General features: G+C 36.9%; 1 protein-coding gene across 1 annotated transcript; it reads right to left on the bottom strand.

The window, feature by feature from the left end:
* Positions 1–42,326: 42,326 nt before the first annotated feature.
* Positions 42,327–56,327, bottom strand: Atp23 (ATP23 metallopeptidase and ATP synthase assembly factor homolog). The gene is made up of 6 exons (XM_076853063.1): positions 55,917–56,327; positions 52,953–52,998; positions 51,751–51,832; positions 47,347–47,484; positions 45,560–45,643; positions 42,327–42,778 (listed from the first exon to the last, which is right to left on the bottom strand). The coding sequence occupies exons 1-6, from the start codon at positions 56,101–56,103 to the stop codon at positions 42,575–42,577; spliced, it is 741 nt and encodes a 246-aa protein (XP_076709178.1). The 5' UTR covers positions 56,104–56,327; the 3' UTR covers positions 42,327–42,574.
* Positions 56,328–72,089: the final 15,762 nt, after the last annotated feature.

Raw genomic sequence — 72,089 nt, 5'->3', positions numbered from 1 at the left:
AAGATTACATTTCCCAGCCATCTTGCAGTTAGAAGGGGATATGTGATTGCTTCTGGCCAATAAAATATGAAAAGTGAATTGTGTCACTTGTAGACTGAACCAGGGATAAGCACCTATAAAACAGCTCTACCTCATCTCCACTTCCTCTCTTGCCTGGCTGGGGCAGACACATTCCAGATGGTTGAGCCACTATAAGCCTGGTCCCTGAGCAAGTGACTATGTGGACAGAGCTCTACCACCACTGCCCTGCCCTAATCTCTGCTTCCCACCACCTGCCTTCTCATATGGGATGTACAGCTGAAGCAAGAAAGAAAGCTTTATGGGTTAGGCCACTGAGCTTTGGAAGCTAATTGTTACTACAGAGTAACATAGCCTGTCCTGACTAACATGGTGCTGGTTACCTCAATTGAGTGATGCATATCTCAGGAATTTCTGCAACTCCTACATCAGCATGTGTATTTATTCTTTTGGGAAAAGTCACCTCCACTTATTTTTTCACATTCAAGATTTGAATTTGACTTTAAAGGAGAAATAGAATTTGGAAAGATGAAGAAAGGGTATAGAACATGTCACACCTGATAAATAAGTTGACATATGCTGATCATTGAGAATACTATAACACACACAAACACACACTCCATAAACACATTATTCTTCCACCCCCAACAATACACATAACTTAATAAACACATTACTTTGATGAAAATCAAAGATGCTTAATTTCAACTCAATCCTCCCTTCAATAGGTAGGGAAATGAATATTGTCAACCACAGGCTAAGACTACCCACAGGCTTACTAATAGGAGGTATTCCTCCATTTCCACACTTGACTACATGAAAACAGTTTATTAATATTTGTGTGAATGCATAGTCCCCCAAAATGGACAGTTTTGCAATTAATTTGAATTTTCTCTGTGCCCTCACTACAAATATTTCTGAAAGTTTTGAAAGTGGAACAGAAAAATTTCATGGCTAACAGATCTAATAGTGGTTGTTTATGTGTTTGTGTGTGTTTGTGGGGATGGACAAGTAGCGTGCTTGGGGAACGTTTTATAGTTTATGTATGTGTGATAAGTATGTATAAGATCCCTCACTGTTTATACATGTGTTACACATGCCACTATTGTGAGAAGGGCAATCATAAGAAAAAATTCTGAATTCCCTTAGAGTAAAAAACTTTTAGATATAAGATTTTATCAGAGCATTATAGTTATACATAATAGTTACATTCATTTTGATAAGATCATATATGCATGGAAATTGATTTACTCTATCTCAGCCCCCAGTTCCCCTCTTTTCCCCTCCCCCTATTCTCCTTCCTCTAATTTACTGATCTTCCTTTTGCTTATTTATTTATTTACTTATTATTGGTGCTTTCTACATTTACATAAAAGTGGAATTCCCTGTGGTATATTTATATATGTACATACCCTGATTTTATTAAATTCATTCCATATTTCCTCGATTTTCCCATCTATTATGGTTTAGACATGAAGTGTCCTCCAAAAGCTCAAGTGTAAGACAATGCAGGAAGGTTTAGAGGTGAAATGACTGGGTTATGAGAGCCTAAACCCATCAATATACTAATCCACTTGAATGAATTAACTAGGTAGTAACTGTAGGCAGGTAGGGTTTGGCTGGAGAAATAGGTTGCTGGGGGTGACTGGGGCATGTATGTTGTCCCTCATGAGCTCTATCTCTGCTTCCTGATGACTATATTCTGAGCTGCTTTCCTTCACCACTGTCTTCCTCCATAATATTTTTCTTCATCTTGGGCTCAGAGCAATGGAGCCAGCTGTCTGCCAACTGAGATCTCTGAAACCATGGGTGCCAAATAAACTTTTAACACTCCAAAATTGTTCTTGTCAGGACTTCTGGTCAAAGCAATGAAAAAGCTAATTCAAACACTGTCCCTTCCCCCTCCCTCTCAATCACCTGCTTTTCCAATTCCACTGATCTTTCCTATATGTTTATAATCCCCACACTTTTTTCCCTTATTTTCTAGCTTCCACATAGGAGAAAAAATATTCGAGCCTTGATTTTCTGAGTCTGGCTTATTTCACTTAGCATGATGTTCTCCATTTCCATTCCTTTACTGCCAAATGCCATAAATTTCATTCTTCTTTATGACAAGGTAAAATTCCATTGTGTATAGATCACATTTTCTTAATCTATTCTTCTAGTGACAGGCATCTGGGCTGATTCCACTATTTGGCTATTGTGAATTGTGCTGCTATAAATATTGATGTGATCATATCACTGTAGTATGCTGATTTGAATTATTTTGGATACATAACAAGGAGTGGGACAGCTGGGTCATATAGTTCCATTCCTAGTTTTAAGGAATCTCCATACTGCTTTCCAGAGTGGTTGTTCTAATTTGCAGTTCCACCGATAATGTATGAATGTACTTTTTCCCATATCCTCACCAGTATTTATTATTATTATTATTATTATTATTATTATTATTATTATTGATAATTGCCATTCTGACTAGAGTGAGAGGAAATTTCAATGTAGTATGATTTGCATTTCTGAGTGCTAGAGATGTTGAACATTTTTTCACATATTTGTTGACCATTTGTTTCTAATTTTAAAAAATATGTTTTTAGTTCTCTTACACATTTATTAATTGGGTTATTTGCTTTTATGGTGCTAAAATTTTTTTTATTTATTTATTAAACCCCTGTCAGATGAGTAGCTGGCAAAGATTTCCTCCTATTCTGTAGACTCTCTCTTCATGTTTTCAATTGTTTCTTTTGCTGTGCAGAAGCTTTTTAATTTGATGCCACCCCACTTACTGATTCTTGGTTTTATTTCTTGAGCATTAGGGGTCTTGTTAGGGGTCTCCCTGTCAGTGTTAGAACCTATATAATGAAGTGTAACTCTATGTTTTCTTCTTCCATTTACAAAGTGTCTGGTCTAATTCATAAGTCCTTGATTCACTTTGATTTGACCATTGTGCAGGATGATAGGAATATCTTCTACATATGGAAATCCAGTTTTCCCAGCATCATTTGTTTAAAAGGCCATATCCTCTCCAACATATATTTTTGGGAATTTTATCAAGCACCAAATGACAAAGTTATTGATTAGCTATAAATGTAGAATTATACATACAAAGAAATGCAACATTTTTGAGGAGTTAGTATGTTCCCAACACTATTTGCTATCATCTGAAAATTTGTGTCTCTTATTTTAGTTAGCTTTTTCACTACTGTGGCCAAAAGACCTGACAAGAAAAATTTTAGAGGAGGAAATGGTTTTGTTTTGTTTTGTTTTGTTGGTGCTCATGGATCTCAGTCCATAGATGACCAATTTCATTGCTTCCACATAGGAGAGGTCAAACATCATGGTGGAAGGGCATGGTGGAGGAAAGCAGCTCAGGACATGGCAATCAGGAAGCAGACATAGACCTCTGCCCACCAGAGACAAAATACATACTCCAAAATCATGCCTTAGTGACCAACATTCACCAGCCACACCCTAACTGCCTACACTTACCAATCAGTTAATCCATATCAGTGGATTAATCTATCATCTATGTTATAATTCTCATAATCTTATCACTTCACCTGTAAACATTCTTATATTGTCTCACACATGAGTTTTTGGGAGACACCACATATCCAAACTATAATATTCTCCCCCTGCTCCCCAAAGTCTCATGCCCATCTCACAATTCAAAATATACTTAATCTATTTTCTTTTTTTTGTAGAGGGTGGGTACTGGGGATTGAACTCAAGGGCATTCAACCACTAACCCACATTCCAGCCCTATTTTGTATTTTATTTAGAAACAGGGTCTCACTGAGTTGCTTAGTGCCTTGCTGTTGCTGGGGCTGGCTTTGAACTCGAGAGTCTCCTGCCTCAGCCTCCTGAGCTGCTGGGATTACAGGTATATGCCACCATGCTACTTAGTCCATTTTCAAGAGTCCCCATAATCTCAACAGTTCCAGCATTACCCAAAAGTCCAAGTCTAAAGTCTCCTCTGAGATTCAGGGAAAACTCCAAGTGTGAGCCTATGTAAAAAATCATAAGCAATTATGTAAAAATTATGTAAAAATGTGGATGTGTAACCGATGTAATTCTGCAATCTTTGTAATGTTTTGAATAACCAATTAAAAAAATCATAAGCAAGTTACATACATTTGATATATACTGACATAGAATAAGCATATTCATTCCACAGGGAGAAAAGGGGGCATAAAAAGAATGGATAAGACCAAACCAAAACCAAAAACTAGCTAAATGAATAAGTCCTGTAGCTCTATGTCCAGTATCTGTAGCACAAGGCATTATGATGTTCTCTCCAAAGGGCCTGTGTGGCTCCACTCCTATTGTTGGTTGCAGCCCACATGGCCACTCTTTTAGCTTTTTTCTGCTCAATTCCTATAATTTCTCTAGGCAGACATCCCACACTACTGGACTCTCTTAATCTTGCAGGATCTATACTGTGGCTTGTCTTCCTTCTAATTTCTTCATCCATCACCCTCTCAATGGCAGCCCACAGGGAATCCAACCCTGCTACACTTTGCCTGTATGCCCAGACCTTCCTTTGAAATATCAGTGGAAGCCTCCATGAAAGCCTAAGTAAGTCCAGCACCCAGCATTCCTGCAGAACGAGCACCTCATGGTTGACACCAAGGTCTGCCACCATCTCAAGTAGTAGCCAAACCTCTAGAGACTATGACTGCTGCAGCCTCTGAGTACCTAGCAGCTGAGTATTATGAAAAAAACTTCCTAGGTCTCCTTTTGCAAGCAGGGTGCCCCCATAGCCTCTTTCAAAGGAATTTTTACTTTTACACCCTTGTAGCTAAGATGGGTATAGCTTTGCCAATTCCTGAGATGCCCTCAAGCCATCTTTCCTATTACCTCTTGGTAAAATATTTAGCATCTCTTTAGTGGCTGTAATGTCTTTAACAACCACATCTTCCTTAGCCCTGGCTTTACTCAAAATTTTATGGGAAAATGCAAGTTTTTCAAATATTTCTACTTTGCTTTCCTGATTATCACAGTAAACTTAAACAAAGTCTTCCAGCAATAACCATGCCATCACCTAAATGCTGTGCTGCCTTAAAATTTCCTCTGCCAGAACTAACATCATCAAAATGGCGATATTACCCAAAGTTCTCTACAGGTTTAATTCGATGCCAATCAAAATCCCAACAGCATTTCTTGTAGAAATAGATAAAGCAATCATGAAATTCATATGGAATAACAAAAGACCCAGAATAGCAAAAGCAATTCTAAGCAGGAAGTGTGAATCAGGAGGTATAGCGATACCAGAGTTCAAACTGTACTACAGAGCAATAGTAACAAAAACAGTGTGGTACTGGTACCAAAACAGGCAGGTGGATCAATGGTACAGAATAGAGGACACAGAAACCAATCCACAAAATTACAACTTTCTTATATTTGATAAAGGGGCTAAAAACATGCAATGGAGGAAGGATAGCATCTTCAACAAATGGTGCTGGGAAAATTGGAAATCCATATGCAACAAAATGAAACTGAATCCCTTTCTCTCGCCATGCACAAAAGTCAACTCAAAATGGATCAAAGAGCTTGATATCAAATCAGAGACCCTGCGATGATAGAAGAAAAAGTTGGCTCTGATCTACATATTGTGGGGTCGGGCTCCAAATTCCTTAATAGGACGCCCATAGCCCAAGAGTTAATAACAAGAATAAACAAATGGGACTTACTCAAACTAAAAAGTTTTTTCTCAGCAAGAGAAACAATAAGAGAAGTAAATAGGGAGCCTACATCCTGGGAACAAATCTTTACTCCTCACACTTCAGATAGAGCCCTAATTTCCAGAATATACAAAGAACTCAAAAAATTAAACAGTAAGATAACAAGTAACCCAATCAACAAATGGGCCAAGGACCTGAACAGACACTTCTCAGAAGAGGACATACAATCAATCAATAAGTACATGAAAAAATGCTCACCATCTCTAGCAGTCAGAGAAATGCAAATCAAAACCACCCTAAGATACCATCTCACTCCAGTAAGATTGGCAGCCATTAGGAAGTCAAACAACAATAAGTGCTGGTGAGGATGTGGGGAAAAGGGTACACTTGTACATTGCTGGTGGGACTGCAAATTGGTGCAGCCAATATGGAAAGCAGTATGGAGATTCCTGGGAAAGCTGGGAATGGAACCACCATTTGACCCAGCTATCGCCCTCCTCAGACTATTCCCTGAGGACCTTAAAAGAGCATATTATAGGGATACTGCCACATCAATGATCATAGCAGCACAATTCACAATAGCTAGACTGTGGAACCAACCTAGATGCCCTTCAATAGATGAATGGATTAAAAAAATGTGGCATCTATACACAATGGAGTATTATGCAGCACTAAAAAATGACAAAATCGTTGAATTTGCAGGAAAATGGATGGCATTAGAACAGATTATGCTAAGTGAAGCTAGCCAATCCTTAAAAAACAAATGCCAAATGTCCTCTTTGATTTAAGGAGAGCAACTAAGAACTGAGCAGGGGGAAAGAGCATGAGGAAAAGATTAACATTAAACTGAGATGAGTGATGGGAGGGAAAGGGAGAGAGAAGGGAAATTGCATGGAAACGGAAGGAAACCCTCATGGTTATACGAAATCACATATATGAGGTTGTGAGGGGAAGGGGGGGAAGGGAAAGAACTGAACAACAACAGATGAGGTAGAGAGGGAAGATGGGAGGGGAGGGGAGGGGGGATAGTAGGGGATAGGAAAGGCAGCAGAATACAACAGTCACTAATATGGCATTATGTAAACATTGTGAATGTGTAACTGATGTGATTCTGCAATTTGTATTTGGGGTAAAAATGGAAGTGCATAACTCACTGGAATCAAATGTATGAAAGATGAAAAAAAGAAAAGAAAAGAAAAATTCCTCTGCTGGATTAAGTAGTCCACCATTAATAAATATAAACATTCAAGAAGCTCAATGAAGTACACATGGAATGACTTCAAGGAGCATCACTTAAGACACATTATAAGGGCTGGAAATGTAGCTCAGTTGTAGAGCACTTGCCTAGCATTTATGAAGCCTTGAGTTTGATCCCCAGCACCCCAAAAAAAAAGACGTATTATAGCAGGTGTGGTGGTACATGCTTATAAATGCTTATTTATAATCCTAGAAACTCAGGAGGCTAAAGCAGGAAAATTATAAGTTCAGGGCCAACCCTGGCAACTTAAGAGAGACCCTGTCTCAAAATAAAAAATAAAAAGGTCTGAGGATAAAGCTCAGTGGTAGAGAATCCCTGGGTTCAATCCCCAATACTAAAAAAAAACAGAACTGATGATGTGGTTCAGGGGCAGAACACTTTCAGGTTCAATTCCCAGCATATATAATCAAACTGTCTAAAAACAAACGTAAAGAGAATTTTTTTTAATTTTATAAAGAAACGATGTTTATTTAGCTCACAGCTGTAGAGACTAAAAGTACTTGATTGGGCAGACTCATGTGTTCAGTCTTTGGTGAGGGCCCAATGGCAGATGGCATTGCAATGGTGGAAGCATATCCAACACACAAAGCAAAGAAAGAATTTTTATACCAGCAAAAGACAAGTAATTTATCACATACAAAGAATCCTCAGTAAGATTATTTGCAGAATTTTTATCAGAAATGTTTGAGATCTGAAGAGAATGGGCTGATATTCCCAATACACTAAAAGAAAGGAACTGCTAGCCAAAAATCCAATATCTAACAAAACTATCCTTCAAAAGTGAGGGAGGGAAAAGGGGGGAATGGTGGAATAAAATTGAATAAATTATGTTATGTAAATATATTAATATACCACAATGAATTTCACTTTTATGTAAATCTATAAAGCACCAGTTTCTTAAAAACTCTAAATAAATGGAAGGAAGACCAGTAGAGTTGAAGAAGGAGAAGAGGGGGAGGGAAGGAGGAAGGAAGGAAAAGAGGAAGTACTGGTGACTAAAGCTGAGCAAATTATATTCCATGCATATATGATTTAAATTAAAATGAAACTTGATATTTATGTATAGCTGTAATACACTAATAAAAACCTTTTAAAAGATACATAAAAAGTGAGAAACAAGTAAAGGCATTCCCAGATAAACAAAAGGGAGTTTTTCCCACTCAATCTGCCCTGCCGAAATATGAAACCTTTACATATTTCTGATTATCACAGTTGCTGCAATCCCAGCAACTCAGGAAGCTGAAGCAGGAGGATCACAAGTTCAAAGCCAGCTTCAGCAAATTGGCACCTCCCTGGGCAACTTAATGAGACCCTGTCTCAAAATACAAAATTTAAAAATGGCTGGGCATATGGCTCCGTGGTTAAGTGCCCCTGGGTTCAATCTCCAGTACCCACCCCCCAAAAATGTAAGGGAGTCCTGACAGGTACAATAAAAGAGGAACTCCAGGCCATATGAAGAATGGAAGATTTCAGCTAAAGCAAATGCATGGGCAATCATAAAAGCTAGTATTATTGTAACTGGTTTGTAACCCCATTTTTTTTCTTTTCTGATATGAGACCAATACATTTTCATTGGTGCATATTAACTATACAGAATAGTAGGTTTCACCGTGGCACGTCCATACATGCACATGACATAATTTGATCAATTTCATTCCTTAGCACCTCTCTTGCCTTTCCCTCCAACCTCGACTCCCTTCCTTTCTTCCAATGGTCTCCCTTCTTTTCTTTTTTTTTCTCTCTAACTTCCATATATGAGACAAAGCATCCAACATTTGTCTTTCTGAGGTGAGACTAACACATTTTTTAAAACAATCATTAGGCTAATAATTATAGGATAGTATTATTGTAACTTTAGCATAACTTCACATATTATTTTCTACCTAATTTAAGAAACTAATGCATTTTAAATAATTATTGGTTTAAGTTTTAGGGCACCATGTATAAAGATGGAATATTGTGACATCAACAACTGAAAGGATCTATTAAAGGACTAGAGTCATATTGTTGAAATTAAGCTGGTATAATTTCAAATTAGATCATTATAAGTTTGGGATTTTAAAATAGTACCCATGTTAAACACAAAGAAAATGGCTACAGAATATTCACAAAAGGAAATGAGAAATGAAAACATTTTATCACAAGAAAATCAAACAAAAGAAGGATAATAGTGCAGGAAACAGGGACCAAAAAACAGGTAATTGGCACACAGGAAACAAGTAGCAAAATGACAGAAGTTCCACCTTATTAGTAATTACTACAACTACAAGTGGATTTAGCCCTCCAATCAAAAGACAGAATTGGCAAAGGAACTTTTTTTAAATGATCCAACTATATGCTATCTACAAGACACTCACTTTAGAGCCAAAGATCCAAACAAATCAAAAGTGAAAAATTGGATTTTCCATACAAATAGCAACCAAAACAGGGCAGGAGTGAATATACTAATATCAAACAAAAGAGATTTTTGAGTCAAAAAAAATATTACAAGAGATAAGAACATCATACATTAATAAAAGGTTTAAACAGCAAGAAGATATGAACATAAAAGACCATCAAAATATATAAAGCAAAAATAGAAGTGGAGGGAGAAATAGACAGTTCTCTAATATTAGCTGGTGACTTCAATACTCCTATCTGTGTGGTGGGTAGAATAGTCAGACAGAGACAAGTAAGGAAATCGAAGCGCTAAATGACACAACAAACCAACCCGATTTAACAGACATACAGAACACTCTACCCAAAAGTAAGAACAAACACATGTACATAGAAAACATGTTCCAGGATACACCACATGTTGGGCCACAAATTATGCCTCAAAAGGTTTTAAAAGATAGATATCATGAAAAATATCTTCTCTACCACTTAGGATAAAGCTGGAAATCATAACAGAAGGAAAATGTCACAGCAATGGATTTGACAGTGATTTCTTGTATATGACAGTAAAGGCACAGATAACAAAAGAAAAAATAGACAAATTGGATTCCATGGACATTTAAGAATTTTGTGCATCAAAAAGTACTATCAGCAGAATAAAAAGATAACCCAAGGAATGGGAGAAAACATTTGCAAATCATGTATTTCAGAAGAAACTCATGTCTAGAATACACAGGACTCCCCTAAAACTCAACAACAAAAAATAAATAACCTGATTCAAAAATGGGCTAAGGACTTGATCAGACATTTCTCTAAAGAAGATATAAAATTAGCTAATATGCACATAAAAAGATGCTCAACATTTATTAGGGAAATGCAAATCAAAACTGCAATGAGATAACAACTCATAACTGTTAGAATAGCTACCTTTAAAAAAAAGGAAAGGACAAATATTGGCGGGGATATGGAGAAATCAGAAACTTGTGTACTGGTGGTGGGAGTGCAAAGTGATAAAGCTATTGTAGAAAATATGGCAGTTCCTCAAAATTTTTAAAGTAGAAATCCCATATAACCCAGCAACTCCACTTCTAGGTATATATACTTTCAAAAGAATTGAAAGTAAAGTCTGAGAGAGAAAGTTGTACACCCATGTTTATAGCAGCATCATTCACAATATCTAAACTGTGGAAGCCAGCCCAAGCATCCATGACTGACAAAATGGCTAAACAAAATATGGAATATTATTCAGCCATTGGCAATGTGCTACTACATAATTGAACTTGGAGGTCATTATAGTAAGTGAAAGAAGCCAGTAACTGAAAGTCAAACTGTATGATTCTACTTATATGAGATACCTAGAATAGTCAAAATGAAAGACAGTAAAAACAGTGGTTACCATGGGTCGGAGGAGAAGGGAATAGGGAGTCATTGTTTAATGGGTATAGAGTTTCATTCTTGCAAGATGAAAGGAGTTATACAGATAACTCTTTTCATGAATATATTTAGTACCATTGAACTATACACTTAAACAGGGTTAAGATATTAAATTTGATGTGTTGGGCTTTTATCTCCTTTTAAAATAAATAAAAAAGGACACTTGAATTTTAATCAAAATCATTCTCAAAAAACAAAGCCCACAGTGACAGGATGTTCCCACAATATGGAGAAAAAACATTATCATTAAAAAATAATAATAGTCTTTTAAAAGGATAGGAGTGCTCCTAGAGTCTACTAGCTGCTAACTTCTACATAAAATCCTAGCCTCTGCAGAAAGAGAATCACAATAGCAGCATCTACCCAGATTTCAACCAGCAGTTTAATAACTCATTATGATCAACTTGATTGGGATCCCAGAATTGCCAATATTAAATTTATTGTCCTAAATGCAATTACACTATAAGCCTGTTAAGCCTTGGGATATTGGTGATTTGAACATTTAGATAAAAATATATTAAAATATTATAAAATTTTAAGATTTAGTTAAGAAATCAGCAACTTCTATGAATATACAATCTCCTTTTCCCAAAGGATGTAACTCCAGTCCCAAAATAAATCTTTAAATCTAAACAGCAATAATAACATTCCAACCAATAATTTTATATTTTCAAAATATCAAAATATATAAATTGTTTTAGGATATTAAGAAAATATTGATAATAAAGCACTATTAGGAAATTTGGAACAACATTCTGTTACCATGGGCTTTGTTTTTAAATCAATGATCTGATAAAAATCATGTGTTCCTTTCCATTTATTTTGAAACAAGATAAAAATCTACCACAGTAAAATGCCTCTGGGTCTATACATAGTGCCTTAGAAATAAAAATTTATTATCAAAGAATGGCTCTAGCCTCAGCTCATCCAAAGAGCTCCTCCTACCGTTTTTCCAAAATATTGGAGTCCAAAGAGAAGATCTTCCACTAAAACACAGAGCACAACAAAATAGAGGAGGAGGAACTAAAAGCTGAAGCCTCCAAATCAGAGCCTGGTTTCTGGTTTCTGGTTCAGGACAGACTGAAGGTCATACCGTGACCTGGGCCAACCTTCCAGGTTCATCCCTGAGGCCTTTCCTCCCTACCCAAGCTGCCCTGTCCAGGAACTGTACATACTTGCCACTTGACAGGAACTTCCTGAAATACAAGAAATTGCGCTCAAATAAGAAAACACCAAGCAAATGACAGAGTAGTGGGAGAGAGTTTTGGAAGTAGGCACCTCTTCCCATCATCCCCAACACTCCTCCATAGATAACCTCTACTCTGCACAAACATCTTGAAGAGAAACAAAAGGTAATTCAGCCATTGAACAATTATTTTTCTAAAACAAGGCATTAGTTAGAGGTTTCTAATTGATTCTAATTGCTTCATTAATCTCTGACATTTTTGGCGACTGAGTAGTAGATTTCATTTTTTTTCAGTCCATGGGCAAGAGGACATACAGAGAACCACAAAAAGTGAACGGTGACAGCCACACCAAACTTAATGCATGGCCAGGGAAGAAATGGGGATAGGACTTTTCCTTCCTACTCAATGTCAATCTGTGCTATTTGAATTTTTTATAATAATATACAACATCTCAATCTTTATTTTAAGGTATAATCTAAAATAATATTATCTGTGATATACTCACACATCCAAGCAATAATCCATGTTCATTTTTTTTAGGTGTAGTTGAACAAAATACCTTTATTTTATTTATTTATTTTTATGTGGTGCTAAGGATCAAACCCAGTGCCTCACCCGTGCTAGGCAAGTGCTCTACCATTGAGCCACAACCACAGCCCTTCACGTTCATTCTTTGTCTTCAGTCATTCCACAGAGTAGCTCTTTTCAGGCCCTAGTCCCCAGAGCAGGCACTGCAGGGAATACAAGCACAATTCTTGCGATAGCAAACATTCATGGAGTGCAGATGATGTGCCAAAAATTTTATCAGAACAATCCTATTTAACCCTCATCCAAGATGTCACACTGGGATCACAGCCATTCCTCAAATGAGGAAACAGCCCAGAGAGGTTCAGTAAGTTGCCAAGACCCATCAGCTGGCCATTTGGCTTCAGAAGCACCCTTTCTGGCTGTGCTGTTTGGCCTCCCTAGAGATGAAAACCCTTCCTACCTCTAGAGGTTTGCAATCTCATTGGGGAGAAATGCACAATCCTGCATGGCAAATGGCATAATAAAAGTATGCACAAAGAGAAAAAGAAGAAGAAAACTTGACTGAGTGTGGCAGGAGGGCTGAGTGCCACCAAAGAACAATGGAACAACAGTGGAGAGCTGGCCTTTCCACAAGAGGGAAGGCAGGGCGGATAGTAACCAGCTGGTCCACATCAGCAGGTGGCCAGCGATTTACACAGATCAACAGCCCTGGGTAGAGTAATCCCTACTAACCAGATAGTAAGAGATTGATAACCCTAAACTAAAAATAACTTGCCTAAAATGGTTTTAGGTGCCAGAGTCAAGTCCTCTAACTCAAAGTCCCTGCTCTTTCCACTGCTCACCTCCCTCTCCCTCTCTCTCTCTCTCTCTCTCTCTCTCTCTCTCTCACACACACACACACACACACACACACACACAAGAAAAGAAAAAAATAGCAAAATGATACACATTAAAAACATCAGGGCACATAAATCTCCATGCTATCAAAGCAACCTGTTAAACTACACAGGGAACCACTGGCCTGAAGCTACCAGTGTGTGATTAATCTGAAACCCAATTTAAGATTCAAACAAATTCAAGTCTAAGGCAGGCACAGTGACACATGCCTGTAATCCCAGTGGCTCAGGAGGCTGAGGCAGGAGAATCTTGAGTTCAAAACCAGTCTCAGTAATTAAATAAAATATTAAAATATTAAATAAAATATTAAAAAGGGTTGGGGGTGTGACTCAGTGGTTAAGCCCACAGGTTCAATCCCTGGTACCAAAAAAAATTTTTTTTAATTTAATTTTAGTCTAGTCTCAGCAATCATAAGTAGCTAAGCTTCAACCAATCACAGGTTGCCAGCTGATCAGACTTTAATCAAATACGGTGTTTTATTTAGCTTTTTTGCCGTGTGACTAAAGGACCCAACCAGAACAACTATAGAGGAGGAAAAGTTTATTTGAGGGCTCACAGTCTCAGAGGTGTTAGTCTGTAGACAGCCAGGTCCATTCCTCAGGGCTCAAAGTGAGACTGAACATTATGGCAAAAGAGTGTGACCAGAGAAGGGGCTCACATTGTGATCAGAAAGCAGAGAGAGACTCCACTCACCAGATACAAATGTATACCCCAAAGCCACACCCTCAATGCTCCACCTCCTCCAGCCACATCCCACCTGCCTTTAGTTACCACTCAACCCCATCAGGTGTTTAGTTCACTGATTGGGTTAAGGCTCTCCTAACCGAATCACTTCTCCTCTAAACCCTCTCACATTGTCTCACATGAGAGCTTTTGGGGGACACCTCACATCCACACCATAAGGCAAAGAGCTGTAACCAATCCAGCTAGGCTGCACAATACTCCCCTTTACTATCTATAAATACCATCGCTGTTTAGGAGCGCTCTGAACTTTTTTGATTCTATGTACCAACAGATTCGTAAGTAGTTCTTTGATCAAAAAAAAAAAAAAATCCCTGCTAAATATAAATTGTGCAAGGTTTTTCCCTTTAACTGACCAAAGTCAACCAGCTGCAGAATAGATCCCATAAGATGAACTTCCACCTCTGGAAATGTTTGTGCAAATGTTAGCACCTGTCACCCTGTCATGGAAGGCCTCTCTGACCCCTAAGGGTCCTTAAATCTAGAGATGATACCATTCCATAGAATGACTCTGGGTTTCCATGGTAACACAGCCACTCAGAAGAGGAGTCACAAGTGAGATCCTACTTAGCGCTGGTTTTCCTTTTTTTTTCCTATGACAACATTGTCGTCCTTTGAGGACAAAAATTGAGTTTGGTCCCCTTTTGTTATCAGGGTCCTCACTCTTCTCAAGGTCACACAATAACCTTTGAGAGACGAGTCTAAAGACTCTGTCTCTGTTCTCATCTTACTTCACTCTTGGCCGCGGGACCCTTCCCCCCTGAAGCACTGCTTTCTCTTGGTTTCCTCAGCTCCACTCTCCTCCTGCTTCCTCCCTGACTGCCCACTGTACTAGCTGTTCCCTCTCCATCTCCTTTGCTGACTTCTCCTCTTCTTCCAGCCTTTATATTGGTGTGACCTGGGACACGGTGCTGGACCGCCTTCTCATAGTTTGTACTCTCTCCCTAGACCTTCTTTCCATCTGGGTAGATTGTTCAGGACCAACCAAAAAAAAATCCACTTTCCCTCTATCCCCACATCTAATCCGTCGGTATAAACTATTGTTCCCCTCTCCAAAATAATCTTTTGAAATCAACCCGTTCTCTCCATCTCTACTATTTCCACTTGAGTCCAAAGCCGCTGAGCCTGGCTGACCTGAAATAGACCAGGTATTCTCCCTACTTCCATTCATGCCCTGTAGTTACTCTCCTCCTAGCAGCTAGAATGATTTTTTTAAACTCTTATAAAGCTTTTGACTACTCTTAGAATGACATCTAAACTTTTTACCAGGGCCTTACAAGATCCCACATGACCCAATCCAGGTTTCTCCTTCCCCGTCTTCCAATCTCCCTTCCTCATTATTAGGCTCCAGCTATAAGGGCTCCATCCAGTCCCTCAAACATGCCAATTTTGCACCCACCTCAGGACCTTTGCACTTGTTTTCAAGAGGATGCATTTCTCCCTCACTTTGTCATTGCTAATTCCATATCTTTAAACTAACTCTCTCAGAAAGGCCTTTTCTCACCCCATGGCCATTGTTATTACCCTGTTTTATTTTTTTTTTCATGGATTCTTTACCTTTTTTTGTTTAATCCAAATGAAAAGTAAACTCTGAGACAGCTAGGACTTCGTCTACCATGTTCACCAGTATCCCAGTGTCCTACAATGATGCCTGGCACATAATAGGTACTCAATAAATATTTGTGCAAGAAATTAATTATAAGCATTTTTTAAATGTTTTGGTCAACTGAGTCTAGTGATGATTTTATGCCACAGTTGGAATTATAGGTGTTTAAAACACTGATCTCTGTTATGAACAAGTCATTGGAGAGTCTCAAGTTTCCCAAGTTGCCCTAACGAGTTCACATTGGATCTGTGACTTGTGAGTGGTTCTGGGAAAGAGTGCAACCAATAACTCCCGAGCTCAACTCCTTTCATCCTACATTCCACATTTCTTAGTTTTGCATTTCTGATTTCTTAATGTAGGAAACAGAGCTTAGAAGTAACCTCTTTCTCTCAGGACCCCACCATGTCCTTATCTGAAATGGAAAGACACCAAGGTAGAACGGTGCTCACGGTGCCTGTTTGAACAAAGACATGAATGATCTCATTTATGTGGTCAGATATGTGTCCTATTCTCCTAGGAGACTATCCAAAAGTAATGTCATGACCCACTCACAATTTCCCATGAAGAATCCCTGTGTATACGATCTCTGCCGCCTCCAGCGAGTTTGTGGTTCCATGGCAAGCACATTTTCAGAAATGTCCATTATTTTTAGATAGTAAAACAAATCTCATAAGGAGGCTTATATGTTACCAATGTAAAGAGAAAATAATCATTCTTAATCATGACTGTATTATGTGAAAAAACTGACTTCCTTTCGTTGTATTTTGGTTTAGACCATTGTACTGAAATTGGCCTCTGAAAAGTTCTCAAGTAACTTATTCATAGTGGAAAACCACAATTTGCCACCAGTATTCTATTATTTCCATCCTGTTCAGTTATTTGTGACCTGAATAAATAAGCCCTGGTGAATTCATCGAATGAAAATCCCACTAAGATATGTAGAAGCAAAGATAAAGCCTCTCATCTCCTCTCTCCAAGAAGATGAACTTAATGAAGACAAATGTCATCATACTTTCAAAAGTAAGGCATGCCCCAAACCTCCACATTGAGAGTCCTACTTCACAGGGGATGCACAGGGTGTCACATAGGGACTGGCTTAAATAAGGTGAATCAAGAGGAAAAAAATTTTTTTACAGCAGAATAACTCAGGAAAACATATTTCAAGATGGAATTATCAGGATTATTGTTCATCATCTTCATATCTCCCTTTTCATCTCTAATCACAGCTGAATATTTCATTTCCAGCTTCTCTATTAATGGTGCAACTACAAATTAATTTCACTTTCCCAATTGGTAATATGCTACATTGCTCGATAAGGTTTTTAAAAGATTCGCAGAGAAAAGATGCCAGAATAGTGTGAAATATCATCCTATCTCTGGAGAAGAAAGGCTAGAGACCCTGCCAGTCATCAAAATTACCAGAAAACACCTGAAATTGTTTATTGTGTAAACTCCAAACCCTTTGACCCATCCCTTGACATGAACATCCACATCCTTCATCTGCTTTTATTCATCCAACAAATAGCATGGGGATGTGAAAAACTGATGGGGTGAGGTTGAGTGGGTCTGCCTGTGCATGCACGTGTGTGTGAAAAGGAAGAAACCCTTTTTCTCAGGGTGTGTCAGAGATGTCTGTCTGATTCTTAATGACTTCTATTTACTCATATTTGATGTTTACATTTCCCATCCTCCTAATGTGTGAGCCATGCTAAACTAATGGAAGACAATGGTAATTGTTAAGGAGGGGAACAAAAAAAAAATGCCACATGAAGAAATCATTGGCAACCCTGTTATCCATTATCACCGTCCTACCCTAAAAACCAGACAAATAAAATCACAGGATCTGAAGTTTTATTCCCATTCAAACCAAAGGCCTTTTTCCTTCTCTGAACTGTAAACTCCTCTCTCTAGAACAGAATCTATAGTAAAACAAATCTCATTGTCTCTGGGTCCTAACCCAATGCTCTACAAATGGAAGGTGCTGAATATAGGTTTTCTGATCATGGTAATAATGAACTCTTAATTCCAGTCAGGAAATACACTTCATATATTTACTCATTAGACCTATGTTTCTCAAAATATGTTTTACAAAAGGTACATGTCTTGGCTGGGATTGTGGCTAAGTGGTAGAGTGCTCGCCTAGCACATGTGAGGCCCTGGGTTCGATCCTCAGCACCACATAAAAATAAATAAATAAAATAAAAAGGTATGGTGTCCAACTACAATTAAAAAATAAATATTTTCTAAAAAATATTAGTCTGTTCTAAAATTAGAGCAAGTTTCAGGAAGTCTTGCCTTAAATAGTTATTTTTTTAAAAAAAAAAGGTACATGTCTTGAAATATTTATGGTTTTTCTATTAAAAATTGAGAAAGAAGTGTTCTTCAGTCAATTAAGATTGGGAAACCTAAGTTATATGAAGTTAATTAAATAAGTTTTATTTCAGCAGAATCTCTTTTCTTTTTTGGGGGGATGGGGTTACTGGAGATTGAATTCAAGAGATTAACCACTGAGCCACATCCCCCAGCCCTATTTCGTATTTTTTAGAGACAGAGTCTCACTGAGTGCTTAGCGCTTCGCTGTTGCTGAGGCTGGCTTTGAACTCATGATCATTCTGATTCAGCTTCCTAAGCCTCTGGAATCCCATATATAATCATAGGCGTGCTCCACCACACCCAGCACAGCAGCAGAATCTCTTAAGAAAACATTTTCTGTGCACTGGAAAATCATAAGAGAGAGTTGAAATTTTCAATATATACAAAAAAATTGTCACAATGTGAAAGACCAGGGTCTTTTAGAACAAGGTTTAGAAAATGCTATATTAGACAAATGTTAAGTAAATACTCACTATAAACAAAGAATAGTACCCATGGAAACTCTCTCAGCATTGGTTGTTTCATCTGTAAACAGATGATAATTACATCTACCTCACTTGGTTGTCATGAGATTAAAATTAAATTAAATATAGTTGTGCATCACCAACTATAGTCACAATCTGCATGAGGACATTTCAGTCAATGATGAACATCATATAAAAGCTGGTCCCATAAGATTTCAATGCAGCTGAAAAAAAATTCCTATCACCTAGTATTTCTCACAAATACAATGTGTTACAATTGCCCACAGTATCTAATTCTGTAACATGTTATACAAGATCAGAGCCTAGGAGCAATAGGCTACATATTAAGATATTCACACAAAGACAAAACCAACTAATAATGCATTTCTAGAATGAATCCTCATTGTTAAGCAATGCATGGCTATATATAAAATGCCAAGTTTAGCACAAAGAAAGCCAGAATGTGTCTTCTTTCTCTGTCAAAGAAGGTAGTACTAGTGGGAAAATGAAATTGTCTTTTGACTTTTTCTAGATTGATACATATAGGTGTGTGAGTTTGGGGACAGAACTGTGGCATGTGACTCCTAATGCTCTGGTTCAGGAGTCAATTCAGCCCAGCCATGGAGGTCTCCCATCCAAACTGGGATTTTCATTTCCTTAACTTGATAAAACTCCACCCATCACTGCCTTTCTTAATTAGACCTATGATTACTCACACACAGTCACAGGCACTTGCAAGAACCCAAGCATTCAAGCATAAACCGGAAGCACAGTGCTTCCAACTGCCAAAAAGGACTAAAGTATTTTCTTAGCCAAGGAGCTAAGAAATATATCATTTAGGGAAATGCAAATGCTGAAGAGTACACTAAACCTGCATTTAGTTTCTAATCTGTTTTTGCACCACTGCATGGCAAAGTTGATTCAAATAAATATTTAAACAAAATCTAAGTTGCACAAAGCGTACAGAAATGCTTGGGCCATTTTGACTTGAAATTTATAAGTGATACATCAGCGCCCTCTGCTGCTTTTAGCTCTTCTAACAGCTTGGATTTTTCAGTACATGCTGCTGCTTTTTTTTTTTTTTTTTTTTTTTTTTTACTCTTTTTAAGAATATTACAAATCTTTGTTTTGGATCAGCATTTTGCATATAAGTTTAAAATTATTAGTAGAATGATAATGAGAATACATAGAATTATTTTGTATTAATCTCAAACTGATTTTCTGGTCAAAAATGCTTAGAAACTGAGCTACAATCATGGAGTATATGTCACTCCTCTTTAAACTGTAAAATATTTCATTAAAGGTAATTAATGTATGTATCCTGATAGCATATCAAACAATCTCAAGTTTTCGTTAATTATATATGTAGTTTATTCCTCATCTTACATGATCTATTTCTTGGGGTTGCTAGATGTAGAGTTTATAAACACAAATTTGCATGAGATCTACTTAGACTAAATACTACTCATGCTTAAAAAAATAACTAAATTATCAAATAAAAAATTATTCATTGCTTATCTGAAATTCAAATTTAGCTGGATTTCTGTATTTTATCTAATGACCTTAACTATTTTCATATATTCTCTATTTCCTCGTGATATTCAGTGTTTTTCCCTTCACATTTTAATGCACTGAATAGATTTTAATATATCAAAGCTTAATTTTTAAAAAATGCTGAATTAGGATCACCTACACATGAGATTAAAAATATTTTTCTTAAAAGTTATGCAATTAATGGATGAGTGAGATGAGAAAAATTCTGAATTCCTCAACTTTCTTTATTCAACAACAAAGATACTATATAAAACACATATTGAAAGTTTTGTTTTTAGCAGGTGCAGTGGCGGATGCCATAATTTTAGCAACCCAGGAGGATTGCAAGTTCAAGGCCAGTCTCAGCAACTTAGCGAGTCCCTGAGCAACTTAGCAAGACCCCATCTCAAATACAAAAGTCTGGGGGTGTGGTTCAGTGTTTAAGTACCCTGGATTCAATCCTGGGTACTAAAAACTTTTTTGTTGTTGTTGTTTTAAGAATGGTAAACTAGAAAGAAGAGGTACCCAGATGCAACATTATCCTAAAGCAGTGAGTCCCAAGCCCACACACCTGAAACACCTATGGAAGTCTTAAAACTCAAAGGACAAGCCTCACCTGTAGACCAATTAAATCAGAACTCCTAATGTTGGAACCCCCAAGGAAACTTGGGTTTAAAAGTCACCAAGGCAGATTTAAATATGCAGCCAGGGTGGAAAACCATCATCTTTGTTAAGTATCATTTGGAAATGCTTCTTGGTTTTGATGTGCACTTGAGTCAGTGCAGATTGATTTAGTAGAATCTGGATATTTCTAGGTGTTAATTGATACTGTGCTGCTGGATCAAGGACCAGACTTGGACAGCAAGATTTTAGGAAAGAGCAAAAAAAAAGAAAGAAAGAAAAAGGTAATTTGTTTCAATATGGAAACATAAAGTCTGTGTGAACTGAAAATGTGAATTACTTATAATCACATTATTGCCATAGTGTAAGGATAACTTCCATAGAAATGAAGGGCAGGAATTAGAATGAAAGAAAAATTTAATAGATTTCCAGTGGGTTTACTTATTATCTTCAGTGACTTCCCTGTTTTCTGTCACAGTATCTCTCATCAGCAAAAAGGAGTTAGTATTTGTTCCCTGACTACTTTTTCAAAAATAGTTTTTGAGAATTTTCACTAATTCATTTTATATGCGGCATCTCAAATATGCAGTAATTTAAGTTATACAGGTTTAGATCATATTAGAATTTAGTTCATAGATCATTTCCATCAGACCTTTTTAACCATTTTGTTCTGTTGGAGCTGAAAGTAGGAATATGCAGATTGTGCATCCATGTGAAGCTGATCAAATCAACCCTTGAAAGTGTAATTGGTAAATCTCCTCATGTGATTTTGAAAAATTAATCAAGACAGGTTTGGTGAACCTTTGCTGAGAGAGTCTCTCTAGGACAAATGACTTCGTTCCCAATGTATTGTCATAAAGGAAAACTTCAGCTGCAAATCCCAAGGTGACCCATTTATCTTGCTTGGCTGGAGAATAATGACTTCTTAAGCCCTGCAAATAATTCTGCTGATTAAAATCAATTTGGTTAATACAATTAAATGCAAGTATTTGATCTTTCAGGTTCAAAAACCATCAACTTGACTGATACATTAACATTTTAATATGGAAACAGTCACCATAATTCCTCCAATGCCTTCTAACAATGATTTATAGGAATAGAAAGCAGCACAGCAGTATAGTGTTGTCTTTAAAACTTTCCAGAATTAGTCATGAGATTTGCATTTAGTTTTCTTGCCTTAAGCACTCATATTTCACCTCAAAATCAGTGCCTTTACAAAGTCTTTTGCATGTATTTTCCAGAAAAAGTGAGGAGTTACAAACTGCATCAGGTTCCAGTGGGAAGCCAATATCCTCACCTTCAAAGTTATGAGACCTCCTTGAAGCACATAGTCATGGTCAATGTCAAGAACTCATTTTCAATTTTCATCTTAATAAATTAATCTGTTGTATGTAACACGAGCAACCACTCCTTCTCTTCTTGGAACTCTCTTCCCTGTTTTCTTATAGAACATCACTCCTCCATTTGACCTCTTGGATCACATTTTTTTTCAACTGTTAGACCTAAGGTCTCTGACATGCTGCTATTCCCAGTTTCTAATCCTTGGCCCTCTTCCTTTCCCATTCTATTCATTGCCCCTTTATTCTTATGCTCACTTTTCAACCATAAAGTGGGATAACTCCATTTATAACTCCTGGCCTGGCCTCTCCAAGCCCTAGAGACATGCTGTAAAACAGGGCAGCTAACTAAAATTAAATTAGTCAAAATTAAATAAAATTTAAAATTTTATTCCTTCCACATTCCAGTACGCAATGCTATAGTTTGGGTATGGTTTCAGTGTCCCCAAGAATCCATTGTGACTGAGGGTTTGGTCCGACAGGGCAGTGGTATTAGGAGGTGGTGAAACCTCTTGGAAGGGAGGATTAGTGGGAAGTTCTTCAGTCATTGGGGGGCATGAGGTATTTTTCATATAAGCCTTTCGTTCTTACTAGACGTTTATTATAAAGGAGTAAGACTGGCTCCTCCCATCTTCTGAGATAGATAGAAAACAGAGAAGACTTATATAGAAAAAATTATCAGTGCCCAGTATATAGCAAATGCTTCGTGAGCATTAGTTACCATTATCTAGGTAGTACTGTCAAGTAGAACTTTTTGTGATGAGGGGAAATATTCTTTAACTGAACTCTCCAGTAAGGTATATACTATCAATATTTAATTATTGAATGTATTAGCTATCTTTGCGTCACTACTGTGAAAACCTGGCACAGCCTACTTATTAATAAGGGGTTTATTAGCTCACAGTTTTGAAGGTTCAGAGGTCAAGATTGGATGGAAATGGGGTGGGAATAGCCCATTGATCTGGCATCTAGTGAGGGCAGTACATGATATCACATCATGGCAGGAGTGCATGCAGGAGGAAGGTCTTTTATGGAATCAGGAAGCAACAAGATTCTAACGTAAGAATCATTATTATTCTCCTCATTTTACTATTGAGGAAACCAAGAGGTTGAGCATTGTTCAGAGGCCATGTCCTTAACCACTATACAAACTGCCTAGAAGGTATATGAATTTTTTTTTATTTCTAGCTGTCTACCTGGTATCCTAGAGACACCTGAAACTTATCACATCCAAAGATAGTTACCACCTTATCTTCCACTTTCCTCACTCCTAAACAACCCATCCTGTGCCTCCTTGTCTCAGTTAATGCCCTATTACAGATGCTAACCTCAGAAGTTCCCTTCTCTCTGCCCTCACCACCATATTGAGATCATCACCCATTCTGTTCGAGCAAGTTTCTAAGCAAGTTTGTCGGATATAAAATTTTCATGGGATACAGTAAGGAAGACTGGTGTCCATGGAGTAACTAACAAGCATGTATGATTTTGTACCATTTTTGCTTCATGAGTTAGTTTCTCATTGCCACTGTATATCAAAATTACCATAAACAGTGGATGAAAACAACACAAATTAATTATCTTACAGTTCTGGAAATCAGAAGCCCAAAATGAGTCATGGTGCTAGCCTCAAGGTGTAGGCAATGTTGTTTCTTCTGGAGGCTCTATGAGAGAATCCATTCCTTGTCTTACCTAGTTTCTAAGGTTGCCTGCATTCCTTGGCTTCTGGCCTCTTTATCTTCAAAGAACATCACTCCAACTGTTGCTTCCACCCTCCCCTCTCCTCCTGCCATATACATTCTTCCTCACTGTTACTTAATTCCAATGGTCCCACCTATATAATCCAGGACAATGCTCTCATCTTAAGATCCTCAACCTTATTACATAAAAGTAAGATATTCACATGCCCCAGGAATTAGGATGTGAACATCTTTGTGGGGGAGCCTATTAAAACTCACCATTCTGAGCCAGCACTCAAATGTTGGGGGAAATTAATGACAAACTAACTCTCCCTCAAATAACAATTATAAAATCTTGGAAAAATTTTAAAAAATTGTCTGGAGGCACAGAAGAGTTGTCAAAAGCAGGCAGAAACTAGAAGGGATCTTGAAAGACAGAAGGTGCATCTAGTAAGAGAATTTGAGAATTTACGGCCTCTTCTTGAGAGCAAACAAGAATGACAGAAAGCCACAGCCTTATTGATATTTTGTGACAGAGGAGAATATTGGGACTAGAAAAGTAACTATATTGTTAGAGGGAAGTCTAATACGAAAAGTATGAGCAGACTGGGTGAACACTACAAATAAACCCTGCTCAAACTCTTGGCTGGCTGCTGCACTACAGATATAGTAGAGACACCCCAAGGGAGAGGTGAAAAATATCACCTGGAAGTTGCTGCCCAATCCAGGAGACCAGATTTGGAGTACAGAAAAAATTGTCTATTAGAATTAAAACAAACACTCTGCAGAGCAACAGAACATAATCTGGAGTCTCTAAACCATGACTCATAATGTACATTTTTAAATAAAATTAAAAATGACTAGACATGCAAGGAAACAGTAAATATAGTCCATACTCAGGAGAATACAAACTCAGTAGAAGCAAAGCTCAATATGATATAAATGGTACAACTAATGAACTACAAATATAGCTACTAAAAAAAGATTCAAGAACTTAAAGAAAAATATGCTAAGAATGAATAAGCAGATGAAAATTCTCAATAGAAAATTTAAAACTATAAAACAACCATGGTTTGATCCCCAGAACTACCAAAAAAAATCTAGTGTTGAAAAGCATAACAACTGAAATGAAAAGTTCATTGTATGAGCTTTAACAAAAGATTAGAGTAAGTGAAAAAGTCAGTAACTTGAACATTGATCAGTAGGAATTATCCAATTTGAAGAATAAAGAGAAAATTCTAAAGAAAAATAAATGGAGCCCTAGAGACTTATGTGTATGTAGGAGTTAATATATGTAAATTTTGCATTCCAGAAGAGAAAGAGAAAATGGGACAAAAAATGCCCAGGAGAGAAATGATGAAGAAATTTCACAAATTTATTAATTAAACATAAATTTATAGTTCCATGAAGCTCAACAAATTCCAAACAAAGTAATGTAAAAAGTGGGGGCAAGCAATAAAGGGATTGGTGGGAGCCTAAGCACATCATAAGCAAACAACTGAAATGAGAAAATCTTTTTTAAAAAAATGGAAAAAATAGCACATTGCACAGAGAGAAATTATTTTTAATATGGCTGACTTTTCATCAGAAATGATAGGGTCCAGACAATGATGTCCTGGATTATATAGGTGGGGCCATTTTAAAACCCTAAAAAAATAAAAACTTTCAATCCAGAATTTTGTATCCAAAGAGATGACCATTCAAAATGATGGAAAAATTACCCGTTTTCAGATAAACAAAATCTGAGAAAATTCATCAGCAAATCTGCACAAAAGAAATCCTGAAGAAAGTTATTCTGGGGTACAGTGGTGCACACCTGTAATCCCAGCAGCTCAGGAGGCTAAATCAGGAGGATTGCAAGTTCAAAGCCAGCCAGCAACTTAGGAAGGACCTAAGCAACTAATAAAGATCCTGTCTCTAAATAAAAGATAAAAAGGACTGGGGATGTGGTCCAATGGTTAAGCACCCCTGGGCTCAATCTGGGTACCAAAAAATTAATCAATTAATTAATTAATTTTTAAAAAGAAAGTTATTCTGGCTAAAGGGAACAAACACCAGAGAGTAACTCAGGCTCTAGGATTGAAAGAAGAACATCATACAATAAAAAAAGAGAGAGAAATTATACCGCATTTATGTATGATATATCAGAGTGCATAAATATATTCTACTCTCATGTATAACTAATTAGAACAAAGAATTATAAAGTAAAAAAAATGCCTTTATGACTAACTGAAGTCCATTGTATTTACAAACTGATATACTCAGAACTACAACACATTGTAGGAATCCCAGATGCCAATGGTACAGAACAGTGAAGTAGAAAAGGGATAAATAATGTTAGAGTGAGGAAATCCATGTCAGATTTTAATTTTAGCATAGACAGCAGACAGAACTACTGTGCTAATTTTGCAGGAGAAACATTTTATTTTATTATGTTGTTATAGAAACAGTTCACTTTTACCTAATACCCAAATGTTTACCTGTGCAAAAAAAAAAAAAAAACACATATGTAGTACACATAAACACAAAATTAAACTAACTTGCAAAGATTTAAAACAAAAGAACATTAGAAATAATAAATATGTGTGTAAATACAAAATATCATACTATTTTCTTCTCTGTGTTTAAAAGACAAGTATGAGGCAGGTAACGTAGCATGCACCTCTAACCCCAGTGCTATGAAGCCAGCCTGGGAAATTTTGTGAGACCCTGTCTCAAAATTAAAAGTAAAAAGGACTGGGGATGTAGCTCAGTGGTGAAGCAGCCCTGGGTTCAATCACCAGGACCACAAAAAAAATTTAAATAAAAAACACGACTTGTATGACTGTTTAAACACTATAGTTTAGTGTTTATAATACATTTGGATAAGATAAATAACAGCCAGGTGCAGTGGCACACATCTGTAATCCCAGTGGTCAGGAGGCTGAGGCAAGAGGATCTCAAGTTCAAAGCCAGCATCAGCAACAGTGAGGCACTAAGCAACTTAGTGAGACCCTGTCTCTAAATAAAATACAAAATAGAGCTGGTGATGTGGCTCAGTAGTCAAGTGCCCGAGTTCAGTCCCCAGTAGCCCCTCCCCAAAAAAAAAAAAAAAGATAAATGACAATGCACCAAGAATCTGAAAGAAATGTAAATGGAACTATATTATTACAAGTTTCCCATATTTTACATGTAATAGTACACTCTCATTCAAATAGATTATAATCACTGGAGGATGCATATTGTAATCCTTACAGCAATCATTAAAAATAAATAGTGCAGAGAAGTAAAGCTAAAAGACCAATGACAATATAAATAGGATATAAAACAAAAGAATATAAAGGATATAAAGCTAAAAGGCCAATGACAATATAAATAGGATATAAAATAAATAGAATTCTTATGCACTACTGGTAGGAATATAAGAATACAACCACTTAGGAAAAAGTTTTCAGTTTTATAAAAAGTTAAAAGTACACCTATCCTTTGACTCTGTTATTCCATCATAGGAATTTTACTTAAGGTATTTGTGGAAATAACAGGTTTATTTGTAATACCTAAAACCTAGAAACAATCCAATATCTAAAAATGAATAAACAAATTGTGTTCTATGTAGACCAGGGAACATTTCTCAGCAATAAAAGGGAAAGATATGGAGTAAGTTTATACACATTATAAATGAGAGGAATCTAATACAAAAAGAGCATTCAGATGATTCCATGTATATAAAATTCTAAAATAAGCAAAATTAATCTATAGTAAAAAAAATCAAAACAGTGGTTACATAGAAGGTGGGAGGAAAGGACAACTTGACTAGGAAGAAAGAGGAAAGAATTTTCTAGGATGTTGGGCATTTCCTATTCTTCTTTATGTTGGGAGTTACATGAGCACATCCATTGTCAAGCTATATAGTTAATATTTGAGCATCTCAATATATGCAAGATTTACCTTAAAAAAATAATAGAAGGGAAAAAAAGAAAAAAAAGAAAAAAAATGAACAACCAATAAAAAAATAATAATAAAAAAATAATAGAAGGGGGTGGGAAATAAAGAAATAGATTAAATAAAAGGACAGAATGTGGATCATTGTCAAACCTGAGTGATAGGTGCAAGGATATTCATTATACTACACTGTTCTACTTTCTAAATGTTTGAAATTTACTTCAATAAAGTTTTTTTAGCTGGTGGAATGAGTTTAAGATTAACATACATCATAAATGCAATCATTTTTTAACTAAAATCATATGAGAACTGGTATAACCACAGAGTCTTTGCTAAGCAGAAGTTTGAGTACTGAAGAATTAGGGAAAATATTGTTTTGTTTATTTCTGCCTTGGGAGAAAGAACAAGTGAATAATGAAACAGAATAACCTTAGTGTGTAATCATCAGACCACGGTATTTCTATTACTCAACTTCTCCTTCTCAAGGGGATAGACATATCCAGCCAAGATATTACCAAACCTAGTTATTTGTTTATTAAACTCATTTCAGAGAAATATACTGAGTGTACAATTAATAAATGTTGCACTAGAAGTTTTTTAACTTTTTTCTGAATTTAAAATATTGAAGTTGGCTGGGGTTGTGGCTCGGAGGTAGAGCACTTGCTAGCATGAGTGAGGCACTGGGTTCAATCCTCAGCACCACATAAAATAAAAAATAAAGATATTGTGTCCACCTGTAACTAAAAAATAAATATTTTAAAAATATATTAAAGGAGTAAGAGTCATAAATTCTAGTAATAATGTCCCCCTGGAGGTGTAAGCAACTAGTTGATAGGGAAATGTGACCTACCCATTTCCTTTTCTTTGATTATCAGCTACCTTTCCTTTGCCTTGTTCTCATTCCCCACTCTAATTAAGGGAACCCTTAGAGCCATAACAGGAAATGGGTGATGACCACTCTGGCTGCTTCAAGCTAAAAGGAGGCAGCGTGGGGCAAGCAGTTTGGGTTTCCCTTTTAGGAATTTTGGTGTATGTTGAGAGGTCCATGGTAAAAGTCTGGTTTGGAAAGAACAAGTTGTAAACTCATCTGGGAGGTGGATGCTTCTATGGGAGAAGAAGAAATGAATATTGAAATACAAAATAAATATCACAGCATCTAGAACATATCCATGAATATCATCATGATGTTAGAAATCAGTAATTTTTTACTAGGAATTGCAAGAGCTAAGAAGTTGTTCCCATGACAAAGCCAGCGGGACATGGCCTCTATTTGGGAATATAAGTTTTTAAGTATATTAGTTATATTGCCAGAGTTATTAGAAATGTAAACACAACACTTATTTTTTATAATGTCACTGATGCCCCCATAAGATGTAGTTAAGATATCTGATGTCATCTCATTTTGTCAAGTCTGCCTATGTAGGATATTAAAAAGATTTTTAGGCCTTAAGTTGACTTTAACAACTTCTGATCTGATAGTCTCTTTTGATAATTATTAGGCACTCCTATAAAATAATTCTTCTTTCATAGACTCCAGCTTTCTTTACTCCTGGTGGGGCTGACACAAGTGTACATCTTAAGTTACATTAAAAAGAACTACTGTCTTTCCTTTTAAATGCCCAGATATGGCTGTGCTTTAGTTATAACCATTTTTGCCAGGTGTTTAAGACCAAGCTGGTCAAATTGACCTTGTTCCTATCTATTGTGATGAGTCAGCAGAGTTTCCTCAAGGGGTCACTCTTGGAAAATTGTGAGCAGCCTCTTAACAGATTTAGTGCCATGAGTCAAGGTCTTGTTAACCATGTGTGCCTTCCCTCAGAAGCATCAGGGATGTTCCTCTCTCCAATGACCTTCCTTTTTGTACATGTGCAATGGTCAGCTTTCTGTTCTCTAGAATCTCATTGATCTCCCTTATTAGGAGGTCATGTGGCCCAGAGTTGCAAAGCCCTTAGAGAAGTTCCCTCATTCCCTCAGAGAGCAAGAGTCAAATATTGGTTATTTTCTTCTTGGCCCTTTTCCTTCCTTTGGTCTCCAAGTTTTAGTTTTAAACATCTAGCAAGCCAGTTTCACCAGTCTTAAAGTAAAAGTACTGGATTTTAACTTTAATGTCTATAACTTTAGTTATTGATCCCTTTCATTTGATTGGGGTCATTATTAGTACTGGAGGTCAGTCTTATAGCCTGTCTGTCCTATGGGTGATAATGGCCTGTTATCTCATATTAATTGAGGTTGTTATATTAGAAGTTGCACTTTTATAAGACACTAACAGACAATAATTATAAAGTTTACAAGAAAAATATAAAATGAAATTAACAAGAATGAAAACATTGAGTTTATATAATAGCTATGAACCAATAAACATAATTTTTATAACCCCAAATCTTTACTTCAAAATTTAGTTTAATGAACACCAGCTTGGGAAAATGCTATTTTAAACCTTATATTTTAAATATTTGTATACTTGGAAGATATGAATACATCTAGTTTTCAAAGAAGCCAATAATGGCACCAAAATTACACTGATGCTCTTATATTAACAAATTTTAGCTCTTAAAGAAAAATTCAGAATCTGTAGTATAGTATAATACTTGAAAATAACAGTTGTTGTTTAACTACAGAGTTATACAAACCTTAATTCCTTTTTTTAAAAAAAAAATATTTATTTTTTAGTTGTATTTGAACACGATACCTTTATTTTATTTATTTATTTTTATGTAGTGCTGAGGATTGAACCCAGGGCCTCGCATGTGCTGGGTGGGCGCTCTACCACTGAGCCACAATCCCAGTCCCCAAACCCTAATTCCTTTAAGACTAGTTTCTCAAAAGAATAAAACTTAACAGATACAAGAAATTATCTTGTTGGATAAAGAGCAGACTAATGTTTTAAGAAATTTTGAAATAATCATTATGAAATTTCTGAATTTAGACAAATTACTCCACTTTAATAAAATGAAATACTTTGTTTTTATACATTTAAACTGAAACCCAAATTAAACCTCTTGTATTCTTTGTATATATAATTACCCCTGATAGAATTTTAACTCTTAGTAACCTTGTTTTTAGTGATGACACAGAAACAAAGCAATCTTAAACCTTTTTCCATCTACCTATTTATGAAAACACATTAAGTGTTTAAATATATTACCTTATGGAATTTATAATCACAAGTATTTGATTTTATATTTAGCAGTTGGTGTTTTAGCATTTTAAATTTGCAAAATAATCAGATGTCTCCTCTAAAAAACACATTTATAAAGATGAATCCTATTGATGTTAAATCAAATTTGCTCATTTTTAACTGTAAAACCAAGTGTAGTTAACCCATCTTTTCCTTGTTGAAGAAAAATCCTAGAAGCAATGGATATTATATTCTAGACATTTTATAGAAACCAATACTCTATTAATTGTCTGACCACCTAGAAAAACTTGTGAGTTAGTAAGTTTAAGGACGTCTTTACTCTCATTTGTTTACCTAATTTAAATTAAACTACTTTTTTAAGCCATGTGAACTAAAAGGTATTTGTATCTATTTTTCATTTAAATTTTAATTTATGAGTGCTCATTTATCTATGCCAATTTTGATACCATGTACATGATATCTGGACACAAGCACATATTAAACACACCAATACAATACACAGGTGTGCACACATACATAAAACAGATAGGAAACAAAGATTTTGTAGCTAATTTTTAATGAATTAATTTATTTATTCTAGTTAGTTAATATATGACAGCACAATGCACTTTGATTCATTATACACAATTTCAGCACAATTTTTCATTTCTCTGGTTGTACACAATGTAGTGTCGCACCATACATGCAGTCGTACTTGTACTTAAGGTAATGATATCCATCTTATTTCACCATCTTTCCTGCCCCCATGCCCCCTTCTACCCCCTTCCCCACTTTGCCCAAAGTTCCTCTATATTTCCTGTGCCCTCCCCCATTATGGATCAGCATCCACTTATCAGGAGAACATTCAGCCTTTGGTTTTTTGTTATTGGCTTACTTTGCTTAGCATGATATTCTCCAACTCCATCCATTTACCTGCAAATGCCATAATTTATTCTCTTTTAATGCTGAGTAATATTCCATTATGTACATATACCACATTTTCTTTATCCACTCATCTATTGAAGGGCATCTAGGTTGGTTCCACAATTTACCTATTGTGAATTGAGCTCCTATAAACATTGAAGTGGCTGCATTACTATAGCATGCTGAGGAGTGGAATAGCTGGGTCAAATGGAGGTTCCATTGCAAGTTTTCTAAGAAATCTCAGACTGCTTTCCAGATTGGTTGCACCAATTTGCAGTCTCACCAGCAATGTATAATTGTGCCTTTTCCCCACATCCTTGTCATCACTTATTGTTGTTTGTATTCTTGATAACTGCCATTCTGACTGGAATGAGATGAACTCTCAGTTTTGATTTGCATTTCTCTAATTACTAGAGATGTTGAACATTTTTTCATAGATTTTTTGATTGATTTTTTGACACTTCTTCTGAGAAGTGTCTATTCAGCTCCTTAGCTCGTTTATTGATTAGGTTGGTTTTTGTTGTTGTTGTTGTTGTTTTGTTTTTGGTTTTTGTTTTGTTTGGGGTTTTGGTTTTTCTTTTTTTTTTTTGGATGTTAAGTTTTTGAGTCCTTTATATATCCTGGAGATTAGTGCTCTATCTGACGTACATGTGGCAAAAATGTGTTCCCAAATGTAGGCTCTCTCTTCACCTCATTGGTTGTTTCTTTTGCTGAGAAGAAGCTTTTTAGTTTGAATCTGTCCTATTCATTGATTCTTGAATTTATTTCTTACACTTCAGGGCCTACTTTTTCCTCATTAGGCACAAGGTCTCTTGTCTAATTCCTAGGTCTTTGATCCACTTTGAGTTGAGTTTTGTGTGTGATGAGAGATAGGGGTTTAGTTTCATTTTTCTGCATATGGATTTTCAGTTCTCCCAGCACCATTTGTTGAAAAGGCTATCTTTTCTTCAATGCATGTTTTTGGCAACTTTGTCTAGTATAAGATAACTGTATTTATGTGGGGTTTTCTCCATGTTTTCTACTCTATACCATTGGGCTACATGTCTATTTTTGTGCTAATACCATTCTGTTTTTCTTACTATAGCTTTAAGCTCTGGTATTGTGATGCCTCCTGCTTCACTCTTCTTGCTTTCGCTATTCTGGGTTTCTTATTTTTCCAAATGAATTTCATGATTGTTTTTTCTATTTATATAAGGAATGATGTTGGGATTTTAGTTGGAATTGCATTGAATCTGTATAGCACTTTGAGTAGTATGACCATTTTGACAATGTTAATTTTGCCTATCTAAGAGCATAGGAGATCTTTCCTTCTTCTAAGATCTTCTCCAATTTCTTTGTTTAGTGTTCTGTAGTTTTCACTGTAGAGGTCTTTCACCTCTATTGTTAGATTGATTCCCAAGTTTTGTGGTAATTTGTTTGTTTGTTTGTGTGTTTGTTTTCAGGCTATTGTGAATGAGGTAGTTTTTCTAATTTTATCTTTCAGAAGATTCATCACTGGGGCTGGGGATGTGGCTCAAGCGGTAGCGCGCTCGCCTGGCATGCGTGCGGCCCGGGTTCGATCCTCAGCACCACATACAAACAAAGATGTTGTGTCCGCCAAGAACTAAAATAAATAAATATTTTTTAAAAATTCTCTCTCTCTCTCTCTCTCTCTCTCTCTCTCTCTCTCATCTCTCTCTCTTTTAAAAAAAAAAAAGAAGATTCATCACTGATGTATAGAAATGAATTTAATTATGGGTATTGATTTTATATCCTGCTACTTTGCTGAATTTATTTATTAATTCTAGAAGTTTTCTGGTGGAGTTTTTTGGATCCTCTAAGTATAGAATCATGTCAGCAAACAATGATAGTTTGAGTTCTTCTTTTCCTATTCATATTCCTTTAATTTCTTTTGTCTGTCTAATTGCTCTGGCTAGATTTCAAAAATTATGTTGAATGGAAGGCATCTCTTTTTTATTCCAGTTTTTACAGGGAATTCTTCCAATTTTATTTCCATTTAGAATGATGTTGGCCTTGGATTTAGCATAGATAGCTTTTACAATGTTGAGGTATGTTTCTACTATCCCTAGTTTTTCTAATTTTTTGAACATGAATGGGTGCTGTATTTGTCAAATGCTTTCTCTGCATCAATTGATATGATCATATGATTCTTATCTTTCAGTCTATTGATGCGATAAATTATACTCATTTATGAACTAAACTTGCATCCCTGGAATGAACCCCACTTGATCATGGTGCATTATTTTTTAATATGTTTTTTATGTAATTTGCCAGAATTTTATTGAGAATTTTTGCATCAATGTTCATCAGGGATATTGATCTGAAATTTTCTTTTTTTGATGTGCCTCTGCCTGGTTTTGGTATCAGGATGATACTAGCTTCATAGAATGAGTTTTAAAGGGTTTCCTCCTTTTCTACTTCATGGAATAATTTTAAGAGTATTAATATTAATTATTCTTTGTAAGTCTTATAGAATTCAGCTGTGAATCCATCTGATCTTGGGGTTTTCTTTGTTGATAGGCTTTTGATGGTGTCTTCTATTTCCTTGCTTGAAATTGATCTGTTTAAATTGTGTATGACCTCTTGACTCAGTTTGGGTTGATCATATGACTCTAGAAATTTGCTGGTGTCTTCAAGGTTTTCTATTTTACTGGAGTATAAAGTTTCAAAATAGTTTCTAGTTGTCTTCTGTATTTCAATAGTGTCTGTCATGATATTTCCTCTTTCGTCACAAATTTTAATAATTTGAGCTTTCTCTATCCTTCTTTTCATTAGGGTGGCTAAGGGTTTGTCAATTTTATCAATTTTTTTAAAGAACCAGCTTTTTGTTTTTGGTCTCCCCCTATATGAAATCTTATTTCTCTCTTTTGCAGCCTTTAAGATTCTATCCTTATTCTGTATGCTAGGCATTTTCATTATAATGTGATTTCCTTATGTTTGGGAAATTTTCTGATATTATTTTATTGAAGAGATTGTGCATTCCTTTGGTTTGACTCTCTGTGCCTTCCTCTATCCCAATAAATCTCAGATATGGTCTTTTGATGCTGTCCCACAATTCTTGGATTCTATCTATGGTTTCTTACCATCTTCACTGTATGGTCAACTTTATTTTCAAGATTGTATTCTGGACTGGGGTTATAGCCCAGTGGTAGAGAGCTTATCCAGCATGTGTGAGGCCCTGGGTTCGATTCTCAGCACTGCATATAAATAAATAATAAAATAAAGGTCCATGACAACCAAAAAAAAAAAAGATTATATTTTGTCCTCATTATCTGATGTTCTGTCTTCCAAGTGATCTAGTCTATTGGTGATGCTTTCTATTGAGTTTTTATTTAGTTTTTTTTCCCAGAATCTCCATCTCTTTCTTGAAGTAATATTTTCCTACCTGTATTTGCTCCCTTATCAAAGTGATCAATTTTTGCCTGTATTTGCTCACTTTAATCTGCAGATAATTTTAATTATGTACATTCTGAGCTTCTTCTCTGACATTTCATCAACTGCACTATCCATGGATTCTATTATTGTAGTATCTTGGTTTGTTTAGGGCACACTCTTCCCTTGTTTTTTCATGTTGTTTATGTGTCTTCTTTTCTTGCAGTTCATATCTGAGTTATTATAGTTTCTACCCTATAATCTTGTAGTGTCCCTGCAGATAATCTGTGCCTCACCTTGGAGTTGGGCTTCCTGTTTCTGGTCGGTATCCCACAATGGATGCTACTGAAACTAAAGGTGGTGGCGGCAATAGCAGAGGTAATTCAAGATAGCAGCAGGGGTGTCCCAAAATGGATGGATCACTTTCAGAGATGGGGCTGAAATGGTAGGCTGCCTGATCAGAGATGCAGCTGCCTCCAGGCCCTGTTTGTTGTCCCAAGGTGGAGGCTACTGCATGAGAAGGGTTATGGTGATAGCTGCAGTATCCCAAGATGGAGGTGGGCTAGGCCTGGGCTCCAGCATGGGTCGGCTAGGTGTTTGCACTGATCCTGGGCCCAGGCCTGGACTTTGGCACGGGACTGCCAGTCAGTGGAGCAGTCCTGTGCCTAACCTGGGTCTGGGTTCTTGCATGGGTCATGCGTGATCCTAGGTCTGGGCCTGGGCTCCAGTGTGGGTCGATCTTGTAGTTTTTTGTAAGTAGCTCTCCACAGGTAGGAGACAACACTACTGATGTTTATTAAAGTCTCTATTAGATTTTACCTGTTAGAAATTAAAATAGAGCCTATAAAACTTTTACATCATGACTTAAATATAGGGCAGTCCTGTGCAATTGGCAATATCAGGTGTAAAGTCTGACACCATGTTGAACACTGAAATCAAAGGTTCAGGAAGCCACTTGTCCCCAATTGCTATCACATTTATTCCCCAAAATCACCATGTCTATGTCTTCCTTAGGTTCTATAAAAGGAAATTTTCCAAAGTACTTAAGAGTTAACCCTTGAAAATTTGGCCTCAACAAAGACAGAATAAAAACCTTTATAGTTAGATAAAATAAAAATGATCAGGAAAACATCAATTTAGGTGTGCAGGATCAAATGTAAATTCATCATAAAACCATGAGGTCAAAAATATAGAAAGTTTAAAAAAAACAAGTTCTAAAAAATTGACACAGCCATAATTACTCTAGTAAAGGAACATGCAGAACATCTTTATCAGATCAGAGTGCACTTTTGGGTTAGATTAAGAGTCAGTTCAGATATTCAAAGATTGTGAGTCCTGAAATCTTCAGGTAAAGATTTTCATGGTAGAGAAGACTTGTGTATATGAGATCATTCCATTTTTCCTCTCTGTGCTATAGTGTTTAGGGAGTAACTTATTAAGAAAGAAGGGTGATAGAATATAAGAACAGATAATATAAGCAGCTAATTAGGCCCCAGAGAAGCTTTAATATAAAAGTGACACCTTTTTTTCCCCTCAAACTGGTTTTGGACAATCACCTCTGCAGCTTACATTTCAGATGCAAGCCTTGAAGAGAGAGAGATCTGGCAGAAGGCTAACAAGTAAAGAAAAAAAAGCTACTATTATGAAATTTAGAGGCAAAACCTCATACATAGGGCATTTTTTCTTATGTAAAATCAGTCTCTTCAGGTGTGGTGTTATAGTTTGTTTTCTCTGGAGACCATTTTTCATTCCTCCAATTGGTAATCATGCCAGGTTTGGATGCAGAAAATTATGGAGACATCATTTCCCACTAATACTTTTGAGGATGAGCTCCCCTCTGAACAACAAAATTAAATAAAGAAAAGAGACCAGAACATAGGTGTCTACACCAAGGAACTGTCTCTTTGGCTAGAGAATGTCTCTCCCCTGTTGGAGCCTCTCTCACCCAGCAGTTTCCACCTACTGCAGCCCAACTGGCTGGGCAACTTGTGAAGGTTGATATAGCGGGAGCCGCTTTATTTTGGACAGTAGGGGTATATATACATAACTGAATACACAGCTTGCTCTTAATTAACATAAACTAGATACAGCAGTCAACCAATAAGGAATTGGAAGTCTGTCTGGGCACAATTCAGGAGCCACTTGTCAAAAGAAACGAACTTTATTTTTAGAACACACACACACACCACCACACAGCTCTTCAGGAAAACCCTCAGAGCCCAGCTGCCACCACCAACTTCCCACAAGCCTCTCAACCTCCCCCACTCCTCCTGCTCTTGAGGCTGATTGGCTGGGTCGCATGGGCGGAGCCAAAAAAAGTCCCCCAGTGAGCAGCTCTGTGGTCTGAAAGGGCGGGGAAACAGCCCAATGAGCATCACCACAGAGGAGCCAATCAGTTGGCAGCTAGAAGTTTGCTGGGGGCCTGTGAGCCAATCATCAGCTGGCAGCTGGAAGTTTGCTGGGGCCCCTTCGGCTGTGGCTCTCAACAACACAGCTTAACTAAATTGACATAATCTAGACACAGCAGTCAGTCATTAAGGAATCTCTATCATCTTAATGGCTCGATGGCCTTACTTCTCAAACCACTCCTCTTGGCAAAGTGCCAGGCGCCATCTTGACTTGTCTGTGGCTCTCAACAGCCACCCATCCTTCCATGCATGACTTCTGGATTTAATTGCTATTTTACCAGTGTGGTCACAACCCCTGTGCTTTTTCATGGGCGGTCATGAAAAAAAAACTCAAGACTTCTGATTATTCACTCTTGTCATGTGACTTGTAACCCTGGGAGTTTTTCATTACAAGTCTTTCTTGTAATGAGTTTTGATCTGTCTGCATTGAGGCTATCATTAGTTCAAGAACTTTTTTTTTTTTTAAGGTGGGTGGATTCTGCCTCACTTAGAATAAAGGATCAAAATTGAATCTGATTTATATTTTAGGTGCCATTTGGGGTTTTTTTAATATAACAAAGGCTAAACTGTAGAATGGTCTTAAAATTTATATTTCCCTTTGATAGCCATGATTCTCTATCAGAGTTTGTATTGAGACCATGATTGACAGCAGAAAAACATTAGTGGTAAAGGCTGGAATAAAGAGATTACACTCCCCTGGGGCAAAAGGAATCTCCAGAGGGAGACATCTAGTGGTTGTTAAACATTTAACTCCCTTTTCCCAGAGGAATCTAGGCAAAGGTGAATTGAAAAGGGTGTGGATATAAATCTTCCTATTTTAAGTCAAAGAAGCTAGCAGAGACCACAAGAGTACAGAACAACAATGGGGAGAATCCCTACAGGCTTGTACCGGCTTAATATGCGAACAAAGGGAACCCAAGCATTTCCTTATGAACCACTCCATGTAAAATGTCCCTCTTTGAACAGCTAGAGTCTGATCAGTAAGGAGAGGGGTGTGTTTGGGAGGAGAAAGCATACTGAGAGTGCAGTACCGAGGTGTATGTGTTACTGGGGCATTCACTCAGCACCGCTTGATAGACCAGTCACCATAAGATAACCTATGGGGGGGGGTTGTAATTCATGGGGAGTTGCCACCTTTCAGAATCTTTCAGTTTTTTCAACCCTTTGTTCCTCTCTCCACACATCTAATAAGTGCTGATGAGTGCCCAGTTATTGTTCCATAGAAAGAAAGAGACAGAAACACGCACCTTAAAAAAGATGTGAGGTATGAAGGAGCTTACCTTGGTGATAGTTGGGTGTGTGGGAGACTCCCCACTGAAGTTAAGTTTCTGTCTAGGGAGAACATCACTCCTCTCAGAAGAGCGCCAAATTCAAAGGTTTTCTCAACCAATCCCTGCAGGGCACAGTGTTCCCTTGCTGTTCCTGAGTCACCTGGCCAATCAGCACACGCCAATTCGCCTATGCAACCCTTCTTAAGCCAAACCTTGCAAGCTCACGCTCTCTGCCCTCTTCCTCTTCTTTCTCTTCTCTCTCTGCTCTCTTCTCTTTCTCTTTGCTCTCCTCCTCTCCTTTTCTTCCCCTTCAGGCAGCCCCCCAATAAAATTTCTTGGTTGAATCTCCCTCTCGGGTGAGTCACTTGCCTTTCAGTGATGACCCAGCTGACACCAGTCTTGAAAATCAGGACTGGGTTCTTGTTCCCCTGGTGTTGAAGTTAAATACCCGAGATTCACAGAGGCAAGAGCAGAAAGTAAATTTTATGTTCAGAAAAGAGAAGAGCTCTCTCTGAGTCCTCTCCTCCGGAGAGGAGAGGACCCAGAGCTGGTGCCCATAGGTATGGAGGTGTCTAGCCTCTTCATAGATTTTAGGTTTCCTTTCTTCTCATGCCTAGCTGTCCGGGGCGGGCGGGCGGGCGGGGGGGGGGGGGGGGGGGGGGGGGAGAGGGGGGTGTAATCGCTTGTGTTGGAAAGTGCAATTCTTTCCCTCTCCCGGAGGTGTTAGCAACCAATTGATGGGGAAGTGCTATCTACCCATTTCCTTCCCTTTGATTATCAGCTACCTGTCCTTTGCCCAGGTCTCACTGTTAAGAAAAGGGTGTACAAATATTTCTTCAAGACCCTCCTTTCAATTGTTTCGAGTATACATCCAGAAGTGGAATCGCTGGATCACATATTCATTCTGTTTTTAACTTTTCGAGGACTGTCATAACTCTGCTCTAATCTTTATTATTTCCTTTCTTCTGTCAGTGTTAGGATTAATTGGTTCTTCTTTTTCTAGTTCTCTTTCTAATGTGTTTATACCTCTAAATATCCCCCTGAGCACTGTTTTTGCTGTGTCCCATAAATACTCCTATACAGTGTCCTCACTTTCATTCACCAAAGGTTTTTCTGATTGCTCTTATGGTTTCTTCTTTGGTTCACTGATTGTTTAGCTTCCACAAAAATGGTTTTCCTTGTTACTGATTTTTAGTTTTATCCCATTGTCACCCGCAGGAATTTGGAACGGGTTCATGTTCCTTGGAGTCCAAGAATGAACACCATGAACACCAAGGTAAGCAAGTAAGCAGGGACTTGACTGGCAGGAAGGTGAAAGGAAGACTCAGAACTCCTGAAAGCAGTTGGGAGGAACCAGAGAGCCATTTAAGTCCTGCAGTATTCCTTCTTTCAAACACACATTGGAAAAATTGATAAACTCCTCCTGATTGGTTCTTCACTGTTAACTAGGGCTGTGCCCTTTGTTAATCGGTTCTTGATATTTCAGTTGTCCTGGGGTCTGGGGCATGCTGGATTACACAGTCCCTCTCCTCCAGATGGAAATTTACACCCTTAGAGAAACAGGAACGGTGTTATTATACACGGGGGCATGTTAACACAGCTGCTCTGTGCTTGTCCTCTTGTCCATCTTTACTGTCTCTTCGCTACTCTTGACTGCCTATCCTTTTCTACCTCACCACTATGGTCACAGAACATCCATTATAGACTTATATTATTAAATATATTGAAACTTACCATGTGGTCCAACCTGGAAAATGCCCCATGTGCACTTGAGAAAAATATGTATATTTTTGCTTTGGGGTTGAGCATGCTGGGTGGGGCGGGGGCCAGCATACAAGTTAGATCTGATGAATTTGTTGTGTTGCTCAAGTCCTCTACTTCCTTACTTATTTTCTGTCTGGCTGTTCATTATTGAACTTTCCAACTGTTCTCATTGAATTATTTACTCTCAATTCTGTCAATTTTTGCTGCACTTATGTCATTAGGTGCATAAACATTAATAATCATTTTATCTCTTGTATTGAACCTTTCACTAATTTACAATATCCCTCTTGGTCTTTTTTAAATTTACTTTTTTAAATTTACTTTAATTTTTGGCACTGGGAATTAAACACAGTACTTCTTTTTATTTTGAGACAGAGTCTCACTAGTTACCAACACTGGCCTAAAACTTGTGATCCTCCTATCTCAGCTTCCCAAATCACTGGGATTACAGGTCACATCTAGCTTTTTATTCTTTAAGTCTGCTTTATCTGATATTGCTATAGCCACCCCTGCTCTCTTATGTTTACTACTTTCATGGAATATCCTTTTTCATCCTTTCACTTTCAACCAACATGTGTCTTTGGATCTAAAATGAGTCCCTTATAGACAGCATATAGTTGGATCTTTTTTTTTTCTCCTTCTACAAATCTGTTTTGATGGAAGAGTTTAATCCATTTACATTAAAAGTAGCTAAGGAGAGGCTTCTGTCACTTTCCTCTTTGTTTTCTATATGCTGCATCACAATTTTATGTCTCAATTCCTACATTACTTCTTTTGTGTTTGATTTTTTTTTAAGTGAAATGTTTGAACTCCCTTTACATTTCCTTTTTTGTATGTATTTAGCTATTTTTGTGGTTACCATGGAGATTACATTAGCATCCTAAAATTATAACACTCTGATTTGAATTTACATTAAATTCACTTCAGTTACAACAACAACAACAAAAAAAAAAACACTGCTCCTTTTGTTAGAGTAGGTACATAGAAAGACATGAGTAGGAGGATGAAGGACTCACTCTCTCTTGAGTAACAAACTATCACTCCATCTTGAGTGACAGAAAACTCCATCCATAGCTACCTCTTTCAGATACTACCTTCTTCAAACTAAAGAAACCCCATGTTTCAGCTTAAGGAACCTTCCATCTTTGGAGCACGCTCAGAACACTGATGAACTGTTAAAATTTGTATCTAAACAGATTTTAAATTCTAAAAAAAAAAAAAAAAAAAAATAGAATCCTACTTATTTCACTCTCTTCAAGCCACATCTACACATAAGCATCACCATCTTTTCAGTCTGCACATAATCTAAGTGAAATCTAAGTGATATTTGCCAGGAGCAGGTGAAATATGCACGTGATGCCTTTGGTAAGGGTTTTAGATAAGCTGACAGTGTCTTCTGAATCCAAAATTCAGACACAGGGCCTGACAAGATTTGAAAAGGATCATATGAAAACTAGACTGCATTATAAATTTAATGCGTTACCTTACTGAAAAATATTTAATCAAGACTGTCCTCCGAAAATTAAGCCACATGGTAGCTCACATACATACTGAAAGAGTGGAGAGAAAATGGCGTGACCATTGAATGAGTTATTCTCAACTTTAATTCTTTACATGTTTTAATTATGACAATATTTTTTAAAATGTCCTGCAATGAGATCAGTTCATTTTTCTTTACATTTAATGTAAATATAACTTTGATCCCCTATCAACATCAGATAAGGGCATACTTCATAGGTTTCATAATCAGATTTTAAAATAATCTCATGTAATAAAAATAAATCAAAATAATAAATAAAATATTAAAAAATACAAATATACAGTAGAAAATACAAAATGTAATTTATTCATCCTAATTAGCAAATGATTAGCTCCAACAACATAATTTTAACCTTGTGGCTTAAAACAATTTCATTTTTTGCCTGTTACTCTTTCTGATCATATATTAAAGTATCTTCTGCATTTTATCTGTATTAATTGATCATTTATATTTTGTACATTTATTTTCTTGAGAACCATATTTTTTTCTTCATGCTGATTGAAGCTCTGTAATATAAAAATGTCATTCATATATTTGAGTAATATCGATCCCGGTTTTGAAAGTCTCTATGAGCATATCTTGCATATTTCTCATTATGTGGGATCCTTCCAAAAGGTTCATGGTCATTGAAGCAAGATTCAAAAACTTCATCCACAGCCTTCTCAGCTACTTCTCTGCTGATATTCCTAACAGCCAGGATAGAAAGAATTGCTCTGTCTCGCACACAAGTCTAAGGAAAAAGAAAAGTATGTGGCCTTCATTTTATGTAAAATTTAATCATGAAATATCAATTTATATAATGTCTGAACCACAATTAAAATTAATTTACTCTCATATTACTTTATTAATTTGTCATTCAAAAGAAGAAAACACAGAAATGTAATTCAAATTATGGAAAATGTTTAGCCTGACTTAAAATCTTCTAGGCATAAGACAGACCTTGATGTTCTCCTGTTTTCCAATAATATAAGCAGATGTCATTCTCTGAAGTTTTAGGCAACGTGTGCTAAATGGTAATTCCCAATTTTCAAAATCACACACATAAAAAAAAATGTCTACAAGCAAGGTCCTAATTGATTTCCATAAAATTTAATTACATTTAAAATATACTTCACATCTTCACCTCTATTCCTTCTCAGTTGACCAATGCTAACTAACTTTTCCTTCAAGAAGGGCACTCTCTTCCCTGGCAGCAATAGAAAATCACACCCATATACATCCAAACTTGGAAAGTGCCTTAATTTTTAGACAGAAACAAAAATTAAACAAAACTTTTTTTCCCTGACTGTTCTTTGCATAAGTATTAAAGTTCTAGTCCCAAGAAAATAATTTACCTAATGTTACATAGTAAGTAACTGGAATTTTTCAACCTTCTAACTTAAATATTTTAAGAAATATAAGAGCCTGCTGTTCTAGTTCTTGGAGAGCTTTTAATTCACCTTTTTCTACTCCAGTCCAAAACTAAAAGAAGAGCTTTTGATCATTTCCTAAAAAAATAATCAAAACATGATTTGATGGCTGTGCATCATGACAATCACCAATTTTCTCTGTGTTTTCCCAGTTCTAATTTAACTTGGTCTACATGCTTAAACTAGAATTAGCACTGGAATATAAACCAGTGCTTCTCAACCCAAGTTACACCAAACACTGATTTGTTTGTTTGCTTTTGTTGTTGATGATGTTTTGGTGTTACTGGGGATTGAACTGAGAGAGACTTTACCACTGAACTACATCCCCAGCCCTTTTTATTTTTTATACCGAGACAGTGTCTCATTAAGTTGCCCAGGCTGGCTTCAAACCTGGAATCCTTTTTCCTCAACCTCTCAAGTAGTTAGGATTACAGGCCTGAGCCACTGCATCCAGCAAACGCTGATTTTAAAAATAAATGCCATGCATAAAAGAACAAGAAAACAAACGAACCATATGAAGCTACAACAGCAATTGCCAGAGAGAGGAAATTTCTCTTTCTAGAGGGAAAAAAAAAAAAGAACTAAAAATCTGACTCCTGCCAGGCATGGTGGTGCACGCCTGTAATCCCAGCAGCTTGGGAGGCTGAGGGAGGAGGATTCAGGAGTAGAATGCCAGCCTCAGCAATGGCAAGGTGCTAAGCAACTCAGTGAGACCCTGTCTCTAAATAAAATACAAATACAGCAGGGATGCAGCTCAGTTATCAAGTGCCCCTGAGTTCAATCCCCAGAACAAAAAAAAAAAACAAAAAAAAAATCTGTCTCCTGAAGCCAAATGATTGGAAGACACAAATGTAAACCACAATTTAGCTTTACTTCTTTCTACATGTAATAAATTTCTATCAAAATAAAAGTATAACTGTGCAATCTTACAGTCAGTTTCAGGACCTACTGTTTCCATTTCTTGGGTTCAGAAGCAGAGATTCCATTCTCCCTCAACCAGGGTCTACTACTTCCACTTGTCTCCCAACCTGTTGCTAGTTTTACTTATTTTCTGTTTATTTTCTTTTATTCAATGGTAAAAAGGGGGAGAGACTTCTCTTTCAAAGACCATGGACCCAGAGCTCATGCTTTAATCACATTATCTTCTTATTAGTTCTAGGATATGCTAATGTACACCCTGCTTCCATTCTCTCCACTGACAGTGACACAGAGAATTTGCCAGGGAAGTGGGTAAGAGACATGTGGTGCATGACCAGTTAGTAGGTACACTGGGTTGACTTGGCACTGACTGGAAGCCTAATGGTCCAATCAATCCATTCAGAATAACTGCTCTCTCCAAGCATCGGGCTTGTCTTCCAGCTCACTGAGTTCACAATTTCTATTAATAATTCGCCATGACTTTCCACCCCTCCACCCCAGAGTTGAGTTGCTCTTTCCTCTGGAAACCAAAGGCCTCTCTGTCATTCCAAGCTTATCCTCCTTATATCTGGTTGAAACTGCTATCCTGTTGAGTCTAACTTCACAAATCAGCCCAACAAGTTCTTCTCACAGAAAACCTCTAACCAGTCTTTCTCCCCAGCATGGACACAGCCTTGAGAGCTGTGGGCAGAACTTCCCATCTCCATTATCAATCCTTGAGCTCTATACTGCCTCGTCACACGATTTTAAAAATAGACTTTCCCTAGATCCCCTATCATGACATTTCTCCAGGGCCTTGACTTAACTATCAGGGGCACTGATCCTTACCCATGCAGTCTGTTCTGAAAGGAATTACAATTTGTCTCCAGAATACTGTGTTAGCTTCCAAATGTAAGTGCAGGACTTTAGAATGAAAGACAGGCTGTGGTTTCCTTCTATTCTTCATCTACCCCCATCCAAAAGTATCCTAGAGGCAAAAGCAAAGCCCTTTTCACTACCAATATCTCCTAGACACATAGTTTGTCTGTAATTGTAAAGCAGAAGTAAATTCCATCTACTCAGTTAAATGGGCTTTTCAATAAGGAGTTCTTTCAAATTTCAAATCCTAAATGTACTTCATTTTTTCATTCATTATTTCCAGTCCTAATACTCTTGAGGGTAGGTGATTTCATGTTAGTTTTTACCTGATGGTGTTGTTTTAATCCAAACCGTAACCTGAATATTTCATTTACAAGTGAACAGTCCCCACTAAGGTTAGCAGCTCGAACCTATCACAAAGAAAAAAGGCAAACAAAAAGAAAATAAATGCTCATGCCCTGTGTTTTTATGATAGCAAACAATTTTTTAAAACTGAGAAAGAATATAAAATTAGCATGTTTTTCTAGGAATAGAGTTAAGTCTTTCTTTTAAAGAATTTTCTTTATTAACAACAAAAGCACACATTTGTGTCCTATAGTAGACAACATCAAATACTGAGGTTGGAGAAAAGTTCATTCGCTTACCAAAGGGAATTTTCTAAATTTTAACCCATAGCCTTAAGACAAAACTAATTTTTTTAAACCAAAAGTCAAAGAGTTGGACCTCAAAGTTAAAGTTCATATCTCTACAAGATATAAGCACTTCTAGAAATACCAAAATGACTTCAAGAGAGTATTTTTATCTACAAACCAAATTGCAAAGTGAGCTCAAAACTGGACACACTGGTATCTAGGACACTTTGGGCATAGGACTCCTCCCAGCCCCAGTCCACATGGGGGAAAACTCTCTTAGACTTTCCCTAGATCCCCTATCATGACATTTCTCCAGGGCCTTGACTTAACTATGAAAGATTAATACAAAGAATTAAAAACATTCTTTATACAAAGAACTAAGAACATTCAAAAGCAGTCATGCTATGAAAATGACTGACTGCAGTTAGAACATATTTTCTAATTTGCTACATTTCTATAGATTTTTTTAAAAGTCTTGGAACTACCCACATAGGTTCCACACCCTCTGGCAACATTTTTTGCTAATTCATTGCAAAGAGAATGGCTTCATTCCCCAAGGAGCTTAACACACTTAACTAGCTAATAGGCATTAAATGCCCAAGATAGAGAGCTATTTAAAAACTCAGGTTTCAATCTACTCTCCAAATAATATGAATTATATATAATTAGATGCAGTGGGATCACTTATTAATTTCATGGGAAAGAAAAATAATCTAAGTTGTAAAGTGTAAACTTGAGATTGATATGAGTTTTTTTTTTAATTTTTCATTACAATGCCCTCTTCAATTAATAAAATAGCAGTATGGAATACACATCTCTCTAGGAACATATGTGTGTATACATGTGAAAGGAATCCAAAGTGCTTATGAATAAATATATTTTATGTTATATATTTGAGACTAAATGTTTTATTCTAGGTCAAGCAAGGACTTTACCTATGGAAGACAACACGGCAAACTAATTAAGAACCCTGGTTGAAACCCTGCCTCTGCCACTTCCTAACTACGAATCTAAACAAATGCTTCATTTCCACTTATGTAAAGCAAGGATAATAAGAATATCTTCCTTGATAGGTTGTTGCGAAGATTAAATAAGAATCCATTCAAACAGAATAGTGTTTGGCATGTAGCCCTCAGTAAATGTTAAATATCATATTTTTTAATGTTATATAACTTATTCCATAGGAAAAAATGGTTTATTGTTATAATTAAAGTCACTCATCATTATTATTGGGCCTTAAAAGTTATATTTACTACCACTTTAAAATATACTTAAAATTTCTCTAGTTGTACCTCAAAAATTATATTTATTAGTTAAATATAGATTATATGTATATTCTATATATAAATATAGAAATTCAAGACTAAAGTGAACTGTGACAATAAGAAAAGCAGTAAGTTTAAGCAAATTATACTGAATAAAATGTAAAGCACAGAGTATTCTGGGGAAAAAATGTAAGTGTCTTCTACAGTGAAACTCACCTCTGAGCAGGCCAAATGCCTGACATTAGTGAACCAGTGGACATGAGCACGACAATGATCAAATGCGTGAATGAGCTCGTGGGTGACCACTCTGCTCATGTGGGCCTGGTTACGGATATTATTCTGGCACAAAACAATCTAGAAGACATCAAAATAAAAGAAGTTCACGTATTTCTAAAATCTGCTTTCGTTCCACAGATTCTACCTTACCTCCCACATGATCCTGTGAACTCACCTGCCTCTAGCTTCTCTTCTTCACCAACCCCACACCTGCTCCTTGTCAAGTCCCAGTCCTCAACGTGCATGCTCTATTAGCCTTCCCTATAACTATTTTATCCCTTCTCCTTTCTCGGGATCACAATGGCACTTGGGTCAAGGACATTTAGTCCCATAAGAGTCCTCATTGAGCTATCTTGTATTTCATAGCCCTGTGGTTTCGACCGGACTTTGGAATGAAAGAGACAGATTCAAATTCCAACTCCAATCCTTGCTAATTCAAATTCCAACTTGGTAAACTGGGGCAAGTTTACTCAACTATAAAAAGGAGATCATTTACAGTACCTGCCTCATTGAATAGTGAGAATTAAACAAGAATATATCTAAAATAGTCCTTAGCACATTTCTGAACAATAAATGAACACCTTGTCCTCATTCTATTAGAATAAGAAAAAAATGCCACGAAAAATTCCCAAAAAGATCTTCACAAATAGCACACTGAGCAGGACTCTGTAAGAATAAGACACAAGAGAGCCAATAATGACACACCATTTATTGTGCACTTCCTAAATACTAGACACTAGTATATAGTAGAAATTTTATATATTCATTTAAAATTTATTTGTTCAATTTATTTATTAAGACCTAATAGTAGATTCGCAGTCTACTAATACACAGAAATTAATAAATACTTACTAAAATGTTTAAAAACATAAATGACAGTTGTCATCAAGAAAAACTCAGATTGTTCTGAGAACATATAGTGAGAAAGAACATACAGTGATCTAGTCTGTTTAAAGGCACAGAATATTGTAAAACTGAAAGCAGGGCAAAGAGCTGAAGCCCAGAGTTGGGCATAGCAGGCCTGAGATGAGGTTGGTGAGGAAGGCAGAGATCAAAAGACTCCCCTGTCTTATCTTGAGAACAATGGGAAGCCACTGAGGGGGAGAGCTGACATAGACCACTGCTTTTGTTTTATGTTGTTTTTATCCTTTTTACTATTCTTGGATGAAGCAGCAGAAGATGACAAAACTGGATGCAGAGAAATTACTTCTAGGCTAATGAAATATTCTAGGCAAGAGTCAGAGAATGGGGTACTTGAGTTAGAATGGTAAGACTAAAAGAGGAATTTAGGAGGCAAACTGGACAAAATTTGGTGATGGGTAGAAGATGAGGAAGGAATAAAAAGTATCCATAAATTTCTGGCTTAAGTAATAAGATGAGTGGTAGAACCATTCACTGAAATATGAAAAGCTAAAAGACCAAACAAATGAAATATGCAAAATTTAAAAAATTAGGTTGGGTGGTGACAAAGAATGCAAAAATCATGAATTTGGACTTGGACATGTCAGGTCTAATTTGCCTTTAAGACATCCAAGGAGAGGTGTTCAATGGGCACTTAGATACATGAATATGGAGTTCAAAAGAGATTTTAACCTAGAAAAATTAATGAGATACCCTTGGCAGAATACAGAGTAAGAAAAAGTAAGTACACAAAGGATAAAAGGACTTCAATAGTTAATGACTAGAAGAAGGGTTTCGTATCAAAGGAGTAACCAAAGAGTGTTATGTATATGAAACCCTGAGAAGAAAGTATTTGACATAACCAGCTAAAGTCCAGTGTATATATATTCCAAGACCCAGAAATTCTGCTCTAAGGCTTGTATCTTGGAGAAACTCTTGCAGATGTGCATGGGACAAAAGGTAAAAATGTTCATAGCAGCATCATTCATAACAACAAAATTGGAAACAATCAATATTAGGATAAACTGTAACACTCACACAGTGGAATACTATATAAAAGTGACTTAAAACTAACATTGAAACACTAAATGCTCACTATGGGCCATGCACCATGATAAGCAACTTTACTAGAGATATCTCATTTAATTCTCAAAATCATTCTATAAGATAGATATAATAATTACCCATATTTTACAGATAATAAAATAAACCAGAGAGGTTTATTTAGTGTGGAAGAATCTCACAATGTTAAACTAAAGAACTGATTTACAGAAGACAATCTACTGTAAGATTTCATAAGGCTGGGTGTGGTGGCACATGCCTTAAATCCCAGCAACTCGGAAGGCTGAGGCAAGAGGACCACCAGTTCCTTACCCTGAGTTTTGGAAATCATTATTTTTCTGAGTGTTTTACCATGTACATATACCGTCTCAGCAACTTACCCAAAATCTGTTTCAAAAATCAAAGTGCCAGGGGTGTAGCCTTGGTAGTAAGAACACCCCTGGTTTCAAACACCAGTACTGGGGAAAAAAAAAAAAAACTACAAAGTATTACATAGAACTCAAAGCATTCTAGATACAAAGCACAAAAGCAGGCATCTAGAACAGTACATTTCTAATCTGTATATGTACAAGGTAAAACACTCAGAAAAGTAATGATTTCCAAAACTCAGGGTTAGGAATAAAGGGATGTGGTTAAAGATGAGCACACCGGCTTCTAAAATCCTGGTGATGTCCCGCTTCTCAAATCTGGGTTGCAGTTGTACAGCTGTTTCTTTTATTAACGAAAGTGGATATACAGGTTTTTTACTCTTCTGTATGAATGAAAAATTTAATTTAAAAAACAAAAAGGAAAGCCGGGTGTGGCAGCCTGTGCCTATAATCCCCAGTGGCTGGGGAGGCTGAGGCAGGAGGGTTGCAAGTTCAAAGCCATCTCAGCAATTTAGTGAGGTCCTAAACAACTTAGTGAGACCTGCCTCAAAATTAAAAAATAAAAAGGGCTGGGGATGTTGCTCAGTGGTTAAGTACCCCTGGGTTCAACCCCTGGTACCAAAAAAAAAAAGGTTAATGTGAAAGTTCAAAAGGTCCACACTATTTAACCCCCAGAGTGAAGCAACAGATGAACTCACCAAGAGCCATTTTGAAACTTGTCTGTATTATGAATACCAAATTACAAATGAGGAAACTGAGAATAAGAAAAAACTTGCCCAAGAACAATAAAAATAACTTGCCAAAACCCAAAATTCTCACCCTTGAACTATTCTGCCTTTTCCCACGATTACTATACAACAATTACAAATAACCAAAATACATATGAAATTCACCAGCAAAACAGTTAAGTGTAGTTAAATGAGGATTACAGATACAATTGGAAATAGTTACTTTTATAACCTTTACCTACAATTATCATATGTCATAACCCATTTACCACCTTCAAGACTCTGTCAAAACTCTTCAAGGACTTAAAACTAACAATGAAACATTAAATACTCACTATGGGCCAGGCACCATGAAAAGCAACTTTAAGAAAACTTAACTTCGGATCAGAAACTTCCATAGGTAGTTTATCACTTCTCACCATGTTATGGTGTAACCCTTTTACTTAGCTCACCATTCTTTCCAATTCTATTTCCCCTTTCTCCCCGCGCCCACGTTCCTGCCTTCCACCTAAACTAGACCACATGCCATTGCCCAACATGCCTGCTGATTTCACAGCACACCACTTATGCTCAGGCTACTACGACTCTGAGTCTTTGCCCCTGAAGAAGCTTTATATCCTGTAGCAATCCCTTGGTATTTTTCAGCCAATCACATCACTTTCCATTGTGGTACCAAGTGCTGCAGCCTGGATCTGAAATGTCCCTCAAGGGCCCACGTGTTGAAGGTTTGGTTCTAACCTGATGTACTATTGGAAGGTGGTGGAACCTTTAGGATATGGGGCATGGGGGAAAGAAGTTAAGTCTTTGTGACTGTGCACCTGAACAGGATATTGGGTCCCTGACCCTTCACTGTCTCTCTTTCTTACTTCCACTCCACCATGAGATAAGCATTTTCCTGTCATGCACTCTTGCCATGATGTACTGCCTTGCCTTGCCATAAATCCAAAGGTATGGGGAGCCAAGCCAGTATGGACTAAAACTTCTGAAACTGTGAACCAAATAACCCTTTCCTTCTTATAAGATGATCGTCTCAGGTATTTATCATAGTGATGGAAAGCTGACTAATACAGCAGGCCTACCTGAAATAGTTGAATCTGCCTAAACTTTTATAATCATCTGTTTGTATCTTATCTCTTCTGAGAGAATATAAGCTCCTTAAGAGAAAGGACCATGACTTAAACTTTTTTAAAAACCTACACAAAATCTATGAAACAGAATATCCAGAATGTAGAAAGTGCTCAGAAAAATATCATAAGAAAGGATTAAAGGAGAGGAAACAAACCGACCTGAGATGTTGAAGCATCAAAACCACCACTAACATTTCCATTACAATCTTCACAAGAAAAGTGTCTTTCTTTGTTTACAGCACTAAAAGGCAAGAACAGATAAAAGAGAAGTTTATATGTAGGAAATAGCCCTGGTCCAGAAGTTTGGAGAAACCTCCAAAATCCAGGAAATCCCCTCTGCCACCAACAGATGTGAAACCTTGGGAAAGCAATTTAATACCTACAGAATTCAATTTTCTCACCTGTAAAATAGGGAGATTATCTGCCAAACTGATCCTCATTCAAATTCTATGTGATTCCATAAAGCGTTTGGTTGACTGAATTGGATAGTGTGATACGTGATGTATTTCCTATTTTAATATAAAATATTATACTATAATATAAAATAAAGAAAGTAAACCTTTTCACTTTAAAAAAAAGACTATTGGAAATATGCTGAACTTCCTGCCTTTGGTTGGAATGTTAAGTGGAAGTCAGAAGTTACTTCTTCTAATCCCCTCAAAGTTAAACCTATAAAAGACTCCTACATAACACTCTGACCACTCTATCCTCCATTAAGGACAATGCCTAGGCTGGTGGAATGAAAAGGCCAGAAAGATTACTAACAAGAAAGATTTGGCTGGGTGTGGTGGCACACTCCTGTAATCCCAGCAGCCTGGGAGGCTGAGATAGGAGGATCACAAGTTCAAAGCCAGCCTCAGCAACTCAGCAAGATTCTGTCTCTAAATAACAAATATTTAAAAAGGGTTGGGGATGTGGCTCATAATTGAACATCTCTGGGTTCAATCCTTAGTACCAAAGAAAGAAAGAAAGATTTGAACGTTGTATTTACTAAATCTCCAAGGTGAATAATAGAACCAGAGACTGAGTTAGGTCAAAAAACAGCTGAAGAGCCAGGCTTGCCTTGAGAGAATACGGCAATCACTATCCATGAAAAAGTCTTCATGATCTGAAGTCAGAAATATGAAGTAGCTCAAAGCTTTTCGGGTTTTTTTATTTTGGCAGTCAGAATATAGAATAGCACTTTTAAAAGATTTAATTACCCAGGCACAGTGGTACATGTCTATAATCCCAGCTACTTGGGAAACTGAGGCAATAGGATCATGAGTTTGAGGACAACCTGGATGACAATTTGGACAACACAGTAAAACCCAGTCTCAAAATTTTAAAAAATTTTTTTAAAGTAAACAAGAATTACTTACCAACCAGAGTGCTTCATGGCATCAAGTAGAAGTTTGACATATGGATCTAAAAAGATATTGGTTCAATTAAGTATGCTAATTGGAAAAGTAGCACCAATTAAATTATCCAAATAGAAATAGATTATCAAAAAGTAATTCACAGGGCTGGGGCTGGGGCTCAGTGGTAGGGCAGTTGCCTCGTATGTGTGAAGCACTGGGTTCGATTCTCAGCACCACATAAAAATAAATAAATAAAATAAAGGTCTGACAACGATTAAAAAATATTTTTAAAAAAAAGTAATTCACAAATCACAAGGAAATCATACCATCTGAAAATTGGCAAAAAAAATGAGCATAGAAATGTGAACTTAAATTAACTTCAAAGCAAACTTTTAATTAAATAAAACACTAATACAAACATGAAGGTGGTACCACTAAGCATCTTAAACAGTGTCAAAAGTCATGTGTAGGCCAGGCATGGTGGCGCACACATGTAATCCCAGTGGCTCGGGAGGTGGAGGCAGGAGGATCGCGGGTTCAAAGCTAGCCTCAGTAATTTAGTGAGGCACTAAGCAACTCAGTGAGACCCTGTCTCTAATAAAACACAAACTAGGGCTAGGGATATGGCTCAGTGGTCGAATGCCCCTGAGTTAATCCCTGGTACCAAAAAAAAAAAAAAAAAAAAAAAAGTCATTTTTCCGTTAAATGATCAAACATTTAGAATTACAGTGTATACCAAAAGAGTGGAGGAATCTTGAGCCACATTCATAGAAGGAATCAATTGCATAATTTCTAGATATGAAGAATGACATAGCTACACTATTTCTGTGCTGACAAGACAGCACTGGTAACACAAGGTCCCATTCCAAGTTCCACACTCCAAATGGGACTCACCAGTTGAAGCTCTCCCATGGGGGAAGGCAACTAAAATAGTGGGGGGCTGTGCTTGCCAAGAAGCACTAAAGGATTTGAGGATTTGGAAAGAGAAAAAAAAGAGTTAATTAGGATCACAAGAGGTTCAAGTATTGAAAGGGTGTCATGTGGAGATGATTCAGTCAATATGCTTCAAAAAGTGGCATGAGGACCAAAGTCACATGTGACAGATTTCAACTCATGAGAAAGGATTTTTCCAACAATTAAAGTTGGAAACAATAGACAAGTAATCTGAGAGTGCCCCCCTAAAACAGGTAACCTGTTCCAGGAGAGATATATAGATATCTGGACAGTGATGGCACAGAGGTTTTCCTGTATGGGAGTGGGAATCCTAAATGATTCCTGAGGGCCTGTCCACTTTTAAGACTTGAGCCTGTGACTACTCCTGGAAAATACAATGAACCCAGATGCCTTTAATATACACTTTGCATGCACAGGAAGATGGGGGGGTGTAAAAATGTTTAATGCAAAAATAGGTGAGTAAAAGAAAAGTAGCAAGGTATAGCTTACTGCTTTACTAACTTGGTTCTTCTCAGTGTTAACAGAAATATTACTACTAATAATAACTATTACTAAATAACTATATACCAGATGCCAGGCATCATATTTAAGTGATTATTCAAGCAACTAAGGGCTTTCTCTTTGGAAGGCTGAGGTGCACGAAATCGTGGTCAGCACCCCAACTTCCTCACATCCTATCCCAAATTGTCCTCCACTATTTGGCTCTTCTGCTGTAAGAAAGCTACCCTTTATTCAGCTCCTGATATGCTGGCACTTTACCTTCTTCAAATCTATTCCTCACAACCCTAAAAGAGGTGTGATTATCTGTTCATCCCTTTTGGGTTTTTTTTATTTTGTTTTGTTTTGTTACAGATAAGACAGGTTAAGTCACTCTTCCATACAAACTAAAAAGAAAGACCAGAATTTGAACTCATATCTAACTTTACTGCCCAGGTTCTTTCCACTATATTCCACTTGTAAATGCCTCAAAGGTAGGGACCTTACTCCTCTTTGTATTTCTTCCCACACATCCTAGGAAGCATTCAGTTCACATTTATAAAGTAAATATAATGTCATTATCATTCCCTTCCTTTCATCCTCCCATCTCCTTTGATTCACTATATGCAAGTAATCCAAAGGCTGGAAAATCTTTGGGAAGTCTACTTTTGACTGGCCAGCTGTTTAACAGTAACCTTGCTATAGGACAAGTATGTTTAAAACTTTACTAAACCTATCTTAAGTAGACTTAGGAAGTCTATTTCAATGCAAAGGAGTTAAGAAATCTTCTCTAGTGCAATATCTCTGGGACTGAGAGACAAGCCTCAGTGGGTCTCCCTATTTAATCCACAGCAGTAGTTCTTAATCTTTTTGAATCCGTGAGCCTCTTTGAGAATGTGATGAAACTATGAACTTTCTCCCAAAAAAAACTTCATGTAGGTGTATATACACACAATTTTTCAAGGTTTCCTTGCATGGTAGCCCACCAATGCATGAAGTTAAGAAACCCTCACAATGAAGAGCAGGTTTGCAAAACTGGTTTTGCACTGCCAACAATAATCTGTATACGGGGTAAAAATGGGAGTTCATAACCCACTTGAATCAAATGTATGAAATATGATATGTCAGGAACTTTGTAATGTTTTGATAATAAAAAAAATTAAAAAAAAAAGAATGCCTTAATTAACGGGGCTCTTTTAAACCCCACCTCACCCTGACCATAAAGTCTCCCTGTTACTTCATAACTTATATAAGAAATCACTGAACTTGACCAAAAAGGACAAACTCCTAGCCCAACTTTTTGTTCATCCCACAAGCAACAGTAGCGCTAAAAGAGGCCTCAGCACCTCCTCTGATGTGGAAATTAAGGTCTGGGCCTCCGTCTCCGCCCTCAAGATGCTAGATCTTCCTAAACTCTGCGCAGAGGTGCCTGAAATCCGCAGCGACTGAGGCTGAACCAAAGCTCCCCGGCTGAGAAGGGTCCAGGCCCCTCCTCGCCCACCCGGTGTCAGACACCACCCCGCAGACCCCCAGCCTCCAGGTTACTGCTCCTACTTGTTTCCACCGTCTTCAGGAGCATTTGCTGGCACTTCTGGTTATGGGTGATGAAGCTGGAAAAGAACCCTTGTTGGGGATTCCCCTGGGCCAGCCATTCCGGGAAGACTTGGCACGAGACTTGTGACTGCTGCAGCTGCTCCTCTGCTGCGGGGCCAGGTTGGCGCTGGTCCGGAGCTCCCGCCATGCCGCTGCAGACTTTGCAGCAGTTCCTCCAGATCCAACTCCGGTGTGATACAGGAAAAGGTAACCTCGCTCCCACCAACCCCACGGTCCGGGCCCCTCCTTCCCAGAGCCAACCAGCAGCTAAGCCGGACGGTGGACGTTGGGCTGCAGGGTCGTTGAGCCTGGATAGGGACGCCGAGCGGGGCGTGGCTACAGCCTCTGGGCGGGGCGAGAGGCCCTACGCGCGGCCAGAAGTTCGTGCAGGTGGGCGGAGCTGGGACTGACGGCTGCCCTCCCAGGCAGCACTCTGGCTACTCACGATTCGCAGTTGCCCCTCGGTGTAGGTGGCTGGTCCCAAAAGCACCTTTATGAAGTTTTCTGCTGGATTTCCTGCCTCCTTCCTCTCTTCCTGGCCAACACTGGTCACTAAGTCCCTTTCTGCCGCTGAAGACCTCTACAATCCTCCCACTCCCTACCTTGCCCAAGGAAAGGCCAGTTGCTATCTCTTGTCCACCTTTTCTGATTCCTGCGGTCCCTCTGATCCACTCTACCAAACCATGCCCAGACCATATTGAAAACAGTGCCTTTCAGGAGCGTTTGAAAATCTTGATTTTCAAATATTTGATTCCAAAGAATGATTTGTCACATCAAAAGCCTCAAGATGTGGAACCCAACTCCTTTTTTTCTGGCTCTCTGGACCCATTCGTCTACCCTACTACTCTCTTGCCACCCCAAATATCTCTGAGATAACAAAACGCTGTTTACTTCTACCTCCAAGCCCGAACTCATCTTGTTACTCCTATTTTTAAGCCCTTTTTTTTTTAGTCCTCATGATTTAAAGCCCAGGTCAAAACATGTCTTAGATATTAATCTAAGTTAATGTCTCCAGATCTCCCAAAGTACAAAGTACTTCATACCTGTTACCGCTTTCATCACAACAAGCCAGGTTTTATCTAATTTGTGTGTTTTTCTTTTACCCAACGCCACTACAATGGTGCCTGCAGAATGGAGAGCCTGAGGAAACAACCTGGGTGTGATAGCACACTTCTGTAATCCTAGGTATTCTGGAGACTGAGGCAGGAGAACTGCAAATAGAGGCCAGCCTGGGCAACTCTATGAGGCCCTGTATCAAAATAAAAGGATGGGGATGTAACTCAGTAGGAGAGCACCCCATGGTAAGCTACCCAGGGGAGAAGAGAGGAGAGGAGAGGAGAAAGGAGGGGAGAGAGAGGAGAGGATCCTTCTAAAGAAACAAAGATGAATAAAACTGGTGAAAGTGAGGAGCAGCTTAAGACTTACACAGGAAATATATCTAAATAATATAGGGTCACAAGACCTTGAGATAAACAGTGCCTTGTGTCATAGTTGCTCAGTAAATATCTAAATTTAGTGGGATGCTAACATTACTCACATTTAAAATATCATAAAAACATGAACACCGCTTATGAAGAGATTTCTGAAGCTATAAGAAAAAAGAAAAAGTAGATACTGTTTATTGAGCTAACCTTGGATACATTATTTCTAATCCTCACTACAACCCTTCAAAAATATGTAATATTATCTCTAATTTGCAGGTAAGAGTACTTCCCTTTGTAAAATAAAATAATTTATCTAGGACCACACAACCACTTTTCAATCCTGTTATAGAACTAAAACACACACATACAGAAAATTAAATCATTACAATTCAGTGTGATTAACTTGGAACACTGAAGGAAAGAGAATGTAGGGCCTAAAATGGACTATAGCTGTAAACATTTTAAATACTATTTAAAAGATTATTCAGCTACATGAATAAGCAAAACATGCAAATTAAGAGCCACTAAATTTCCCTACCAAATTAGCACTTTTCAATACTCACTGCTAAAGTAACAGTAAAAAATTATACCAAAATACCAGTGGTCATATAAGTATTAAAATTTTTATTATATTATTCTGAATTTTCCTCAATTCTATTATAAGCATAAAAATGCTTTTCTAATTAGTGGGGTGTTTTGGTGGTTTTGGTTTTTGTTTGTTTGCTTTGGTACTGGGAATTCAACCCAGAGGTGCTTTACCACTGAGCCATATCCCCAGCCCTTTTTATTTTTTTTTTAGCAGAGTCTCACTAAGTTGCTTTGGGCCTAAACTGCTGAGGTTGGCCTCCAACTTGTGATCCTCCTGCCTTAGCTTCTGAGTCATTGGGATTACAGGCCTGAGCCACCGTTCCAGACTTGAGTGGGCTTTGGATGCCAAATGTCCAGCTTCATCCACATACAGTATAAGGACACACAGGTGGAATGAGAAGGCATCAGAGAAGAAAGTACAAATACAAATGAGTTTAAAAGACAAAAATAATTACCGCTAAGAAATGAGAGTGTGGGCAGATTTAGCTATAAAACTTTTCATTACTCCATGGTAGCACTAAGTAAAACCAAAAAAAGGACAGAAATGCTCAAATGTCCAATAAGAAGTATAATGCAAACGAGTGCCTTTTAATAAAAATACGCTCATTAAAAGCTTTTCAAGTTACAAACAGTACATACAGTGTGATTGCCTTTTCAGTTTTTAGTTACTATAGGCATAGTAGTGGAAAACTCCATAGTGTTCGCAGTGGGTTGTCTCTAAGTTGATGAGATTTAAAGGTCTTGTCTTGGGGTTTTGTTTTGTTGTCTTCATTTTCTTATCTGACCGCCCCACCTCAGTACTGGGGGATTGAACCCAAGGACTCTCTCACTGAGCTATATCCCCTGGCCATTTTTTTTATTTCAAAATAGGTCTAGCTAAATTACACAGGCTGGCCTCCAGTTCAGCCTCCCGAGTAGCTGGGAGTACAGGAGTGCACCACCATGGCGCCAGGTGCCTTCCCTCATTTGTTTGTTTGTTTTAATATTTTAAAAATAGCTATTCAACCAAGAAGAACTTTAGCAAAGTCCTATAAAAATTCTAATTACTGTTGCCAAAAGGAGAATGCTGAACAAATGTGTTTATGGGCTAAAAATTCTTTTATGGAACTCATTAGCAGTGTAAGACACAAAAATATTTATGATGTCGTAAAACTGCTGGAAAAAGTATGGCATTCAGTACAATTCAGTGTTTATTTGGCCCTCATTTTCTAAAGCAAAAATAAATGCTTTTTATAGGAAATTAAGTTGTTCAATTCTATCTCATTAACAAATGAAGTTACATATAATTTTAAAGTGTTTACCCTCTTCCAGCTGTTTAACATTTAATGCTGTTTCAACTCATTTTCAATTGACAAAAAGTGCACATATGGTGTTCGACATATTTTGAAATACATATACACTGTGGAATGGTTAAATCAAACTAATTAAAATATGCACTTTTTAAAATAACTAACACCTAACCCACTTATTGAGTCAACAAAATCCCGAAAGATTATTACGTTTCCTCATCTTTCCAGTCATTTTTAACATTAGGAAAGAAAATGTACCGCGCCGCCCTTCCTACGAATACGCCACGACTCCACTTTATAATAATTCCAGCCCTCCAGGAATCGCCCCCGGAAGACCAACAAGCATCTACTTCCGGAAGAAGTCACGCCTCCGACCCCGGAAGTGAGTGAGCGAGAAGGCGTGCGGCATTCTGGGAAAAGTTAAGAAGGCGGGAGTGGGGTTGTGGGTGTTACCAGGGCAACCGGAGGCGAATGACAGTTATCTGCGGTTTGGAGCGTTTAGCAGAAAAGGTTGGGATGCTCAGAGGTCTTTAGGGATGAGCAAAAGGGCCAATAGAGCCCTCCTCAAAGAAGATCATCCAATCGGGAGGTTACCGGGTCGCGTTTCACCGCGGGAGTGCTGGACGTGGGAATCTGGGTCGCGCCCTCTTTTGAGTATTGAGGCGAAATGAAGTGCAGTCCAGTGGCTTCTCCCTGTCCTTTCTCTAGTTTTCCGCTTCCTTTTAGAAAGTGAGTTGAGAATTTCTAAATTACATCATAATGTGTTATAATGTGAAAGTAAATTATTCTTGTTTTTGTAACTATGGAAATTTTTAAAAAGAAAAAAAATAATTTATCAGTAATCCAGCTATCAGAAGTAGCTTAAATTTTTAATGTATTACCTATCAATTTTTGTTCTCTGCCTAAGGTTTTTGTTTTTGTTTTTTTGTTTTTTTACATAGTCAAATTGACTTGGCGAAAACCATTTTGCTTTTTTCAATCTATGAATGATATTAATTGTGATGTTAAAAATCTTAGCAACAAGAAGGTATTGAGGCCTTAATGTAAATCTGTTCGCAGTGAGTTTGGATGCAGAATGTGAAGACAATTCTTTCAAGAAGTTTGGCTGTAAAGGAAAAGAGAGAAGGTTAGTAGCCAGAGGAGAATGGCAAGTGAAAGAAAGAAATTGGAATTTTTCCGAATAGGAAAGAGACTTACTGATGTGTATTAATACAAGAAGAAAAAAATTGGTAACCTGGAAGAGATTAGATACTGCCAAAAAAGAGGATAACTGACTGACTAACTCCCTAAAGAAACAAGAGGAGGAGCTATAGTTGTAGCTCAGCGGTAGAGAGCTTGCCTCATATGTGTGAGGCAATGGGTCTGATTCCCAGCATCACATATAAATAAGCAAATAAAATAAAGGTCCATTAACAACTAAATATATATATATATATATATATATATATATATATAAACAAGAGGAAATGAGATCCATAGATCAAGTACATAAATTGATTGGAGATAGAACTTGGTAGGAGGATGTCAAAGTGGGCATGACTGTTCAGAATTAAAGAACTATTACAAATTGGCAAAAGAGTAACAAAAATATATCAAAATATAGTCTGGTGTAGTGGTGTAGTCCCAGCTACTTGGGAGGATGAGAGTCAGGAGGATCACTTGATTCCACAAGTTTGAGACCAACAGGGCACTGATCAACATAGTAAGACCTTGTCTCAAAAAAGAAACACAAACATGCACACACAAGAGCTATAGATGCACATATCAAGCTGAATTATTAGTAAATGTAAATGTCACATTAAATGCCTGTTAAATTGTCAGAGATTAAAAAGAAAATGTGTGTTGGGCAAGAATTCAGTGGAACAGGCATTGCAGGTGGGAACAGAAATTGATACCCCCAGGAATTTTAGAGCTATCAAAATCCTTAAAATGCATACATACTGAGACTGAGTAAGTATACTTGTAGGAACTTCTCAAAATAATCAAAATTGAAAATATATATTGAACTGCGTAGAGTTCATTGCAGCATTGTCTGCCAACAAAAGACAGATTAAATATTTTATACCCATACTCCTTAAACATGATAGTTTCAGATAAGAGAAGTTCACTCACATTAGTTTAAGTAAGACTATCCTTGATATTTCTGTGGAGATGCAATCTCATTGCTACTCTGGTACACAGTGGGATGCTTTGAACCATCGAAAAATGATGATGTAGGGCTAGGGTTGTGGCTCAGAGGTAGAGCACTTGCCTAGTATGCATGAGGCACTGGGTTCGATCCTCAGCACCATATAAAAATAAAGATACTGTGTCCATCTATAACTAAAAAATATTTTTAGAAATGATGATGTAGAAGACTATAAGAAAAGGCTAATGAGATACACTGATTAGAGAGAAAAGTGGGTATGAAATCAGTGTGTAGAATGGTTCTTACCACACAGTGTCTTTTAGCTCTTTTGCTTTTTGTTTATCTGTGTTTTAATCAATGAATATATATTGTTAGGACAAATAAAATGTTCTTTAAAAGATGCAGATAAGCATTTTGGGGCAGAAAGTTGGGAATTGATCCTGCCTTGAAATAGATGACAGACTTTCTATGAAACAGGAAATCAAATGAAATAAAAAGCTTTAACCAGCTCTAATAACTATTATAAATGTTTTATGGATCTGTATTATTTGTTGATGTCCCATGTCTCTCACAAAAGACTGACATGCTTAGAAAAAGATATACACTATAATAGGAGAAAATGATTGACAAAAGGTAATTGGAAAACAAAATAAAGCCAGGCATATATTATACTCCCAAAAACTCATGCCAAAAGTTCCTGTGTAAGTACAAAAGGGGTAGCACAAATTGGACTCTTAAGGATCCTAACAACTAAAACAAAAGGAAAATATACTTTGATGTGGCCCATAAGGTTTTTCTTTTTTGCAAAATTTTTCTCCCAGAGGCTGGGGACATAGTTCAATGGTAGAGTATTTGTGTATTGTGTGCAAGGCCGTGGGTTCAGTCTCTAGCACTTAAAAAAAAAAAATCACAAGGTTCTCATAAGGAAGTAATACAAGATTCATCTGTTACTGTTGTAACTTAGGAACATCTCAAGAAAGGTTACAATCATCAATTAAGTAATTGCAAGTACTGTGAAAAATTAAAACACATGTAAGACAAAGTCCCTGATGTCATCTATTATATGTATAATATGATGAATAGGTAGTATGATAAATACTAGAGTAACTAATTTGAATAACAGTATTTTAGTCAAAAAAGTAAGATGGGATTTTACAGTACATAAAAACTTTCAATCAGTAAGGTAATATTTATGGTTGTCATTTCTTGCATGAATATGCCTATATAATGCTCAGCTCTTTAATTCATTAGTTCATTTTAATTCTTAAAACAACCACTTGTAAAATGGGGATACTATCCCATTTTACAGATGAAGAACTAGACATTTACCAAGATTAGCTAAATTGTCCAAGATTAGCTGGTTGCTAAAGAAAAGAACCAGGATTTCTAAGCAAGTCTATTCCATCCACCACTTTCTTAACTACTATTTTTAAGAGATAGCAATCCAGTAGATTTGCCAAGTAGAGATTGGGGAAAGATAACTGAGGTAGAGAAAAGAGCAGTAAATGGAATCAAAAACTGGGAAAAGCACAGGTTATGTTTTGGATACAGCACACATATCCTCACAAAAATCTCAGTAATATGGGATATATGCAGGTGAACACAGGAGAATAAAGCTAAAAAGATTGGGGACAGATTTTTAAGGACATTGTAACAATGTCAACCTAGTAATCTTTCTCACACAGACTTTTTGGTTTAAGCTATTAAGAATCATAATCAGCTGGGCATGGTAGGACATACCTGTAATCCTACCAACTCCAGAGGCTGAGGCAGAAGGATCTCAAGTTCAAAGCCAGCCTTAACAACACCCTAATTAACTTAGCAAGACCCTGTCTCAAAAATAAAATATAAAAAGAGCTGGGGATGTGGTTCAGTGGTTGAGAACCCTGGGTTTAATACCTGGTTCCACAAAACAAAAAAAAAGAATCATAATCTTTGGCAGAATATACTATAAAGTCATTGAATTTTTTACCAATTTAATAGAAAATTGTTTCTTAGAATATTTAGTTATGCACAGCACTTATTAAAATCAGAATTCAGCCAGATGCAATGGCACAGGCCTGTATTCCTAGCAGATCAGGAGGCTGAGGCAGGAGGATTTTGAGTTCAAAGCCAGTCTTAGCAAAAGCAATATGATAAGCAACTCAGTGAGACCCTGTCTCTAAATAAAATACAGAATAGGGCTGGGGATGTGGCTTAGTGGTCAAGTGCTCCTGAGTTCAATCCCCAGTACCTCCCCAAAAAATCAGAATTCATCACTATTAGGAACTTCCATTTATGTGGTGTGTGTGTGTGTGCACGCGCGCATTTGTATGAACTTTCTGTTCTTGAGACTATTTAATATTTTATTGTTTGTCTTTTTTAAATTTTTAAATACTGCATAAGAATTATTAGATACTATGTAATTTTCAAGTATTGTAGGTTTTTTCCTAATTTTTCTTGAAATGTACCAATATTTACTAATCTTTTCAAAATCATAGGACTATTTGTGACTCAAGATGATTTTTCAAACACATTAAATATTAGATATTTTCCCAATATTTTAAGGTGCACTTCTCACCTATGCATATTTCTATGGATTTTAAAGAAATCTTATTAACATTCCCTAGGTGTTTCTTAAAAGAAATAAAGTGGATGATATAAGTCCTAAGTATGGTAGGTGGCAAAGTATATTATAAACTTTTGTTCATCTAACTGAAAAAAAAAAAAGAAAGAATCATAATCTTGTAGGGCTGAGACAGTATGCTCACAAATTCAAGGCCCACCTGAGCAATTTAGAGAGACCCTGTCTCAAAAAAATAAAAAAGAACTGGGGGTATAGCTTGGTGGTAGAGTGCTCCTGGGTTCAATCCCCAGCCACCATTCCACCCCATCCCCCAAAAAAGAACCATAATCTAGAACTTCACAGAAAGTTGGCTTGTGAAGGGTATAGCTTACCTGATAAACACCTCATTCTTTAGGCATATGGTACCTAAAAAGCAGAGTTTTAAGCACAAAGATCTTGAACCTGAAAATTCTATATGAAAGCTATGGGTGACAGATTTGACAGTGAAACTAGATTGGAGACTTAACCCAGCCAGGTGGAGTGGGAGGTCCAATTGCATATAATAGAATCCTTTATAAAACTGAGTAAACCAGGCATGGTGGCCATGCATGTCTGTAATCCCAGTAACTCAGGAGGCTGAGGCAGGAGGATTGCAAGTTTGAGGGCAGCCCAGGCAACTTAGTGATATCTTGTCTCAAAAAATAAGGGATGAGAATGTAGCTCAGTGGTAAAGCACCACTGGGTTCAACCCCTAGTTTCACCCCCCCAAAAAAAATGATTGGGTAAAGGGCATAAGATTATAACTCTTAATATCCCTTTCAGAACTAATTCTGTGATCATCTAGACCAGAGACTGCATGTCCCTAAATTAGGGACTAAAAAGGTTTCATAAATGAGGAAATGGACTACATAAAAGAAAAATAAGGAGTGATAAAGATAGATAGGATTATGGCTGAGTTTAGATGTTCCATGTAAAACTTCAGTCCATTCTCACAGAAAGACATAGTATTTGTCAGAGTTTCTGATTTTTCAGGAGAAACAGGAAAGTCATATTTTAAAGAATATTATACAGAACAAACAAATTTTAAACTTCTACCAAAGGTGAAAAGGCTTTCTGCCATAGGTGAAAAGGCCTAAACAAGAGTGATAAGTGTTTAAGTTAAAAGAATTAAATATGAAGAGAGAGGAAAAAATAAAAAAAGGACCAAGATATACCCTAGGTAATGAGGATATGTTGAGCATGGGGAAAATTTATCATTAATTAATGTGTGTTCACAAATTTAATTTGTGTGTCCAAATTCAACTATTGAGTTTCAGAACTCTGTGGGATTTATCTGGAGAACAGATACAGGAATGTAAAACAGAAGTCTGAAAAGAAAAGATGAAAGAAAATTCAAAGATGTAAGACTCACTCTTTCAATAAAGTTTTATTAACCATATATCACATTATGAATTTATTATTTTATGAAATTTAAAACCCTATGAGAGCAGAAAACACATTTTTTCACCACTTACCCAGCATCTGGTACTTGATGTATGTTGAATTAACAAATGAAAATACAAGACAAAGTGCTTTGTAGTACAGGAAATGCAGGATTTAATTAGAGAAGCTTATAATGCTGGGTGTGGTGGTACTCACCTATAATCCCAGCTTCTGAGGAGGCCTAGGCAGGAGCTTCTGAATTCAAGACCACCGTGGGTAATTTAGCAAGACTCTGTCTCAAAAAATAAAAAGGGCTGGCTGGGCGTGGTGGTGCATGCCTGTAATCCCAATAGCTCAGGAGGCTGAGGCCAGCCTCAGCAATTTAGCAAGGCACTTAGTAACTTAGCGAGACTCTGTCTATAAATAAAATATTAAAAAGGGTTGGTGATATGGCTCAGTGGTAGAGATCTCTTGGATTTAATCCCCTTACCATGCATCAAAAAAAAAAAAAAAGAGAGAGAGAGAGAGAGAAGTATTTGAGATTGCCAAGAAGAAGAATGAATAGAGAAACAGTTTGAAGCCAGAACCTTGAGAATCACCCCCATATAAAGAAGGTAAGGAGGAATGGACAAAGTAAACAGGGAAGAAGTCATCAGAAAGAGAAACATCAGAAGAATGAATTTCACAGCAACTAAGAATCCAGGTGACAAGAGGGAAAGGTCAGCCAGCACTAATACTACAGAAACACAAGTCATCAAGGAGGATTCCAAGGCCACTGCATTTAGTGATTAAGACAATCATAACTTTAAACAATTTTTAGTTGTTCAATGAATATTAGGAGAGGAGCTGAAAAGAGCAGTACTGAGAGGCTTATTGATTTTTTTAGGGGGAAAAGCTAGGAGAGATTATGTGTAAAACATAATGAATTTATAAAGCAAGATTTTGGAGAATTCAACATCAATGAAATCCAAAAAAATGAAGGAAGTCATTTGTCAAGAATCAGCATTATCTCATAAATGCTGTTCAATGCCAGATATTTATTTAATCTCTCTCAATATGTTTTCATGTTCAATAACCTATTGTCTGAGCCCAAGGATCCACACATGCCTAAAAACTAGCTTTACCACTGGACTTCCCAATTAAATGAGCCAATAAACTCTCTTTTATACTTAAACTTAGATTTTACATAGTTTTTTGTCATTTACTACTCAAAACATCTGAAAACAGAGCTATGCATTATTAAATCATTTCTTTTTCTGCTGTGTCTTGTCTTAAATGTATTACTCTGTAATGTACTCTATATTCTTCAGTTCTCACTAAATTAATCTATGGCTGGCCTCAATCTTACAATCGTCTTGCCTTAGTCTCCCAAGTAACTAGGATAACAGATGTGTGCCACCATGCCTGGCTCACCATATTTAATATACGGTAAATTAAGTGTTTAAGGCCAATTAACTAGATTTAAGAGAGAAAATAATTAAATCCTCACTTTAGTCATCATTACAGAATAAATTGCAAATGGATTTATTACTTAAATGTAAAAGTTGAAGTCTGATTCTCAATGTTGTTCAATGCCAGTTATTTATTTAATCTCTCTCAATATGTTTTCATGTTCAATAACCTATTTTATTTTTATATTATCTTTATGACCCCAAGATAACTTTTGCTATGCTGAAAATAGTATTAGAATCCTTAGCAGTATTGAAGAAATTTTTAAATATCTTTTAATATAATTTTCAATTCTAGAAATTTATCCTACAGAAACAAAATATTTATAAAGATAAGTATTAACAATATAGCATTAGAATATCAAACATAGTACATGTGGAAAAACTTAAGGTTTGAAACATCTATATCATAGATATAATGTACAGGGGTGAAAATTGATTCTTGAAGCAAAAAAACAGAACTTATTTTTTATAAAGCATAAGTATTCATAAAGTACATAAACAGATAAACAGTATGTATGTGGTATTTGAACTTTATAGGGAAGTGATTAAGGAAGAAACATCTAAAAATTCTCCTTATGGAGATAAAAATAATAAAACAGCCTGAGAAAAATTGATACATGTAGTTCAGTACCAACAACTGTTTAAAAATGTGGTAGAATTCTGTATATTTACAAGAGAGAATACATAAGATGCATTAAGTTTTAAGAAAACAATTATTTAAAAAAATGCATAATATGATTCCTTTGTAAGGTATATGTTAGTACAAACAAAAGGATTAATGGTATTTTTCTTTGGGGTTAAAATTACAAAAAATGGCTGGGTGCAATGGTGCTCCTGTAATCCCAGCTACTCAGGAGACTGAGGTAGGAGAATTGCAAGTTTAAGGCCAGCAGGCAATTCACAAGACCCTGTCTCAAAATAAAAATTTTTTTTGTTTTTATTTTTCATTTGTTCTAATTAGTTGTACATGAGAGTAGAATGCATTTTGACACATCATACATAAATGGAGAATAACTTCTTATTTATCTTGTTATACGTGATGTAAAGTTACACAGGTCATGTAATCATATATGCGCATAGGGTAATAATGTCCAAAACCTTCTACTATCATTTCTACACCCCGCCCCCTGCCCCTTATCCTCCCTTCACTCCCCTCTATTCAAATTACCTCTATTTCCCACCTGCCCCTTATTGTGAATTAGTATCTGCATACCAGAGGAAACATTTAGCCTTTGGTTCTTTGGGATTGGTTTATTTCACTTAGCATAACATTCTCCAGTTCCACCCAATTATCAGCAAATACCATAATTTCATTTTTAAGGATGAGTAATATTTCATTTTGTATATATATATAATATTTCATTTTTAAGGGTGAGTAATATTTCATTTTGTATATATACCATTCATCTGTTGAAGGGCACCTAAGTTGGCTCCATAGTTTAGCTATTGTGAATTGAGCTGCTATAAACATTGATGTGACTGTCAGCAAAGTATGCTGATTTTAAGTTCTTTGGGATAAACTAAGGAGTGGGATAACTGGGTCAAATGGTGAGTTCATTTCAAGTTTTCTGAGGAATCTCCATACTGCTTTCCAGAGTGGTTTCATCAATTTGCAGTTCCACCAGCAATGTATGAGTGTACCTTTTTTCCCCACATCCTCGCCAAATCTTGTTGTTGCTTGTATTCTTGATAATTGCCATTCTGACCGGAGTAAGATGGAATCTCAATGTAGTTTTGATTTGCATTTCTCTAATTGCTAGTGATGTTGAACATTTTTTTCATATATTTGTTGATAGATTGTATCAAAATAAAATTTTAAAATGGGCTGGAGATATAGCCTGGATTCAATCCTCAGTACAAAAAAAAAATAATTACAAGAATGTTCAATTCTGTGTATAATGTTTACATCTGAAGTGGAGGGTACTGGGGATTTAACCCAGGGTACTTAACCACTGAACCACATCACCAGCCATTTTTATTTTTTTATTTCGAGGCAGAGTCTCACTAAATTGCTTAGGGTTTTGCTAAGTTGCGAGGCTGCCACTAAACTTGAGATCTTCCTGTCTCAGCCTCCCAAGACTTCAGATTACAGGCCTGCACCAAGCTACATTTTTAAAATAGCACTTTAATAATAAATAATAATAAATGAAGCTGGCTGGGCACAGTAGCACACACCTATAATCCCAGCAATTTAGGAGACTAAGGAAGGAGGATCACAAGTTCAAGACCAACCTCAGCAACTTAGCAAGACCCTCTCTCAAAAAAAAAAAAAAAAAATTAAGACGGAGAGCCTGGGGGTGTTGCCTGGTAATAGAGTGTCCCTGGATTTAACTTTCAAAAACAAAAATAGATTCAGTCTTTCTGAAGTACAATTTAACAACATACATCAAAATGTTAAATATGCATACCTTTGAAAGCAGTGATACACCTAGGAATTTATCCAAAGGCAGAATCACAAAATGTAAAATGTTCATTACAATATTAGTTAAAAATTGGAAATGATTTAACAGGCTTATAAATAAGAACTTTTGTGTGAAAAAACATGGGTTTTTTGGTTTGTTTGGGGAGTTTTCGGGTTTTATTTGTTTGTTGCTATGGTTTGAATATGGTATGTGTATGTCCCCCAAGGATTCCTGTGTTGAAATTAAATCTCCATTGTGATTTAAGAGAATAGAAACTCAATCCAACAGTGGTGTTTAGAGGTGAGGTTTTAGGGATATGATTAGAATTAGAAAAGATCATCAGGGTAAAGCTCCCATGATTGAATGAATACTAGTGGTTATGTAAAATAGAAAGAGAGCAGTCAGGAGGGACATATGATGCACTATGCCATCTTGAAACTGCCAGCACAAAGGCAGTCACCAGATGCAGACCCTCAATCTTGGCCCAGAATTATGACTCAAAATAAACCTTTCTTTTTATAAATTATCCATCCATTGACTTTTACAGTGATCTTATTTATGTAAATTACTTCTGTGTATACTTACACATAATATTTATCAATATGTTAATAATGGAAGCCAGGCATAGTGGAGCATGCATGTAATCTCAGCAACTCGGGAGGCTGAGACAGAGGATCACAAATTTGAGGCCAGCCTCAGCAAGTTAGCAAGGCCCTCAGCAACTTAGATCCTGTTTTGAAATTTAAAAAACAATTTTAAAGGGCTGTGGATATGTCTCAGTGGGAGAAAGCTTGCCCATATGTCCCTCCTGACTGTTCTCTTTCTTCTTACATGTAAAGCCCTGGGTTCAATCCCCATCACTACAGGTGGGTGTTGGGGGGAGATGGGGGGGATATATAAACTCCCATGTACTCTCAGTTAGCTTCAATTCATACACAATCCTATTTCATCTGTATTCCCAGGTACTGCCTCCTTACCCTAATTTTTAAGCAAATCCAATACATTTTATCTGTAAACAGTTTAATATATCCTTCTAAAAGATAAGGATGCTTTTTAACACAATCTTAATACCATTATGGTACCTAGAAAAATTCTTAACAATGCCTTGGTAAAATCAATTATTTCTGATCAGGATTTACAGTTTCCTGATTGTCTTTTGAATTGTTTTACAGTTTTGAGTTTCATATATTAAAATTTTTCATATATTTTTAATATCTAGGTTATGTGTCCTTTTTTTCATGTAACTCATTACACTAGGCTGTATATTCTAAACTCTAGGAGTTGGCTGACCCCTAACATTGACTGGCCTAGGACAACAACAGTACAAAGGAAGCCCAAATACTACATATCTAAATATATTAAAGTTATAACTCAAGCTAACATTATAATATGCTCTAGATTTCTACCTTGACAAATATATTCTTTATGACCTGGAAGACCAGGTTTAAATTTAGAATTCTAGTCTCTTTGGAGTTCCTCTTAGATTGTGATTGCCCAGAGAGCTGGCACATGGCCCACAGAATGTCCTCATTTTCTTCCCACCCCTGGCCCCATCCTGATTCCAGGAATACCTCAAGCCAGGCACAGTGATGTATACCTGTAATTCCAGTGACTGGGGAGGCTGAGGCAAGAGTTAGGAAAGTTCCAAGCCAGTCCTGGCAACTTAGAAAGACACTGCCTCAAAATTTTTTTTGATTTTTTTTTAAATAAGATAAATGACAGCGGAATGCATTACGATTCGTATTACACATATATACCACAATTTTTCATATATCTGTTTGTATATAAAGTATTTTGACACCCAATTCGGGTCTTCATACATGTACTTTGGATAATGATATCACATTCCACCATCCTTGCTAATCCCCTGCCCCCTCCTTTGCCCTCCAACCCCTCTTCCCTATCTAGAATTCATCTATTCCTCTGATGCTCTCCCTCCCTACCACACTATGAGTCAGCCTCCTTGTATCAGAAAAACATTCAGCATTTATTTTTTGGGGGGATTGGCTAACTTCACTTAGCATTATCTTCTCCAACGCCATCCATTTACCTGCAAATGTCATGATTTTGATCTCTTAATGCTGAGTAAAATTCCATTGTATATATATGCCACATTTTTTTTATCCATTCAACCACTGAAGGGCATCTAGGTTGATTCCACAGTTTAGCTATTGTGAATTGTGCTGCTATAAACATTGATGTGGCTGTGTCCCTGTAGTATGCTGTTTTTAAGTCCTTTGGGTGTAGTCCGAGGAGAGGAATAGCTGGGTCAAATGGTGGCTCCATTCCCAGATTTCCAAGGAATCTCCATACTGCTTTCTATACTGGCTACACCAATTTGCAGTCCCACCAGCAATGTATGAATGTACCTTTTCCCCCACATCCTTGCCAACATTTATTGTTGTTTGTCTTCACAATAGCTGCCATTCTGACTGGAGTGAGATGATATCTTAGAGTAGTTTTGATTTGCATTTCTCTAATTGTTAGAGATGCTGAGCATTTTTTCATATATTTGTTGATTGATTGTATATCCTATTCTGAGAAGTGTCTGTTGAGGTCCTTGGCCCATTTGTTGATTGGGTTATTTGGTTTTTTCGGTGCTTAGCTTTTTGAGTTCCTAGCGTTAGTGCTCTATCTGATGTGTGAGGTGTAAAAATTTGCTCCAAGGATGTAGGCTCTCTGTTCACCTCACAGATTGTTTATTTTGCTGAGAAGAAACTTTTTAGTTTGAGTCCATCCCATTTATTGATTCTTGGTTTTAATTCTTACACTATAGGAGTCTTATTAAGGAAGCTGGGGCCTAATCCTACATGATGAATATTAGGGCCTACTTTTTTTCTATCAGATGCAGAGTCTCTGGTTTAATTCCAAGGTCCTTGATCCAT

Source organism: Callospermophilus lateralis, chromosome 4 (genome assembly GCF_048772815.1).
Source record: "Callospermophilus lateralis isolate mCalLat2 chromosome 4, mCalLat2.hap1, whole genome shotgun sequence".
NCBI lineage: Eukaryota > Metazoa > Chordata > Mammalia > Rodentia > Sciuridae > Callospermophilus > Callospermophilus lateralis.
The sequence above is the reverse complement of the archived record's forward strand: the minus strand, read 5'-3'. Positions and strand labels throughout refer to the sequence as shown.

Bases quoted from the DNA above. Each gene is read 5' to 3' on its own strand.
- Atp23 (XM_076853063.1), bottom strand. From the start codon at position 56,103: ATGGCGGGAGCTCCGGACCAGCGCCAACCTGGCCCCGCAGCAGAGGAG. The intron at 52,999-55,916 runs GTAGGAGCAGTA...ATATCTTTTTAG, and splicing joins CCTGAAGACGGTGGAAACAA to ATCCATATGTCAAACTTCTA. The intron at 42,779-45,559 runs GTAAAAACTAAC...CTTTTTCCTTAG, and splicing joins GATTAAAACAACACCATCAG to ACTTGTGTGCGAGACAGAGC.